Genomic DNA, 64681 nt, shown 5'->3' with positions numbered 1-64681 from the left:
AGGCAAGAGTGAGATGGTGAGAGAGTGGGGGAGTCGTGAGAGGGAGATGAGGCAGTATTCAGGTGAAGGAATTAAACATCATGATAAGCTATAAAGACAGTCGGAAGAGGAATTGAACCTGTCGAGATTTCAGAGGCAGATGGTGACTTTGGAGGTGTGCTTTGAGATATGATCTTCCCAACACCACTCATAACTGACGGTGAGACCTAGGAGCTCCAGAGACGACATCTCTGATTGGATGGCCACAGAAATAAATTTGGGGCTTGACAGCTCAACATTACAGCAGCACGAGGTGACAGTTATGCCATTCCTGCCTCAAGATGAATGTTCACAGACAGGTGACAATGTACTTGTTTTATAAATATCGTCAGAGAGGGATGTTACTGCAGCCTGCGTGAGGGAAAGATTGTGGGGACACAACTCGGTTTCTCAACATGGAAGGCAAATCAGACTGAGAGGAATGTTAGATCATTCTGTAAGACTGTGTTGATCCTTCGGCAAGCCAGAAAATGTAAATGTAAAATCTCACGGCTGAACTCAACAAGCAGTCTACTTTCTCAAAGTCGTGATGGCGCCACCTTAAACTCTCCTCCACCTCACCTCAAAATACATCACCAGAGATTCTGCTGAAGCTAATGCAGAATGACTCCACTCGGTGCTCAGTATTTGCCTCCAAATCTCATGCATCCAATCTCACCAGCTCTGTCCCCATTCGACGACACTGTACCCTCTGTCTACTGGACTCTTGGAAGTGTCCTCATCCGAGAAATTTGAGAAAACTATGTCCAGCCTTGACAGCAGACAAGATGGCATCCGTGCCCATGTTCAATCTGTCTTTCTCCTTTTTACACCTCTCCTCTCCACGATAGTCAGCAAATATCACTGCTATCCAGAAGAAGGGTGCAAAACAAATCATCTGACATACAGACAGGTGTGCTTGCATCTCCCACAAAAATGTAAGCAAAGCTCTCGAATCCGATCACTTCTGGCAATATTGTTTTTCCTCTTTTCCTGCAGTCTTTTCATCATTTTCATTTCCATCCCAGTCACTTTTTATTTTTATTTTTATGTATACAGAATCAAGGCTCGTGAAAGAGCTAACATTTATCACACAAACAAAATATATAAAAAGAGGGAGCGGTAGACAAGATGGGGAAGCACACAAACAACATTGAGAGCAGGGACATCGGGAGATGTGTGGAAGGGAGAGGGCTTGGGGGTGGGGAGTGTGGGGGGGGGGGGGGGGTGGGAGAAGTATAAAACACAACGACACCAAGGACTTCCAGGGCAGAGGTTGGTATTTCAAAAAAGTGGATTGGGGTGAAATTAGCGGGGGTAGAAAAGATCAAGGTTTTGGATCGGGGAAGATAAGAGATGGTGGTGAACAGCTGTTTTAAAGACCTGGAGGGAGGAGTGGGATTGAAGGGAGTGAGGGAGTTTGTTCCAGAGGTGGGAGAAAAGAGGAATGAAGGAGTGAAGGTGAGCAGAGAGTCTTGATTTTGCAGTTTAACCATAAGAGTGTTGCTGGCAGATTTTGTGCGACCTGTAGGAATATTTGGGGGACAGAGCCCAGAGAGAGCTGGGGGGGCAAGGCCGGAGAGGAGTCGGTAGAAGACGGAAAGACCACCAACCTGCCTGCGGCGAGTGAGTGAAAGGCCCTCGGAGTTCGCTTCATCGCGGGAGATTCCAATAATTCTGAACGCTTTGGTTTCAACAGCGTGAAGACGAGCTAGGTGTGAGGCAGGAGGGGAGAGCCCAGAGGGGAGAGCAGTATTCCATTGAGCTGCGGATGAAAGCCTTGTATGTCGTGAGGAGCTCAGGTGTGCAGATAGTGAGAGATCATGGCAGATAGTGAGACCCAAAAGTTTTTGAGCGACATAACTTCTTGGAGAGGATTGTTGAGAAAGTAGATGGGAGGGTTGTCGAGTCGGTCTTTTCGGAGAGACATCGTAAGAGTGTGAGATTTGTCCGGATTGAAAGACATGTTCCACTTGTTTGACCAGTCTGTGATTTTGTACAGGTCTGCAGAGAGTGAGGAGGCTGCAGACTGCCAATATGAAGGGATGAGGAATGGAGCGGCAGAGAGTGGAGTCATCAGGAAAGGGACAGAGAGGATTTTCCAGAGAGTCGGAGAGATCATTGATGAAGACCAGAAAAAGCACAAGGCCCAGAACACTACCTTGGGAAACTCCAGAACACTACCTGAACATGAAGGGGAGATGAGATAAATCCATTCAGGGTCACACTTTGACTACGACCAGAGAGGAAGTCCGCAAGCCATGCGTGGAGATTTCCATGGATACCATGAGGAGAGTTTGGTGGGCAGAGCGGGGTGCCAGACTGTATCGAAGGCACGTGATATGTCAAGGGAGACAGCTCTGATTTCCTGTTTGGCATTGAGGACCTCCATCCATTGTTGGGACAGCAGAAGCAGACTGTTGGGCATGTCCGGTTGGCGGGCATGTCCTTCTTTTCAAAAGTGGACCTCATACGTGGCTGCCATCAGGTCCCCATCAGGCCGGAGGACATCCCGAAGAAGGCCGTCATCACGCCATTCGGACTTTTCGAATTTCTTCGGATGCCCTTCGGGTTGAAAAATGCGGCTCAGGCGTTCCAGCGACTAATGGACAGCGTCTTGCGCGACTTGGATTTTGTGTACGTCTACCTGGACGACATTCTCGTCGCCAGCGCATCCCGCGAAGAGCACCTCCACCATCTCCGCACGCTCTTCGAAAGCCTGGGCCAGCATGGCCTCATCGTGAACCCCGCCAAGTGCCGGTTCGGCGTTGCCGACATCGACTTTTTGGGGCACCGCGTCACCAGGCACGGGGCCGTCCCCCTGCCGGCCAAGGTGGAGGCGGTGAAGGGGTTCCGCGCCCCCGCACGATCAAGGGGCTCCAGGAGTTCCTGGGCATGGTAAACTTTTACCATCGGTTCCTGCCCCGCATCGCCCAGCTCCTGCGCCCCCTGCACGAGGCCCTCCGAGGGAAGCCGGGCAAAGGTGACGTTACCTGGACCGAGCAGATGGACGCGGCGTTCACGGGCGCGAAGCTCGCCTTGGCTAACGCCACCATGCTCACGCACCCGGCGCCCAATGCACCGATCGCCCTCACCACCGACGCCTCGGACTACGCGGTGGGCGCGGTGCACGAGCAATGGGTGCGTGGTGCCTGGCAACCGCTGGCGTTCTTCAGCCAGCAGCTTCGCCCGCCTGAACGCCGTTATAGTACCTTCGACCGCGAGTTGCTCGGGCTTCACCTGGCGGTCAGGCACTTCCCGCCATCTGCTCGAGGGCCGTGCGTTCACGGTCTTCGTCGACCACAAGCCACTGGTCTTCGCGATGGGCAAGGTCACCGAGCCGTGGTCGGCCCGGCAGCAGCGTCACCTCTCGGCCGTGTCTGAATATACGACGGACATCCGGCACGTCGCGGGGAAGGACAACCCGGTGGCGGATTGCCTTTCCCGGTCCGTCGCCCACGCAGTCCACCTCGGCATCAACTATGCCCGGATGGCGGCGGACCAGGCCGCCGACCCCGGCGTCCAAGCCTTGCGGACCGCCGTCACGGGCCTCCGCGTCGCCGAGGTGCCGTTCGACGACGCGGGCACGGCCCTCTTGTGCGACGTGTCCCTCGGGCGGCCTCGCCCCATCGTGCCCGCGGGCTGGCAGCGCGAGGTTTTTGACGCCATCCACGGCCTGTCCCACCCGGGCACGAAGGCCTCCCAGAGGTTGGTCGCCGACAAGTGTGTCTGGCATGGCCTCCGGAAGGCCGTCCGCGGTTGGACCAGGACGAAGGTGCACCGACACACCCCGGCCCCATTGGCCCCGTTTACGGTGCCGGAACGTAGGTTCGACCACGTTCATGTGGACCTGGTGGGACCTCTGCCCCCCTCGCGGGGTTTCACCCATGTCCTCACAACGGTGGACCGCACCACCCGGTGGCCGGAGGCCGTGCCTTTGGCGGCGACGACGGCGGCGGACGTCGCGCAGGCGTTCATCGCCACCTGGGTCGCCCGGTTCGGCGCCCCCTCGGACATCTCGTCCGACCGCGGCCCCCAGTTCACCTCGGAGCTCTGGGGGGCGGTCGCGCGGGGGCTCGGGGTCCAGCTGCACCGAATCACGGCCTACCACCCCCAGGCCAACGGCCTGTGCGAGCGGTTCCACCGCTCGTTGAAGACCGCGCTCCGGGCCACCCTCCGCGACGACGGCTGGGTCGACAGGCTCCACTGGGTCCTGCTGGGCCTCCGGACGGCGCCCAAGGACGACCTGCGCGCATCCGCGGCGGAGTTGGTCTTCGGACAACCGCTGCGGGTGCCGGGCGAGTTCCTCCCCGACCCCACGGCACCATGCGCAGGAGCGCTCCGCGCTACAGGAGACCGCCTGGAGGTTCGCCCCGGTGCCGACGACGCACCACGGGCACCCACCTACGCACGTCGCCCCGGAGCTTCGCACCGCGGAGTACGTCTTCGTCCGGCACGACGCCCACTGGACACCACTGCGGCCCCCGTACGACAGGCCTTTCCGCGTGCTGGAGACCGGGGTGAAACATTTCACCTTGGACATCGGCGGTACTCCCGACCGCGTCTCCGTGGACCGCCTCAAGCCGGCCCACCTCGACGTGGACCACCCACCGCCGGTGGCTCGGCCCCCGCGTCGGGGCCGCCCCCCTGCGGGCGGACCCCCGGCACCGCCCGGCCCCGCCGGCACGCCGCCCCCCCGGCCCCGCACCCATCCCGGGTGCAGCCGGAGGCATTCCAGCGGGCATCCCTGCACCCCAGACGCCGCCAGTCGCCAGAGGGCGCTTCGGCCGGGTCATCCGTTTGCCCGGCAAACTGACCCTCCAGGTGCGCGGGAATTCTGGGGGGGCGCGTGTGGCGGACACGAAAGCTCACTGGCGTGATGGCATCATTCCGCGCACCAAGTGGGCGGCGGTCACGCCCGAGGGGTAGACGTGGCCTCGGGATATACACGGGGCACACAGCCCCGAGCACGGCAGTGCTACAGTAGGGCTCTTTCAATAAAGACTCTTTTAATTCACCGCGTTGTCCGCTTCCTCCTTGGTAAGCAAGTAGCGTGCGTAGCACCGCGCTTCAGTGGGTTATAAAGGATCTTCTTCTTCATTTTTGACGGACGTACGGTGACATATTGAAGTGGCTTCACCGCTTAAAAACACGACGTTTTTTGTCATCACCCAATTTTGCTAGTGCGGAATCTCAAAGACCACTTGGCCTTCTAAGATGTTCTTGCAAAATAATAGTGTTCCTGCACCGACGTTGTTCACCTGATATATGATTTGGGTCCTTGACCTACTTTTTCGAATTGACCTAATTAACAAAAAACACCTTTTTGATCATGACTTGAATAATCTTCTTCTGGTTTTCATGATGTTAGGTGTTCTGGATGGGTTGTAGATGGGGACACATTTTCTTAACTTACACTCCATTACTAAATGTTGAAGATCAAGGTCACATGGTGGTCAGACAATCATATGCCCATCATTGGCTGGTGTGCGCTGGGGTTTGCTTACCCGAGGCAATCGCTTTGTGATCCCAGATATTCAGTTTTTAACTGGAATGCATGGCACGCCTTACCTTGTCACTGTCCAACGTATTCTGTGAGGTTCGTAACGTTATGGAAATGGTGTCCAGCTGAATGCTGCCATCACCCTGGCTGTCTCCGTCCTCACCGCCACTGTCCCTATTGCAGGACAGCTCAGTCAGTCTCAAACATGTATATTTAGCCACTAAATGGTAAATCTAAATTTAATAGTCTAAACCTAATTGGCAATGTCATGAATATGTCATGTACAAACTATGTTGAAACAACAATACGGAATATGATATCTAAGAGAAAAAAATAGACATCATAATAATGAGTCACAATTGAGTCAAAATAATGAGTCCTTTCTCTCACAATTCACAAAAATAACTGAAATTACTAAGTTATTTACTTACTTACTTGAGAACCACATTTAGAGGCCATTTTCCCCCACAGAGCAGGGGTTGGCCTTTTTTGGGCACCGTGGTCCCCTTTTTTGAAGCAATGTTTTATGGCCGGATGCCCTTCCTGCCGCCAAACCTGTTGGTCGTCAACCCTGTTGGTCGCCTCTTGCGACACACAGGGAATTACCAGTGAGCTGGTGCTCAATTTGCCGACCTCGGAATGATGACAGACTGAGTCAACCCCCCTGGCGTTAATTCAGTGATCGACCAGCATTCAAACTCAGGATCCTAGGATCCCAAGCCGGCACCCTAACCGCCAAGATTCGAACCCAGGATCCGAGGATCCCAAGCCGGCACCCAAACCGCTAAGAGACCTAGGAGAGCCCCCGTTCCACCCTCTGAAACATGCATATGGAGAAGACAACCAACGACAGCAACTATCGGGTATGCCTCTTCACAGTGGTTACACCTCCCCCCCCCCCCCCTTCCCGCAACACAAAACACAAGTTGGGGACGCAAATTTCCCCATTCTTCCCTGCTGCCCGGATTCGTCAAGGCAGTGCGGTCACGGTCAGAGTGCTGATCAGTCACCATGGACCGGCCCTTTCCCTCTTGTCTCTCTCTCCTCTCTCTCGGCCTCTAACTCTGTCGTGGGGGGAGGAGGGGCGGAGGGGAAGGTACACCATCCTAGATGTGGGGGATCTCTGGATTTCTCCTGGGAGATCAATCAGCTATCTCTGTGCCACGAGCTTATTCAAGAGAACTGTCTCGGGCTATACAACAACAATCAACACACACACACACACACACACACACACACACACACACACACACACACACACACACACACACACACACACACACACACACACACACACACACACACCAATGTAGGATTTATATTTGAATACACCCCTCTCTCTCCCAAAATGAAGTAATAAAATAGTGAGAACAAGCATTCTGAGTATTGCGCTGCAACACATGTCCACTACCGGCAGTCTGTCGTCCGGAAAACTGTTGGGGAAATTACCAAGGGTTATTTATCCACAGGTTCTGAATCGTTCCCAATCGCTAATTACCTCAGGACAGGGTCACCTGTGATTCGCACTCGGGACTTCGATTTATACACCTTGCAGACAGGTCAGCAGAAGCACCAGAAAATAAGTTGTTGATAAAGAACCTTTCGAGTCGCTAAATATCAGTAATTTATTATATTTTCCGGTTCACGATCAATGATCGATGTGTATATATATATGTTGCTCGGCTTGGCTCCGCCCCTCTCTGTCGCGCTGTTGACGTTCGCAGACGAGGCTGAGGGCGTGCGGTGCGGCTTGAGGAGAACTCTAGAATAAACAAGAGATATCCTTTTAAAAAAATTTTTATTTTCATTTATTTAACGATATCTGCCAAACCACGTGCCCTATCGCAAATTCCAAAAGGTCATTTTAGTAGACTGACATGCCGAACAGATCTGTGAAGTTTCCCCTCGATTGGATCAAAAATGAATGAGGAGCTCGGTTTTAAAGGTTCATGCTTAAATACATCATAACTCTGAAACCATGTGACGCATGACGTCATGCTCACTGACTTTTTTGTTCGTCATACGTATGCGATTCTGCCTGCAAAGTTTGGCCTCGATCTGTTCAGCCGTTGCAGAGAAAAAGGGGTTTTCGTGTTTTCACGAAAAACAAATAGGGTGGTAACGTGACCTGTGACGTCATAATTACCATTAAAATATTCTACAGACCGAGTCCCTCCTATGGTGAAAATTTGATCTCAATCGGTCCTATTATTGCAGAGAAATAGGTTTTTAAAGGAAATTAAAACTTAAAATGGCACTGAGTTAAGGAGCATCACAATTATCAGAATTCCCAAAGTTCAAAGTGCCATAACTTTGTCAAAAATGATCGAAACGTCGTGAAGTTCGAACTTGATCTGTAACGTATCATGAGGAAACCATCTGCCAAGTTTGAAATCATTAGCATTAAGCGTTTAGGAAAAAAGTCCAGAAAACTGTTCTTTGCGTGACGGACTGACGGACTGACGGACTGACAGACTGACGGACGGAGGGACGGCGTGCAAACCTATAGTCTCCTCCAGTGTACACCGGTAGGGGACTAATAACAAAATGGTGCAAATCTGTTTTGTTCTTCAGGAAGATCGTTATGTAATGAAGCCCAAATAAGGGTAGACATGACACAGTAGAGATTGCGAAAGATTACATTCAATATGTGTACATGTTTATGAAAGCGATATTAGCTTATTATAACACACCAGAAGGTACAGCTGCACAGACCGTGGGTGTGTGTACACATGCATTCCTCACCGTTTGGAAGATCCTTTCTGTTTGACACCCGTGGGTTTGGGCAAATGGATGGGTTCCTTCAATGCGCCCTTCAGATGAATCGTCCGCTCCTGGATCACCTCACGGATGTGCTTGATCCAGTCCTGTTTGGTTTGAATGCTGGAGGCCTGTCAAGCAGAATAATTGGTCTCAGTAAGATTGCAATATACTAAGTGGACACTTTGGTTGTGATACACTAAGTAGACAAGTCTCATTTAAAATGTTGAAAAATGTACCTGTAATTGCATTTTTTGGTGTTTGACCTTTTAATCCCACCACAGTGAGCAGGACCAAAAGTGATGCTGCTACCGCACCTCCTTGCCATTTGGTGATCATAACTACTGAGATTGGTGAAGTTCTGCCAAACCGTTTAGGAAGAGATAGCGTGACGGATGGACAGACAGACAGAGAGGGAGCCGATGACAATACCCCCTGAAGTAAGGAATTAGGAAGTAAGGAATAAGCCTCGGTTTTTTTTTATAGTAATATCATTTTCGTAATAATGATAATGTAACGTTAATTTATATAAACTATGGCATGCCCGTACTATATATATATATCTAAAATTATATCCCCCCCCCCTCTATTTACATGAAATGGTTTGGTCCAAAGCGAACGGCTTGCGGGTACGGTGACAATCCCCCCCCCTCTATTTACATGAAATGGTTTGGTCCAAAGCGAACGGCTTGCGGAGTTTGGTAAAGAAATCGCCATAGCTCGGTAACTACTTGTCCGATTAATATGAAACCTTGAAAAGGCACATCCTCGGGTCCCCAGCAATATACCTGGCAAGTTTAAAGTATATCGGACCCATGGTTGTCGAGAAACAGCGGTCACAGACACACAGACAAACACACAGACAAACACACACACACACAGAGATTACTGGAATTATAGATAGACTAGGGCATGCCCGTACTATATATATATCTAAAATTATATCCCCCCCCTCTATTTACATGAAATGGTTTGGTCCATTCGCAAAGCCAAAGCGAACGGCTTGCGAGTACGGTGACAATCTCCCCCCTCTATTTACATGAAATGGTTTGGTCCAAAGCGAACGGCTTGCGAGTACGGTGACAATCTCCCCCCTCTATTTACATGAAATGGTTTGGTCCAAAGCGAACGGCTTGCGGAGTTTGGTAAAGAAATCGCCATTGCTCGGTAACTACTCCGATTAATATGAAACCTTGAAAAGGCACATCCTCGGGTCCCCAGCAATATACCTGGCAAGTTTCAAGTATATCGGACCCGTGGTTGTCGAGAAACAGCGGTCACAGACAAACACACACACACACACACACACACACACACACACACACACACACACACACACACACACACACACACACACACACGCACACACACACACAGATTACTGGAATTATAGATAGATAAACGCGAGTTGTCTTTTTTTTTCTTCTTTTTTTTTTTGTACACAAGATCGAGGCTCGTGTAAGAGCTAGCTAGCATCAATCACAAAAAACAACAACGAATGGACACACAAAACACAAAAAAGGGAGCGGGAAGCACACAAGTACAACAGTAGAGAACCGGGACAACGGAAGATCCGTGGGAGGGAGAGGGCTTGGGGGGAGGAGGCATGGGAAGGTGGGTGGGTGGGGGGGGGGGTGGGGGGGGAATGTATAAAACACATGGACACTGCTGGAACTTCCAGGTGTCAGGGAATAAATATTCATATTGACAATATTGCTAGAATATATATATATCAATGTAATCTTGTTTAAAGTGGATATGTTTTACTTTACGAATGAGTAAAGTGCATAGAACTAACAGGTGGGCAAGAGAGTTAATTTAAGGAAACAGAATGTGTAATGCACTGGGACTGCCATCTGTGTCTATCAATTTAGCCTGTGTTCCATAGATGGAACACAGGCTGCAAATTCTTCCTCAGCAGGTCAGAGTATTTGACCTCTTGAACAGAAATAAGTACAAGCTAGCCAAGAGAGCCAAATAAGGTTTTGGGATAAGAGACACCCTGCTTGCTCTGTAACATCAAAGGGTTTTGGGGCTTTAAAACCAAGAGAAAGTTGCATTGGAAGCAGAGAGAACTGGGAGAGTGATGGAGAAGCAGTGGACTAGCAGAGTGGACGGGGAACAACTGAAGACTGGTCAGCAACTGAACGAGCTTCAAAAGACCTACAGACCGAGCTTCAACCAAGACCTACCAAACGAGCTTCAACAAAGACGAACAAAGACTCATTAAAGATCTCGGCTTAGTATACAACAATTCTCAAGTACACAACAAATTCTGAAAAGTGAATAAAACATTGATTTTGCTAAACCGAGTCTCTTGAAGTTTTAGTAACATAACACCAGAAATTGTTAATAATTCTCCAAGAAGTGGTGGCCCGTAGGGATTCAACTGCCCAGGTAAACAAGGTAAGCTTTTGTTTGTTATCTGTGTAGTCTGATGTTAATCTGCGCAAATAGTTCAGTGTTTGAGTTTTGTGTATGTTTGTTGATGTGTGGAAGGAAAAAACATGAGGCCTTTAACAGGTTTCAGAAATCATGCCAATTTTTTTTCTTCTCTTTTTTTATGTATACGCATTTTTTAGGAATGGTGCCATGGACTGTCACAAATATCCACTAAAGCCTTTTGTCTTTAGAAAAGGTGCTGTGCTTTCATGAAGGACCACTGATATGGTATATACTGTAATTATTGTACGATTTTTTAATTTCAGAAGTCATGACGAAAAAAAAATTTTTTTTAAATAATAATAAATTTTTTATTTTTTTCGGTACATTCTACGAGTGCAAAGAGCCACTAACGTATCCCAGGACGTTAGCGCAAAGGGTGCTGCATTCGTCCAGTCATGAAAATATTTTGTGTATTCATTTGATTTTATGCGTTATTTCAGTTCAATGGTCTGTGTTACATATCTCCTCATTCCTTTTGTATGATGATTCAAATTTGCTGGGTTCCTACGGTTGAGACTTATATAATATTTTTCCTGTGGTGAGCCTCATTTTTGATGTGGTCACGAGGGACGAGTCGATATGCTCTCGCACGAGTGGAACAGCGTTTTTCAAGCGATTTTAATGCGATTAAAAGCGATTTTTTAAAGCGATTTTACAGTAAAAAGCGATTTTATACAGCATCTGTACAGTAAGCCAAATAATGGTAAAATCGACTGGCTCGATTTTAAGTCATAAAAAATTCCATTGTGGCACAAATATGGGTTTTTGTACCTTCATAAGAGTTAATTCAAAGCGGTTTGGACGCACGTCTGCATTTTATGCACATTTATGTGTGTGATTGGCCAAATGTGCTCTTATGAACACAAGAAATTGTAATCTTATGAATTATGATGTTCTGACAGGGATGACTTGATGAAGTGCACCATCAATTCATTTTTCCCATGTAGGACAGTAATGTAATTTTTAATTTCTAATGTAATGTTTGTAATGCAACGTAATTTAAAAAAAATAAAGTTTCCGTGTCATCTCCACGTAAGACTTGCACACACTGATGCCAGTAATTGTATCCTGCCAGTGGAATGCGTGCAGGCAGGTTGCCCATGGCAACCGTTTGGTGTTGTGTTCTGGGCCCCAGCCCACACTTCTACATATGGGATCAGAAGCGATTTTTTAAGATGTAACCTCTTTCACCTTTTCTTGCCCTACACCCCCCAACCTTCCCTTGCCCTTTCCCCCTCCCTCCTTCCGCCCCCCCCCCTATCCAAACCCCCCATTTTTTTCTTCCCTTCTGTATCCCTTCCCCCCTTCCTTTTTTCTCTCCAAACTTACTTTTACCTGTATATTTACATCCTGAGTAAAAATATATATATATATTTTTAGGATTTTTTATGGCGGCGGCCATCTTGGACCACAGCTAAAAATCCTTCAATCAAGATGAAATTTAATGAGAGCCAATCCCATGCTACTGTGATCCGTAATCTCTAAAAAAAAAAATAGAACCATCGAATGTACCTTTGATCATTTTATATTTCATCTGTCTTTTAAGATTTTACAAAGGGAATTTATTGATATAAGATACTATGACATTTGACAAGGCAATTAAATGGAGGGAAACCAATGATGAAATATATTGTGATCTGGTTATACATGAATGAATTTACATGTACATGAATTTGTTGACCCCAACCCAATCCTAACCCTAACTTCATTCTACCATTATCCACCCCCTCCAAATCATATTATATTACTGATTGTATGAGGCATGTATAGGATCGTTGATTGTATGGGATTGAATGGGATTGCATATCCCATATGGATCCCATGTTGATTTAGCATATCACCTCATTATGTGGCTTTATGTGTTTTTGTGTGTGTGGGTATGTGTTTTTCATTCTCATTTTAAATTTCTCCCTCTCCCTAAAAAATATGGCCCCATAGTGTTAAAGTGATGAGTGCCATGATACGACACAGTTGGAATGGTTAAAATAATACACAGATGAGTGTATGATTTGCACCGAAGGTCGAGAGGGACAATAGTATCCATCATATAACCTTTCACAGCCTTGTAAGGGAGAATAAGTGCAGCCAATCATACACAGTTATTTTTAGACAAATACAATGAGTGTCGTATTTCGCATAGTATTGATACCCTTAAGCCCCACCCCTCCCCCAGCCTCATTCCTCCCTTGGCATTCTGCCACTTCTCCTCCTCCCTTCCCCACCCTTTTCCTCCCCTCTTTCCTCCTCCTTTCCTCCTCTTTTGTTTCACTTTTACCTGTTTCCCTTTTCATAGTTCTCATTGTTTTCTCTCATTGTTGATGATGTTGATGAGATTCATGTTGGTCATATTTTGATTATTGATGTTCATTCTCAAATTTTGTTAATGATAACTGTTTCGTTGTTGATTATACCACGTGGATGTATTGATACAGGTAATGCTTGTCTTCTGCAATGGATGATTATGGTATGTTTATGAATTTCTATTCACTGGTACACATTTCAGGAATCTTACACCATTTTAATTGTCAAGAACTTTGAGTGTCTTTCAAAGTGAGACATGGTGGGTGACACATGACATGACATGTGACATCACATGACGTGTGACACGTGTGACATGTGGCACGTGACATGTGCGACATTGCCCAATGAACTGGTTCATATCTGTCTGATCAATTTGGTTGATTGTCTCACAAATGAAGGGTTGAGTTGCCTTCAGTGATTGTTAAACTTTAATTTGTGATATGATGACCACACAGGATTGAAAAAATATGTCAGATATGATCCAGAGGCAGAACGGTGATTTGTCAACTGACGGCAGATATGGGTCAAACAGTGACGACCGATGCTCATATTCCCCGTCAGTGGATGGAACTGTTTTGGCAATATTGGGAAAAGGTTTAGGTATAAAGTAATGTTGATCCCATATCATAGTTCAGTATCAGACATTGGTTTCAATTCGGTATCAGACTGATAAATGTGAATTTGGATATTATCATTTATATTATTTTATTATATATTATTATTAGAATTTTATTGATGAATATTGATAAATTGATTGAAATTGCATAATTGAATTGATTCTGATTCTGATCCGATTGATCTGATTGATTTTGATCTGATTAATTTAATCTGATCTGATTTTATTTAAATTTAATTTAAACAAGTCAATTGATGGATGAATAAAAAGTGCGGTCTCAAGAACGAAGCTTTGAGACATTTGCAAAACATCAATGTGCAGACAACCTGGGACGATGAGCGAGGTGGTGAGTCTAGTGGTTATTTGTTATATTATGTGGTTATTTTTGTTTGACCCCCCCTTAACAGGACTTACTGATCCAGACTCATCTGCAACACTGATCAGTGAGATTGGGGTGTGGGAAAGCCACAGGGCAGGGGGACTCTCTGGAAATCACCTGAAGTCATCAAGTGGACAGGTGGAGAGATACTTCCTGGAAGACCACAGAGTAGAGCTTATCGGAATAAGCTAGACAACAACACATTCAACGCTACTTTGTATAAGGTGGAACAAACTTCTGCGATTTTTGCAGTACACACAGTTGATAGTGGATACAGGTGTAGTCCGATGTGTAGTCCTTGTAGTTATTTGATATATTGAGTGAGTATAAAGAGGTACTCACACACAGGCAAAATGGGAAGTGGATTCTGCAAGATTAAACAAGGTCAATTGGATTTGAGTCAAAGAGGTGCTTGTATCAGCTCCATGTATCAGAAATATGGGGCAGAATCACTTAAAGATGTGGAATCCTGGCATGAATGGAGAAAAGGACGAATAAGGGAATTCCCACAGGATGGCACTTTTGGTAGAAACGTATTGGCAACACTCAGAAAAGAATTGGAAGCAAGAGGGCGACAGAAGTTCAAAGTGGATTGGCAACCATTCTATTACTGGGACGCTGAATCTAGGGACAGGGAGACCAAAGCAAAGATGGGGGGCTTGAAGAAAGAGGTGAAACAGATACAGCATAGGTTGTGTAAGGTAACAAATCAGATGCCTCTTCGAGTCAGCAATGGAGAGCAATCCCAACCCAAACTGTATCCAGAAGCCAGATCATATGAGACAAATGAACTGGAAGACGAAACTCCTCCACCTTATCGGAGAAATATTGTATATCAGCCACAGGTAGTGCCTGTACCTGTACCTGCCGAAAGACCAGAACAGAGTGCAGCGATTGGTTCTAGTCAACAGAGGACAGGTGAAAGACGTGACCCATTTGAGGTAACTACCCAAGAGGGTGCAATTGGGGCACAGGAACCGACTCAAAGTGGGCAAACGATGCAACCAGCTGCTATACCTTTATCATGCTCTCCATTTCACCATACAAGGAGTAAGGGTCGTGTGATAAATGCCAATCAATCTAACGATCAATGTGATTGGCTAATGAATGATCAAAAGTTGACTCTCTCACAAGGAGGGTTTGAGCAATGTGGTGTTATGAATTTTCCTCAGCGGCAATTTCCAGGGGCAAATCAGCAACAACCAGATCTGATGTATAGACCATGGCAGGTACATCAATTGAAGGCATTGCAGAGTAGTATGCCATCTATCAAAACAGATCCACTTCAATTTGCGGAGGAACTGCGGTTAATTGTGGAAACTCAGTTGCCCACTGCAAGAGACATGGAAATACTTTTAAAATGGTTAATTCCTAATACCACCACTTTGAGGAACTTAATGCGTGAGGCCAACTGGGTAAATACGGAAGATGGACAGGTTGACATGCCCACGGAGGCTAGAACGGCACAGATCAATAGAATTGATAGAGGCCATAAAAAAAATTGCCACCAGTGACGGATTGGAACAAAGTGGTTACATGCAAGCAGAAAACAGGCGAAGATGCTAGCGATTATTTGGACAGATTGCGAGATGTTTTCCGACTATATTCAGGCATAGACCGGGCACAAATTGACAATGCCTTAAAACCCCTTTTTATCAATGGTCTATTGCCCAAATTGAAGAGTGAAGTGGAAAGACAATGTATTGCTTGGGAAGGCAAGCCAATGCAAGAAATATTGAATTACGCCTTGCATCATCAGCGGATTCAAGCCAGAAATAGTGCTGTAAATGCCGAGAAATTGATGCAATTACAGACTCAAGCCCTGTTGACTACGAATCAACGCAATAGGTTTTCTGGGCAACAACGCAACAATGCAGTAGGAGATAACCAGGGAGTGGGGTGGCAACTCAGGGATCTGGAGAGGCAGCCCAGCGATACAAGTGAACAGGTGGACAAACCAGCCAATGACAGACATCGATGTTTTAATTGTGGAAATATTGGACACTGGAAACGATGTTGTCCATATTCAAATAGGAAGACTAGTTCATAGGACGAACCAAGATCAAGGGTACCAGTGCTTACCGGTACCTCAGATAACGATTAGGCCTTCATTCCTGCAGATCCCAAATGCCAACAGACCAACATGAATAATTGTTCCTGCTTCTTGTCTCAAAAATTTTTTCGGAGCAAGAATGAATTTTACTTTTGCTTATTAGCGAATTAATAATTAATTGATTAAATGCCAAAATTGGATTTTTTGGAACATGAATTAAAAGATCCAGAATTAGAGTTCATTCTGGAAGCCTCATATTTGCCAATTATAAATGTCGTTTTAGGGAGTATTTTGGGCGAAACAATTTTTTACAACAAAACAATTACCAAAGTGTGGAACATTGCTTTGCAAAATTTTTTGGAAACCAAGTGACGAGCGTCACATGATCAGCAGGTGGGCATTTTGGACTATTTTTTGCATGCTCATAGGTCAGTGGTCGACTGACATGTAAATAGAGGTGTTGTAAAATTTGTACAATTTGTAAATTTGTACAATTTGGATAAATTATTGTAGGACCAAAAAGGGTAATTTCAATGGGACATTATAGGGGTTTTCTAAAAATAAAAAAATAAAAAACTTTTTGTCTATTTGTGTATTAGCGTTTCTAACATTAAAAGATAAATTTTACGAAATTGAAATGACAATTGACACCCATCTTGATCTGTTAATGATGGTTCAAATGCAAACAAATTTACATAATGCTTGGGTTTGTGTATGTTTGTGCGTCAATGTTTGTGTTTTTTTTGGTTTTGTGTGTCAATCTTACAAGAATATCCAGAAAATTCGTAAAATAAAATAGGAATATAATTTGATTATGATCATTATCTCTTTTGTCAAGGGCGATGGAATATACGGATGGGATGTGGTAGGTTATGAGCAGCCATTAATTAATAGTAAAATTGTGAGTAATTTTGGGATTCCATTTTTGATAGAATTTATATGAGAATAACAGCTATTTATGGATAGGAGCTTCATAAACAAAATGAGTACAAAATTAGCCAAATTTGGAAGTGGTCTTACACTGACTTTCCAGAGTACTCTGCTCATGGATTTTTACATATATAAACTTGACCTTTATCAGCATATAAATTGTGCTGTATGTATGGATGTGTCTTAGGCATAGACGATATGGGCAGATAGTAAAGACAATTTTGTTGAATTGAACTATTGTGAGTTTTAAAACGAAATGCATTGTGAATCTTAAAACCAAGGGGCAGACGTGAACGCGCTGTTATGTTTTTTACACTCAGAACACGATGTTACGTGTACCTGCAACATATTTTGTTAATCTGCCACACCTATATGGGCATACTGGTGTCAGTAGTATTCACTAAGTTGCATAGAAATGGAGGAGCAACTTTTAAGGGAGTATACAACCACGTATTTGGATATTTTCTACAAAAGTAGGGGTTTCAATAAGTAGTAGCTGTACACATGGGATTTATCAAATTAAGTTATGCAGTTTAAACAAAGTTACTGGTAAACAGAAGGGAAATGGATAGTAAATAAATTCTTCAATGCTGGGTAAATTTAATGAGATATTACAAAGACTTATAAGAGCTACTGTTCTTCCTTATAGCAGTGGGAAAAGAGTGAATTAGAACCTAATGAATCTATAAATGAATGTGATAGGGATGGTATCCTCAATTTGTGTTACTTATTTGATTGTGGGTAAATAAATTATTTTATCGTAATGGATTGTTAACAGCAGCCTGCAATGTCCTGAGAGTGTGCATCCATGTAATTAGAAATCCCAGATTTGTTTTTACAAACAACATTTGGTAGACGTCTTATGTCGATGAGCACTTACTTGGTAGATAAAAAATGGTACTGCATGTTGGCAGCCACTTTTGCGGCCATTTAGGCCAAACACATTGAGAGAAAATTGTCGTTCAATACGTAATTTACACATGGCTATTTGTAAAAGGGACGTTGTTGCGATGGGAAACATTTCTGAAGGTTTATTAAAATGTTATAATATGACATGTGTCAAGGCAAACTATTGGATGGGAAAATTAGATCTGGTTATAGAATGAATTTGCTGACCCTTTGAAGTTAATTCTTTGAAATTGATTGTTTTACTAGTATTTTGAGTTCAACTTGGAAATAGTATGGTAGAGCTTTGTTAAAACCTATGGTTGTGGTATTTTGGAACGAATTCACAGATCATAGGAAGTTGATAACAATAGAAATAAATATGGACCCCGGGAGATAGGGGCATCAGGATAAGGCAAATAATCAGATTTATGTTATAGATTAAGGGATTTTTCTTTAGTCACATTTTAAGAAGTTTGTTAGTTTGGTATATAATGTTAAATGTCATTGACATAAATGAGGGCATAACAACTTGTTGTGAACTATGTCTGTTTTACACGATCGATGAACTCATATCACCACAAGTAACACTGTTAAAGAAAAAAACAAAAAGCGGGGAGGACTATGCTAATAACACATTAGGCATAGTTTGCTTGTTTGCAAGAATTGTTGGGAATTAGATATTCCTGTTTGTGATTTAAATCATATATAATCATTATTAATGCATTTATTTTCTTTGAGTTGAGTTACAACACCTGCATGTGTTTAATTTTTGAATTATATGAACCTGAAAGCAATTGTGGATGCTATTCTTAGTTTTAGTAGTGAAAAACACATGTCTGATTTGAATATTATTCGTGTGAAGTTGTTATAAAAGATAGTGATTTCATGTTACAATGTACCCCATCTGATTCAATCTGTGTGGAGAGCAGATATAAATGTGGCTAAGTAAAGGAAAGACAAGACCACATCCCAAATGGAGTGATAACGACATCTGGGAAGAAGTTTGAAAAAGGAAAATTTGTGAAAATGAAGTTAATCTTGGCATACACCCTCTTTCTCAAAGAATGATGAAGAAATGCTCCTTTGGAAGATGGATGTTTACCTTCACCAAGGGAAAATTATGTGACCATTTGTCTGGGTCACACTGCAACATATGGAAAAGGGCGATCACTTACTTGTGTTCAAATACCTCGAACATTCATCACATCAGCAATTGCAGGACGACGATATTTTACCTGCAACGTTTACGGGATACGGTGGCGTGTGTCATTACTTCACCAACTTCCGGGGAGCCAGCATGGAGCTGCAAGCGAACGACTGCTTTTCCTTCACAACAGCTGTGCACGATTCTGCTGTGTGCTCCTGGTATGGACCATGGACAACTGAGTACCATGGTCCCAACATCATCATTGCGGATGCATCCGGCATCCCTGCTCCACATCTTGTTGACAAATCAACATCACATCAATACTTGCTCCATGCTCACGGTTAGTGAGGAGGCAAGTCGACTACAACTGGATGGAGGCCTTGTTCAAATCTACTATGGCTCACAGCAAAAGTGGCAAGGATGCTGCATGGAGAGCAGGGTCAGTCTTTGACTCTGCCCAGCTATCACAACAGCGGAAAATCCTATGCAAATAGTGAAGGTGTGATGAAGACAACAGGAGAAAATTGTTTTATGCTGAAATTCCAAACACAAGTGATCCGCCCCTTTTTTCAAACAAAGAAAGTCAATATTTGATTAAAGGCAAATATTTTGCCAAATGTTGCAGATGCTTTATTATTTTAATGATGAACTGAAATTATTGCGTTTTGGTGAAGGTGAAATGTTTTGTGACCTTTATGCAAATGAGTTGAATTGAATTATCAACATAGAAAGAGTAAATGAACAAGGAAATGTATTGTGATCAAAATTCTTCCAGAATGACGGTGTATGCCTTAGGAAATTGAATTACCAGATTAGTGTTATGAATATTTAAATGTGGTAATGTTTAGATTAATGGTTAATATAAACATAAATGAAAAACTGGGGATTGTCAGGGAATAAATATTCATATTGACAATATTGCTAGAATATATATATATCAATGTAATCTTGTTTAAAGTGGATATGTTTTACTTTACGAATGAGTAAAGTGCATAGAACTAACAGGTGGGCAAGAGAGTTAATTTAAGGAAACAGAATGTGTAATGCACTGGGACTGCCATCTGTGTCTATCAATTTAGCCTGTGTTCCATAGATGGAACACAGGCTGCAAATTCTTCCTCAGCAGGTCAGAGTATTTGACCACTTGAACAGAAATAAGTACAAGCTAGCCAAGAGAGCCAAATAAGGTTTTGGGATAAGAGACACCCTGCATGCTCTGTAACATCAAAGGGTTTTGGGGCTTTAAAACCAAGAGAAAGTTGCATTGGAAGCAGAGAGAACTGGGAGAGTGATGGAGAAGCAGTGGACTAGCAGAGTGGACGGGGAACAACTGAAGACTGGTCAGCAACTGAACGAGCTTCAAAAGACCTACAGACCGAGCTTCAACCAAGACCTACCAAACGAGCTTCAACAAAGACGAACAAAGACTCATTAAAGATCTCGGCTTAGTATACAACAATTCTCAAGTATACAACAAATTCTGAAAAGTGAATAAAACATTGATTTTGCTAAACCGAGTCTCTTGAAGTTTTAGTAACATAACACCAGAAATTGTTAATAATTCTCCAAGACAGGAAAGAAAAAAGTCGGTATTTCAAAAAAAGATGGATTTGGGGTGAATTAACGGGAGAAGAGGAGATCAAGGTTTTGGATGGGGGAAGATAAGACATGGTGCTAACAGCCGTTTAAAAGACCTGGAGGGAGGAGTGGGATTGAAGAGAGTGAGGGAGTTTGTTCCAGAGGCGGGAGTAAAGAGGAATGAAGGTGAGCAGAGAGTCTTGATTTTTTGCAATTTCACCAGGAGAGGGTCACTGGCAGATCTTGTGCAACCTGTAAGAATATTTGGGGGACAGAGCACAGATAGAGCTGGGCGATCTAGGCCGGATAGGAGTCGGTAGAAGAGAGAAAGACCACCTACCCGCCTGCGGTGAGTAGTGAAAGGCCCTCAGAGTTAGCTTCATCGCGGGAGATTCCAATGGTTCTGAAAGCTTTGGTTTCAACAGCGTGAAGCCGAGCAAGGTGTGAGGCAGGAGCACCAGCTCAGAGGGGAGAACAGTATTCCATTGAGCTGTGGATGAAAGCCTTGTTTATGGTGAGGAGCTCAGGTGTGGAAAGGAAGGACCTCGCAAGGTGGAAGATGCCCAGTCGGCGACTGGCTTTGGAGGCCAGATTGGAAATGTGGTTTTCCCAAGAAAGATCATGGCAAATAGTGAGACTTAAAAGATTGAGTGACAGAACTTATTGGAGAGGATTGTTCAGAAAGTAGATGGGAGGGTTGTCCAGTCGGTCTTTTCTCAGAGACATAGTAAGAGTGTGAGATTTGTCAGGATTGAAAGACATGTTGCACTTGTTTGACCAGTCTGTGATTTTGTTCAGGTCTGCAGAGAGTGAGGAGGCTACAGACTGCCGATCTGAGATATGAGGAATGGAGCGGCAGAGTGTGGAGTCATCAGCCAAGAGATAGAGAGGATTTTCAAGAGAGTCAGAGAGATCATTGATGAAGACCAGAAAAAGCACAGGGCCCAGAACACTGCCTCGAGGAACTCCAGCTTGAACAGGAAGGGGAGATGTGTGTGTTTGTCCGCGTTTTATTCAGAGATGGCTGAACGGATCTTCATCAAACTTTCAGAGGTTCGTCAGTGAGTGCCTGGGAGTGTTTTAGGCAAAACAAAAAAAAATTGAAAAAAAAAGTTCGTTTTTTTGGAGTTAAAAAAAAAAAAAAAAAAAAAAAAAAGGCTCGATAGTGCCGAAGCCTTTTTAAATTAATGACAGTTATACAAAAGTACACATTCGCATAAATAAATACAAAACAATCACCAAACATTTGACTACAAATAAATGAAACAATTCCGGAAGTGTACGAAGTTGGTAGTACGGCTTCTTCTTCCTGATCGGCAACACACTTAACCTTCCACCCCTCCCCTCCCCTTCCCCCCGTGCCCCCCCTTGCCCCTCTCCCTGCCCCTTTCTCTCCTCCCTCCCCCCTCCACCCCCTCGCCTCCCCGCCCACCTCCTCCCGTACCCTCCCCCGCCCGGCAACACCGGGTATTCTGCTAGTATTATAATAAATGTAATCGCAACACGAATCCCGTCGTACTGACTGCAAAGTTACTAGAGGTTAAAATATATCTTCTATATAAAATATATCTTCTATATATTGAAGTAGCAGAAGTTTTGTATCATGCTACATCATTTTATCTGTCTTCAACAGTCAACACGCAACAACAACATACAACATGGATTCCCAGAGAGTTCACAAACACATAGGCCCACCTTAAGCACAAGCTTATTATCAGATGTTGGTGTGCGTCCCACCCACAGAGTGAACTTGCAAGGGTCACCTTCCACGTGGTCTGATACACTCAGTTCTGAGGTCTGTCAGAAGGGAGACATTGTGGTCCATGATGTGAAGAATGTGAAAGAAAGAAAACTCCAACAGTTTAACTCTGAACCCTTTTTTCTATCTCCAACCCTCCCCCCCCCCCCCCCCCCCGCCCCTTCTCGACAAAGGCCCTCAGGATACTTGGATGTCTTTGGATTTGGTAGTGCGACAACCTATGATGGTCGTGGCAAACTCTGGTTGTCATAATAACGATTTATTGGAGGAAGAGAAGTCTAGAAAACGAAGCATCGTACAAGCACCTCGGAGTAAAAGAGAGACACCAAATATGTCATCAACAAATGTGCAAAACAATTACCAGAGAATACCTACATAGAACGACTGTAATATTGGTATTGTGAGTTGGTTTCTGGCTTTGATTTTGTTCCTTGGAGATCGGTTTTGCAGCTGTACTGTAATATTGGTATTGTGAGTTGGTTTCTGGCTTTGATTTTGTTCCTTGGAGATCGGTATGTTTTCAGGATCAGCCGATCCTGAAAACATGCCGATCTCCAAGGAACAAAATCAAAGCCAGAAACCAACTCACAATACCAATATTACAGTACAGCTGAAAAACAATCCTCAAAAGTAGTTAGCTTTCTCTAATCAGTTACAAGTTTGTAAATAATTGAAAACTGAAAATGAAATACGTAATTGGAAAATGAAAAAATTGAAAATTAAAAAAAAAAGAAAAAATAAATAAAATATATTTTAAAAATTAAATATTTGAAAAAGAAAAAAGTAAAATGATAAATAGTTGGTAACAAAAGAATTTAAATAAAAAAATACAATTAAAATAAGAAATATTTGAATTCTTCAAAGAAAAAAGAAAAAGATTTATTTTTGAGAAAGTTTTTTTTTTCTAAAAGCGGGATATCACAAGCACCATACTAAACTTAATGCCTCTCTTCTGAACCGTAATAATAAGGTGTACATGAAGGTGTAGTGACTATTTGCCTCACCAATAGCTTGTTCTTGTACAGGTATTTGCTGTTGCCAGAGGAGTCTTCAATCTCTTTGCTGAAAATGAGGGACATTTCGAAGAGGAACAAGCGGCGTTTTCGCCCTTTTCGAATGAGAGTCTTGGGGTCCCACACTTGGAATGACTCTCGCAGGATGAGCTCGCCCTGGGCATCCAAGTTCTCGTCAAATCCTGTTGAACAGACGACTAAGTAAATCCACTACGGTTTGTGGTTTTCTTTTGAACTTGCAAATTTTGCATCAAACTTGTGAATTTGCAAAATAAAGTCCACAATACCCAATACACAAACACTGAAAGTCTAAGGAGGAAAAGGTATCCGTCGGTAATGATAAAGTAAAAGTAAGTTCAAGGGATGACTTGGGTGAAGCGTACTTGTGTTTGACCTGTCGGGTCTGGATTTGATCCTCGATGCGACGATGAACGGTCTTCCTGGTGGTAACTTGAGGCAGGTTGTTGCGTCAATGAGTGTACCGTCATCTGGAGGGACGTTCATCTGGGTGTCCTGTGTGCTAGCATTCGCTGGTGGACGTGAAAGATCCCACAGTCCGTAATGAAAAGGTACGCCATTGTATGTCGATACCCTGGCCCAACTGCTTCCCAAATACGCAGCAGCATTGCGTCAGTGGCACCACCATGCCACAGAAATGATGCAACAAGCAGACTGCATTCATAACTGCGTCCTGCTCCAATACGCATGCATTCCCCTGAATAAGTTAATCCACACACTTATGATAAATAACATGAGAAGATCAAGGGTCTCACCACAAACAGACGTGCATTTAATATACAGTTATGACGTCGTCCTTGTCCTTGAGTCGTCCTTGAGTACCAGTTCACTGGTAATTCCCTGTTTGTCGTTAAAGGCGGCAAAAAGGGTTGGCGTCAGGAAGGGCATCCGGCCGTAAAACATTGCTTCAAAAAGGGGACCGAAAAACAACAACAACCACAGTTCCCGAAAAAGGCCAACCCCCGCTTGCGGGGAAAAATGGCCTCTAAAGGTGGTTTTTTTTTTTTATGACGTCGTCCTTGTCAATCTTTCTTTTGAAGAAAACACACACACACACGCACACGCACACACACCAGGGCTATCCTTATAAGGAAAGCTTCTTCTTCTTCTCTTGAGGGGCGAGGTCCAATGGTACCGATTTTCTATCCTGCCTTGACCATGATATTTCTCCACTCTCCAAACCAGCCCCACCATGTTGACAGCCCTCCTCACACAATCTTCCTTTCTCAGCTGCGGTCGACCTCTTTTCCTCCTTCACTCCCACAACATATCCACTCTCTTTTGCCATTCTCTCTTCCTCCATGCGCACCAAGTATCTAGCCCAAATGGACACTTTTTTATGGCCTGGTGAGAAGGATAACATTTGGTTTCTTGGAAACTCAGTGAGGGCCAGAAAAAAAACACCCAGAAAACAATCAACTGGATATTACACTGAACAAGGATCACTTTATCAGGAATCAGGATCACTTTGCCTTGCAAAATAAACTTCACTGTGAAGTATTTTACTCGATTTTAACAATACTGCAATGTAAAAAAAATCAACACAGACGACAAGTAATTTCCAAGTGTATTCGCGAAGACGCGCACGCTGCTATCAAGTTAATGAACCTCAGTAAATCAGAATTTATCAGCATGATAATGTGTTGTAGCAGAGAGAAAACGTTTTTGTTGAAATTAATCAGAAACTGTGGCCTACCGTCCAGCACGCTGAGATGCATCGCATCATTGACTCTCTTTTGGGCACTCAGCATCACCGCAAGAGCCTCCTTCAACTCCCCAGTGCCGTCTTGACAGCAGGTCAGAAGATCCTACCGGGTAAAGACAATTAGGCACAAAACATCAAGGAAATCCCTGTTATGGTATTACTCCATATTTTGGTCTGTCGTACAGACTATCGTATGGGACACAAAGGATTTTCCTATCACACGAACCCAGGTTACACTCCCCCTAAAATAGATTAATTAATTATGTAAAATGATTAAAAATCACGGGTCAACCCGGGTTACCGTGTGGTGGATCATATACAAAGTTTCATTTAAAAATTTACAGTGCCCATGCGTTTTATACCTGTTCCCCCCCCCCCCCCCCCCCACAGCCTTCCCATGCCTCCTTCCCCCCAAGCCCTCTCCCTTCCACAGATTTTCTGTTGTCCTTGTTCACTGCTGTTGTACTTGTGTGCTTCCCTCTCTCTCCCCATCTTGTCTCCCGCTCCCTTTATTGTATGTTTTGTGTGTCCGTTTGTTTTTTTGTGATTGATGTTAGCTCTTACACGAGCCTCGATCTTGTATACCAAAAAAAAAAAGGGCGGGGCCAAATATTACACTGCTCTTTCACCTACTTGCACCATGTGATGATCATAACCACCAAGTTTGGTGAAGGTCTGTTTAACCGTTCAGGAAGAGACAGCGTGACGGATGGACAGACAGAGACAGACAGACGGACGGACGGAGCTGGTTACAATATGCCCCCGTTTTTTTTGTATTTTTATTTTTTCAAAAAGTGCGGGGATAATAACCACATGAACAGTATTAACAAAAAAAAGAAAAGACATTGCTATTAGAAAATACAAGCCTGGTGTTGGGCTCGCGGCTAGGGTGCCAGCTTAGGATCCTAGGATCCTGGGTTCGAATCCCGGTCGATCGCTGAATTAACGCCAGGGGGGTTGACTCAGCCTGTCATCCTTCCGAGGTCGGCTAATTGAGTACCAGTTCACTGGTAATTCCCTGTGTGTCGTAAAAAGGCGACAAACAGGGTTGGTGGCAGGAAGGGCATCCGGCCGTAAAACATTGCTTCAAAAAGGGGACCAAAAAACAACAACAACCACGGTGCCCGAAAAAGGCCAACCCCCGCTTTGCGGGGAAAAATGGCCTCTAAAGGTGTTTTTTTTATTTTATTAGAAAATACAGATGCAGAAAGGGATCATTCTGTCCATATAGCCTTGGAAAAATGTTTCCACCACAACAAAAATCTGAGAAATTGAAGCCTTTGGTGTTTAAAAAACAACATTGTGTGAGTTATATTTGTGGTTCTTGCATTCGTTGAGGAAACCAAGCAATGCAAAAATGGACTCAAAAGGGGACAGTCACGGATACCTTGAGAAGAAGCTGGTACTTTGTGAGCCTCTGTAGAGGTGTAATGAGGTAGGATGAAATGCAGTGACGCAAGCCGTGCCTCAGCCGGGTCTCCTGGGAGGAACAGAAAAACTTATGGTTAAAAGATTCCCTGAACAACTTGACCACCTGCAAATTAACGCCATTATGCGGCCGCTCCGCAAACCTCGCCGACATGTTGAAGCATTCCGACTAGAACATGTAATTTGACGTGAACGCGTCACTAGATATGCCTCTGCCCGCGTTACATGCCAACGCCACTGTTACGTTTGATATCAACTAGGGCATGCCCGTACTATATATATAGGACGTGCCCGTAAGTGCGTGATGTTACCGTACAATGAATGTATCGTCCCGACGCCGCAGCTCGGATGGCGCTGCAGTTAATCGGGCCCCCAAATTCCTCATCGACGATAACTAAACAATATATTATATGAATCGCACCGTACATACCTCCTTCTAGATCTTGTTCTTGTCTTGATATACTCACTCAGGCTCACTCTATCACGCCTGAGTCCTCCCAGCTCCTCCAAATGGCGCCCGCTCGCCGCTACGTAAGTCCGGAAGTGACGTCCTCATTTGACTGTCCGGAAGGTCGCATATCGCAGGAAAGCGAAAGAATCGCAAATTAGTTTTAATTAGTTTTAAAACATCGTTTAACGCCAACATAGCGCCAACATAGTTTGCCGACGGGAAATAAATGAATACGCTCTCAAATGTGCCATCTGAGGCAGAGTCTGTTCGCCACGTTCGGCACACGTGATAGCTCGCTGCTCTCTGATTGGTTGAATCGTTTTTTAGACATAGCTCGGTAACTACTTCTGCGATTAATTTAAAACCTTGAAAAGGCACATCCTCGGGTCCCCAGCAATATACCTGGCAAGTTTCAAGTATATCGGACCGGTAGTTGTCGAGAAACAGCGGTCACAGACAAACATACAAACATACAAACATACAAACATACAAACAAACATACACACAGAGATTAGTGGAATTATAGATAGATTAAAGGTCGCATGATAAAAATCAAAGGTCACATTAGAAACAGTGTGAGAGAGAAAAGAGAGATAAGTAGGAGAGAGACATTAGATGCTTCTAACTTGGGTTATGATCTAGAAAATGGTGTTCAAAGGTCACATGACCTTTGACCTGTTGAACCCAAAATCCAATCAGTTCGTCTTTGTGTTACAGTTCATACTTTTCCCAAGTTTGGTTGGAATCCCTTGAGTGGTTCACAAGTTATCACGGTAAGAAAAATACGACACGCACGAAGTGAAGGACGGACGACGTGAAAACACAACGGTGCCGGAGCCTTCGGCTGTGGAGGTACAAAGGAAATGGAAACGAAGTGGGCTCAAAAAAGCTCACACGAGGTGGAGCAGAAGTTTGAGGGAGGAGGTTTGGGTGATAGAAGAGCTGAAGTTGAGCATCATAAACAGAGATACAATATAGCAGACAGATTGGCCATTTTGGAACAACATTCTCTCACTTCAAACTGGTAATTCCCTGTTTGTCGTTAAAGGCGGCAAAAAGGGTTGGCGTCAGGAAGGGCATCCGGCCGTAAAACATTGCTTCAAAAAGGGGACCAAAAAACAACAACAACCATGGTTCCCGAAAAAGGCCAACCCCCGCTTTGCGGGGAAAAATGGCCTCTAAAGGTGGTTTTATTCTCTCACTTCAAAGAAGGTCCGACCGTGATCCATGAAGAGCTGCAAAGAGTCCGGCATGTTCGTGCAGTAAGAAACGTACATCTGAAACTTGTGAGCCTGCAAAACGTTGTGGGGGGATAAGGGGGACAGGGCGGGGGGTCGGTCGAGGAAACGGGTTAATAAGGAAGAGATCTTCAGCCATAAAATAATATAAAATGTTTGCAGATACAGATTTTATATGAAATGAAGGATGGGACTAGATTTTACAATAGTTGTACCGTTAGGCACATCTATCTGGTCGATTCCTTTGGATACCGAGATTCCAAGCTGAAATCCCAAATTTTATCCTGATTTGTTTGTAGTCTGCTCATGTTACCATGGTAACTCAAATGAAGATCATCATTTGTCTTATGTGAAGTAAACAAGTGTACCACAATGGTAACCAATGCCACAGCCGCACTGACTAACCCAAAGACCGCACTCACCCAGGTCACAAAGCAATGTCCAACATCCTCAGGCAGATGCTCGTACTTCTCCAGCTCTTTCAAGAAGATCCTGCGCATGGATCAAACACGGATATCAAATGTGCTCATCAGAGTAAGATTGTGGCTAAAAACACAACAATCCGATTCATCAATTCTCCTCAACCATTCCCAAAGGCTCGAGTGCTGCGGTTCACGGAGAACGTGCAATGCAATCCCGGGTAGAGCGGATTCACCACGTACTTGTTGTGGAACTCGTGCAGCTCCTTCATGTTGCCAAACACAATTTCTTCCTTTTTGAAAATACCAGGCGGAATTTCCTCAACGCCGCTTGACATTTCCCATAAATAAATCTGCAAAGAGGTTTCGCCACAGAGACGCATCCACGTCATCAAATGAGTCGCTCGTGTTGGGACAAAAAAGATGTGAATTTTTTTTTAAATCTTCTAAATACGAGTATGCACCTGAACGTATCATCTTCAATTCGAAACACCCACACGCAAATCAATATTAATCACAAATAGCCGAACATTTGTGTCCCTAGATACACATCTAGGCTGTCTTTCCCTCGCGGTCCCCCTGTACTGTCTTTCCCTCGCGGTCCCCCTGTACTGTCTTTCCCTCGCGGTCCCCCTGTACTGTCTTTACCTCGCGGTCCCCCTGTACTGTCTTTCCCTCGCGGTCCCCCTGTACTGTCTTTCCCTCGCGGTCCCCCTGTACTGTCTTTCCCTCGCGGCCCCCCTGTGCTGTCTTTCCCTCGCGGTCCCCCTGTACTGTCTTTCCCTCGCGGTCCCCCTGTACTGTCTTTCCCTCGTGGCCCCCCTGTGCTGTCTTTCCCTCGTGGTCCCCCTGTGCTGTCTTTCCCTCGCGGTCCCCCTGTACTGTCTTTCCCTCGTGGTCCCCCTGTACTGTCTTTCCCTCGCGGTCCCCCTGTACTGTCTTTCCCTCGCGGTCCCCCTGTGCTGTCTTTCCCTCGCGGTCCCCCTGTACTGTCTTTCCCTCGCGGTCCCCCTGTACTGTCTTTCCCTCGTGGTCCCCCTGTGCTGTCTTTCCCTCGTGGTCCCCCTGTGCTGTCTTTCCCTCGTGGTCCCCCTGCGCTGTCTTTCCCTCGTGGTCCCCCTGTGCTGTCTTTCCGTCGTGGTCCCCCTGTGCTGTCTTTCCCTCGTGGTCCCCCTGTGCTGTCTTTCCCTCGTGGTCCCCCTGTACTGTCTTTCCCTCGCGGCCCCCCTGTGCTGTCTTTCCCTCGCGGTCCCCCTGTACTGTCTTTCCCTCGCGGTCCCCCTGTACTGTCTTTCCGTCGTGGTCCCCCTGTGCTGTCTTTCCCTCGTGGTCCCCCTGTGCTGTCTTTCCCTCGTGGTCCCCCTGTACTGTCTTTCCCTCGCGGTCCCCCTGTACTGTCTTTCCCTCGCGGCCCCCCTGTGCTGTCTTTCCCTCGCGGTCCCCCTGTACTGTCTTTCCCTCGCGGTCCCCCTGTACTGTCTTTCCCTCGTGGTCCCCCTGTGCTGTCTTTCCCTCGCGGTCCCCCTGTACTGTCTTTCCCTCGCGGTCCCCCTGTACTGTCTTTCCCTCGCGGTCCCCCTGTACTGTCTTTCCCTCGCGGCCCCCCTGTGCTGTCTTTCCCTCGCGGTCCCCCTGTACTGTCTTTCCCTCGCGGTCCCCCTGTACTGTCTTTCCCTCGTGGTCCCCCTGTGCTGTCTTTCCCTCGTGGTCCCCCTGTGCTGTCTTTCCCTCGTGGTCCCCCTGCGCTGTCTTTCCCTCGTGGTCCCCCTGTGCTGTCTTTCCATCGTGGTCCCCCTGTGCTGTCTTTCCCTCGTGGTCCCCCTGTGCTGTCTTTCCCTCGTGGTCCCCCTGTGCTGTCTTTCCCTCGTGGTCCCCCTGTGCTGTCTTTCCCTCGTGGTCCCCCTGTGCTGTCTTTCCGTCGTGGTCCCCCTGTACTGTCTTTCCGTCGTGGTCCCCCTGTGCTGTCTTTCCGTCGTGGTCCCCCTGTACTGTCTTTCCGTCGTGGTCCCCCTGTGCTGTCTTTCCGTCGTGGTCCCCCTGTGCTGTCTTTCCCTCGTGGTCCCCCTGTGCTGTCTTTCCCTCACGGTCCCCCTGTGCTGTCTTTCCCTCGCGGTCCCCCTGTGCTGTCTTTCCCTCGCGGTCCCCCTGTGCTGTCTTTCCCTCACGGTCCCCCTGTGCTGTCTTTCCCTCGTGGTCCCCCTGTGCTGTCTTTCCCTCGCGGCCCCCCTGTGCTGTCTTTCCCTCATGGCCCCCCTGTGCTGTCTTTTGCTCGCGGTCCCCCTGTGCTGTCTTTCCCTCGCGGCCCCCCTGTGCTGTCTTTCCCTCGCGGTCCCCCTGTGCTGTCTTTCCCTCGCGGTCCCCCTGTGCTGTCTTTCCCTCATGGTCCCCCTGCACTGTCTTTCCCTCATGGTCCCCTGTACTGTCTTTCCCTCATGGTCCCCCTGTACTGTCTTTCCCTCGCGGCCCCCATGTGCTGTCTTTTCCTCGCGGTCCCCCTGTGCAGTCTTTCCCTCGTGGCCCCCCTGTGCTGTCTTTCCCTTGCAGCCCCCCTGTGCTGTCTTTCCCTCGCGGTCCCCCTGTGCTGTCTTTCCCTCGCGGTCCCCCTGTGCTGTCTTTCCCTCGTGGTCCCCCTGTGCTGTCTTTCCCTCGCGGCCCCCCTGTGCTGTCTTTCCCTCGCGGTCCCCCTGTGCTGTCTTTCCCTCGTGGCCCCCCTGTGCTGTCTTTCCCTCACGGTCCCCCTGTGCTGTCTTTCCCTCGTGGTCCCCCTGTGCTGTCTTTCCCTCGCGGTCCCCCTGTGGTCTTTCCCTCGTGGTCCCCCTGTGCTGTCTTTCCCTCGTGGTCCCCCTGTGCTGTCTTTCCCTTGTGGTCCCCCTGTGCTGTCTTTCCCTCGTGGTCCCCCTGTGCTGTCTTTCCCTCGTGGTCCCCCTGTGCTGTCTTTCCCTCGTGGTTGTCAGCTCTTCCACGAGCCTCGATTCAGTATACAAAAACAAACAAACAAAAAAAAAATAAATAAAAAATATATCCTTCTCATGGATGGGCTTGATTACATGCTCAAACTTAACGTAAATTCCCAATTGCTAAATATGCGGAAGAAGGGTCACCTTCTGTTCTTTCCGAAACAAAAAATTAACTCTGGGACATGATGAGGTGATGTTTTGGGATGCCAATAAGAATAAAAGGTGTGTTCTCTCCTGGGGATGGCAGGATGGCCGAGAGGTAAGCACACTCGCCTCAAAGCTGCCTCACCTGGGTTTAAATCCCGACCCAGCTATAAACTGTCATCCTGGAGTTTCACAGGCTGGGTGAATAATCAATGTGTGTGCCCTCTCTTGGATGGACGTTACACGGCGCCCTGTCTGCCGACATTAGTTGGCGCACGTTAAAGATTCCAGCGAAGCGAAGAGTATGTGAACTATCGCCAGCGAACTGAATAAATCACAAATTGCTGATTTTAGCCCGAACACTAAATGGTGACGAATGACTTTTAAAAATTCTCGGATCCGGATCTTCACCAAAATCGAATCATTTCATCCGTGTCACACACCCAACGTCTTCACCAAATTTTGTTCGAATCCATCCACAACGTTTGGGATATCTTGTTCACAAACAAACAAACAGATAAAAATTGCTTTCGCTCGTTCTGCAGGCTCTTTTTAACTTTGATGTGAAAAGATAGATCCAGCTGTCTTCGCCTGTCAGAATCTTCTTCAATAAATCATCTCCTTCCCTCTGGTAGCGTTCCGGGAGCTATTTTGTAATGGCTACGTCAGTTGCCATTTGCTCAAATGTGAGATCCTTTGGTAACCATTTTGCATTATTGCCTTCTTCAAATTGAAAGGACAATGAATGATTGTTTACACATTTCCAACAATGACATCAATTTCTTCTGCAATGACAGTCAATCCGACAATTCTCTCAAATTAGCCATTCAACACAACGTTTGCTTGAGTGAATATAGTCAGAGGTCTTTGTGAATGCACAGAGTACACAATGTCATTGCACAATATTTCAGCACCGAAATATTATGAGGTCATCTCATCTCGATTCTCAAAGAGATTAATTTATGAATTGGGTTGTTATGTCCGAATGTCTGTCCATCAGGTCATCCATACATCCGTCCGTCCGTTAACTTTTTGCTATTTTTGCTACTCCTCCATTGTTACCCGGCTGATTGTTCTGAAACTTGACACATTAATACACAACACAACAACAACAGGCATTTTAAGGCCATTTTCCCTGCTAGAGCGGGGGTTAGCCTTGCGGTCCCCATGACAATGTTCTCCATTTTGCCCTATTTTCTGCATCTCTCCTTGTTAACCCCCTTGCCCGCATTTCTACTTCCACCACCTTTAGCCAAGTCTTTCTTGGTCTTCCCCGTCCTCTACTTCCTTCTACATTCATTTCCATCACTCTTCTCAACCACTCACTTTCATCCTTCCTCAACACATGACCAAACCATCTCAACCTGTTCCTCTTCACAGCATCAATCACAGGCTCTATTCCCATCATCTTTTACAATTCATCATTTGTCTTCCTCTCTCTCAACGATACTCCGCACATCCACCGAACCATTCGCATTTCCACCCTTTCCAGCCTTCGTTGCTGCTCTACGTTCATTACCCATGTCTCGCTCCCATAAACTTGACACATGAATACAACAACAACAACATGCATTTTAAAGGCCATTTTCCCTGCTAGAGCGGGGGTTAGCCTTGCGGTCCCCATGACAATCTTCTCCATTTTGCCCTGTTTTCTGCATCTCTCCTTGTTAACCCCCTTGCCCGCATTTCTTCTTCCACCATCTTTAGCCAAGTCTTTCTCGGTCTTCCCCGTCTCCTACTTCCTTCTACATTCATTTCCATCACTCTTCTCAACCAGTCACTTTCATCCTTCCTCAACACATGACCAAACCATCTCAACCTGTTCCTCTTCACAGCATCAATCACAGGCTCTATTCCCATCATCTTTCGCAATTCATCATTTGTCTACCTCTCTCTCAAAGACACTCCGCACATCCACCGAACCATTCGCATTTCCACCCTTTCCAACCTTCGTTGCTGCTCTACGTTCATTACCCATGTCTCGCTCCCATAAATCATAACACTTCTCACACATGCAGCATACACCTTTCCCTTCAGCTTCAACGACACTCCCCTCATCATCAGCACGCCACTCAATTCCCGAAACTTCTTCCATGCACATCTCACTCGAGCAACCGTTGCCGAGTCTGATCCACCTTCTCCATTCAGCATGTCTCCGAGGTAGCAAAATGTTTTCACACCTTCCAGCTTCACACCATCTCCAAGATCCAACTCAACATTTCCTCCATCTGCAGCTCCCTCTGTGCACACCTTACATTTGAATGTAGCTGCCACACTGGTTAATGACCCTCTCAGACCACTACATTTTTGATGAACCCACTCAGCGCACATTGTACACTGAATGGAGTTCACTCCGACACCCTTTCTACACACAGCACAGGGCCACTTCCCAGTTCTTTCCACCTCACCACATGCTTTACCACTTGCCATCACCTTCGTCTTTCCGATATTCACCTTCAGACCTTTTGTCTCCATACATTCCTTCCACGTGTTCATCTTTTCCTTCAGTCCATCCATACTTTCCGCAATCAACACCAGATCATCTGCATACAACAACTCCCACGGTAAACCCTCCTTTACTTTCTGAGCCAGCACCTCCATCACAGCTACAAATAGTAGTGGACTTAGTACCGACCCCTGATGCACTCCCACCTTCACCTCAAACTCACCACTGTTCCCGTCCTTCGTCCTTACAGCTGTGCGCGCTCTGTTGTACATTGCCATCACTACTCTGATCAACCATTCCTCCACTCCTAACTTCCTCAATGCCCATGTCAATACTTTGCGTGGAACCTGATCGAATGCTTTCTCCAGATCAACAAACCCAAGAAACAACTTCTTCCTCTTCTCCATGTACTTCTCCTGCAACTGCCTCACAATGAAAAGCGCGTCTGTCGTTCCTCTTCCTGGCATAAATCCAAACTGCATTTCGTCGATCTTCACTTTCTTCCTTATCCTCCTCTCCAACACCCTTTCCAATACCTTCATTCCATGCTCCAATAACTTTATCGCTCGGTACAAGCCACACTCCAGAGGGTCACCTTTCCCCTTGTATAGAGGGACGAGGGTACTCAGTTCCCAATCCACTGGAATGCGGCCTTCTTTCACCACCAGATTACAGATCTCTGTCATTCTCTTCACACCCCAACTTCCTGCTGCCTTCAACATATCTCCCACAACTCCCGTCGGCCCTCCCGCTTTTCTACCCTTCATTGCTTTTATCGCTTCCTCAACTTCCTTCTCAGTTATCTTCTCTGCCGGTCCTAAAACTGGATTACTCTCGATGTTGCCATCCCATTCATTCTCAGTATTCAACAGCATTTCCATATATCTTTTCCATCTTCCTTTAATTCCATCTGGGTCGACAACGATTTGTCCCACTTCATCCTTCAAGCAGCTCACCCCCATCACATCACACCTCTCTTTCGCTATCTGCTTTGCAATCCTGAATACCGCTCTCTGACCCTCTTCCGAATCCAAGCGTTCTCCGAACATTTTCCTACATGCCTCCTGCGCCTTTGCTGCCTCTTTCTTTGCAGCCTTCCTGGCTGCCTTATAACTTTCATGCTCTGCTGTTTCTGCGCCCGTACCCTTCGCCTTCTGCCACTCCTTGAACTTCTTCCTCTTCTCGTCAATCCTCTTTCCAACTTCATCATCCCACCACCATGTTTCCGAGTGCCTCGGTGGTCCTTTTGTCCATCCACATACCTCACCAACGGCTCCCAACAGACTAGCTTTCATTGACATCCAACCACTTTCAAGCTCAACCACATCATCCTCGACCCTACTCAGCCTCTCTTTTAATGCCTCCCTTACTGTCACCTCTTTCAACCTCCACACCTTCATTCTCGGTTGGTACTTCACCCGCCGAGCTCTCCTCGCACCTTTCACCCTTACGTCGCAGACAACCAAGTGGTGCTGTGAAACAGCCTCCTCCCCCGGGATTACCTTTGTGTCTCGGAGGTGCCCCCTATCTCGCCTACGCACCATCAGGTAGTCAACGGTTGTCGTCGATCCACCTGACGTGTATGTAACAAGCTTATTATCCTCTTTCTGGAACTGAGTATTACAAATCAACAAATCAGCTCCATCAGCAAACTCCAAAATCCTTTCACCTTCTCCATTTCTCACACCATATCCGTAACCCCCATGAACTCCGTCAAAACCATCCATACTCCTTCCCACATGTCCATTTAGGTCTCCTCCTACCACAACAACTTCCTCATCTTTCACGTTTTCCATCAGCTGCTCTATCGCACACCAGAACTTGTCCTTCTCTTCATCGCTCCGACCAACCTGCGGAGCATATCCCGAGATGACGTTCACCAAGAGCTTTCCAATCATCATTTTCACCATCATCAACCTATCACTCACTCTAGGCACACTCACCACACTGTCTACAAACTCCTCAGAAAACAGGACACCAACACCATTCACGCCCTCCAGGCACCCTTGCCACACAAACTTGTATTTCTGTCCCTGCCTACCCTTCACCATTCTCACACCACTTCCCTTCCATCTCGCCTCTTGCACACAACATATGTCCACTCTTCTTCTGACCAATACTTCCACCACTTCTCCTGATCTCCCTGTCATTGTCCCTACATTCCATGTCCCAAACCTCAGAAACCGATCTCCACTTCGGGCTGTACCCTGCCCACATGTAGTTGTAATTGTCATGGTTCTCTTTTTGAGGCAATGTTTTTTATGGCCGGATGCCCTTCCTGACGCCAACCCTCTTAGTCGCCTCCTACGACACGCAGGGATACGGCGTACCTATTCTTATCCAGGGTACACACTGGGAAACGTTTAAAACATGGAAATCCTGGGGGGGGGGGGGGGGGGGGGATCACCGCTGCGGTTTAAACATATTTAAATAAATATTTAAACAAAACCATGAAAACAATCTGGGAAAAGTCTCTAAGTGAGAACGTGGATTTGAGAAAGCAGGAGCAGAGGTGAAAGAACAAACGAGAATATAGGGGGCGGGGCACAAGTCGAGACGAGGAGGCCGCACGAGACACCAGGCCGCACGAGGCGCGGACAAAGAAACGACTAATTACACACAAATTTGCAACAACTACAAAACCAAAACCAAATAGAAACACACAATAACACATACACAACAAAATACGCAGCGGAAATTTGACAAAGAAAGGAACGGGAAAACACTCAAACTTTGATGCCGTGGAGAGATCAAAACTTGACACATGAATACAAAACAATATTCCACACATTCGTTCGGGCTTCGATTTTTGGACTTGGGATCATGGAGGCTCTTGGCTACGGGGTGGGGGCGCTACCCTCTGAAACTTCGAATCCCTACTTGTCCCTTACTTATCAACAGGTTGCTTTGAAACCCGATACAGTCCTTCTACTCGATGGTCCTGCAGAGTCACTCGGTCTTAGATTTTTCGTTTTTGGGCTTTTCGATTTTGGATCATTGGGGGTCCCAGAGGGGTTAACCCCCAAACTTTGGATCCATGCTCGTCCATTATTGACCAACCGATTGCTCTGAAACCCGATACAGCCCCTCAAATCGATGGCCCACACAATCGCTCAGGCTTCCATTTTTGGTTTTGGATAATGGAGGCTCCCAGTCGGGGTTACCCCCTGAAACTTTGGATCCCTACTCGTCCATTATTTCCCAACCGATTGCTCTGAAACCCAATGCAGCCATTGCACTGGATGCTCCACAGGATCACACGGTCTTAAATTTTTCGATTTTGGATCAGGGAGCTCCCACAAGGAGTTCCCCCAAATCAGCAGAGGTCTGAACAACAACCTCAAGAGATGACCGTCAGCCCACCAGCGGCTATTGATTTTTACATGTTCTGCATTTAAAATGTCCACCACACGAGCTTTGATCCTTCACTTGAGGTTTCATGCTTGGTGCAAAAACGTGAAAATAATAAACGATAAACATTCTTCACTTTAGTTGGCCAAAGGGCACGTGCCAGTGTGGTTCTCTTACTTCCAGGCATTCATTCAAATTGTGAACGTATTGTTACAGACGTGGCTTGGATGTTATTTACCGAGCGGTTTTGGTATGACCACGTCTGCACAAGATTATACTCGAACGTTGACTAGTCGCGCTACGCTAGGGCAATAAAGGAAAAGGACACACGGCTGGGTTTCAAATGACACGACTCCAAGGGTTCAGTTCTCAAGACCTCCGGAGGAGATTATATTCGTTATGGAAGGTCAGATTACAGGGACGAGAGGGACAGCAAAGGAAGATAGGCACTTAGACACAACCTTATATTAACCCCAACAGACGACAGGTAAACGGGACAAGGCTGACTCACACGGGGATTGATGGCAGGAAAGCGGGTATCGATGGCTCCAGGTGCACCTGGGCTCAGGGCAGGATCGACTCGGTCCAAAAGATGCAGGAGGTCTCTCAGCGCTCGGAGGTGGCTCTCTTGGCTTCTCAAAGCTCAAGCTCGGGGCGCATCTGACGTCACGTCCGCTACGTGGCCGCGTATATCCGGCGGGGAGTGACACGCCCTCGGCTCGTTAGCTCCGCCTCGTGGAATCGGCACGTTGCTTCTCATTGGGTGCGTGCGGGGGGTTTACCAGGCTCCGCCCTTGACGAGGAGCTGACAGCCAGCCCCTTTGTGGTAACCCCGTGGAGCGCATGGTCTGGAGCGCATTGTCAATGGCGGCTAACCGAGCCGGTGTCAGGACGCACACTCCCCCCCGCGCAGCGCCGTGCCCCTCTGTTGTTGTTGTTGTTGTTTGGGGAAGAAGATGGGAGGAGGTATGGGAAAGGTCCTAAACTCACTACTGGTGCCATATAATCACATTCTGGTGCAACGAAGAGTCATAATTAATGGAAACGAGTCCTTAACTGACATAGACTAAGAATAACTAGCAAGATGTCCGAAAGTTGTCTACGTGTGATGCGGTGGACCTGGGCACGACATTTAATGGGGGAAAAAGGGGAAGGTCGGCTCTACTGATTGTTGTTTACAGACAATGGGACTAGGGAATGGGGGATTGGGGATAGTTGGGGAATATTGGGGAAATAGGGGAATATTTACAAGCGGATATGGAGGCCAAATTCCATATTCGCAACATTGCACCCTTCTCTACCCTCGGGGCGTCCCGACCCGATAAATTTTTACCTACTTTAGTGTGGCACGCAATGTAGTTCCCTCTACCTAACACTTACACTACCCGCCCCGGGTACTCGTGAAAGGGGTCCACTCTTCCCCCATCCACACCTTCGCACCATGCACACCACTCCGTACCACTTACTCCAACTCTCTCCACACACCTGTACCTGCACACCTGTGCTCTCACACCTGGTGCCACCCGCACCCTTCTCTCCCCAAGCGCATTCGCGCTGATCCACAACACTCACTACTCATACACTGCTCCACACACCTGTCCAGATGCACACCTGTGCAATCACACCTGTCCAGTTGCACACCTGTGCAATCACACCTGTTCAGTTGCACACCTGTGCAATCACACCTGTTCAATTCTCACACACACAGCATCATCTCAGCTAACTACGCCCTTCTGAAACTTGCGCTTCCCAGTCGTCCCTTTAAACTATTGCGCTCCCTCGTCATTATCATCCACACTAAACTACCTGCGTCCCCACTACAGGTATCAGTCACTAACTAACCTTAACGTCACCTAATGTCATCTTCTAGGGCCCTATCCATATAACCTAACCCACCCGGGCTAGTTTTCACTGCCATACACCCCATAAGCTAGTGCTCCTTTGCCCCCCGGGAAGGGATGGTGGATTTGCCATCCCACCACATCGGGGGTCTCTCACTACCAATTTTGCACATCAAATTTCAACAAATTAAAAATTTGCCAATCACTGCCCATCATCTGCCAATCACTACTGCCAATCCCTTGCCAATCATCAAATTTTGTTTTTCTCTAATTTTGGGTCCAAAACACTAACCTCATCACCCAGTCTACTCACTAATACCTCTCGGTGCGCCAATTCCTGTCCAAAGCCCGGCTTCGTAAAGCCAAACAATGAATGCTGGTTGTTTTGTGCCAGCGGCTGGATACATCCCGCATTCGGTGCAGGGAAGGAGGTTTACCCGGGCCGAGATCCCACGCACCATCTCGGCACGGAGCCATCCCATGGCTCGATCTCGGCCTGCCGGAATGCCTCACCAAAAAGTGGTCGCCATGACGACCCTTTCTATCGGGCTGCCAGCTCCGCCTAGTGGAGCACGGACGCGGCCGTTCAAAGCGAGGCCCAGCACGCACCGAGGGCCCGATTCGGCTATAAGTCGTTCTAAACTCTACCCCGTCTAACGTCGATGCTTCACCTGGACGCTTACACCCCGCAGCCCGTTCCTTGCTCACACATCCAGCCGTTTCCATGCTCCTCATACCTTTCCTTACACACCTCGGTACACCCATTCCACTCACAGCCTTGGTCACACACCTGACCACCGAACACTTTGGCACACATTCGTTGGTCGCACACCTCACCAAAACACCTCTTCGCGCCCCCTCCTCAGTCACCTCCTCTGTGACAATCACAGGTGTGCCCTCATTCGCACACCCAACCACGTGCCTCACCACCAACTCCAGCGTGCATTCCCACTCACGCTCTACCATTCCAGGTGTGCATCCTTCCATCCCAGGTGTACATCCTCGCTCACCTGTCACAACCAACTCACTCTCCTTGTCACTCTCAATACTCTCACCTCCACTCTTGACCACGCACTCACCCTTACTCTTGACAGCACACTCTTTCCCCATGCACCTGTCCGTCACACACCTTTCTCGCGCACACTCTCCCGTTACACCCTCTGTAACACTCACCACACCGCGCTTCCATGTGCCCCCTCGCACACGCGCTACGACCGACTCACTCTCGCCAGCACCCTCACTCCTTGGCACGCACTTTTTCCTCACACACCCCAGAGCCGGACTTCCTCGCACACCTCCTTTTTCGCACACCAGACCTGTCGCACACTTCACCCACGGCCTCTCACGAACACCCGGGTCCATCTCGACCCCCAAGCTCCTTAAATCCCCTGGCGCATCATACGCACGACCATATTGGTCACCACTTACACCAGGTCCTCTTCCTCTTCGCTTCTCCTCCATCACCTGCGAATCCCTCATCCGGTTAATGAGCACATCATCACGATCCAAACACAGACTTTGGACCAATTCTTTTATCTCCTCTTTTATCTCTTTCTTATCCCCTCTCCGTCGCTTCTTAATTTCGCTCATCCCTTCTTCCACTTCTTCTAATTTGTGCTTCACCTCTTTTATTCCCCGGTACGTCTCCTCATGCTCATCCTCTAAGGCTACCTTGACCGTTTCCAGGTGCGTCCTCACCTGCCGGTCCTTCGTCTCCATTACCTCTATCACCTCGTCCAACCTCGTTGTCAGTCCCTCACGTACCATCTGACATTCCCTCTTCGTCGCTATCAAGTCGTCTTTTAGTTCTTTCTGTGTCGCTTTTAATCCTCCTAATACCGCAGTGTTCCTTTGAACCTGCTCCTTTACTTCTTTTTGTCCCTCCGTCAGCTGTTCCACCTCCTGCGTCAGGGCCTCTATGCCCCCTTGTAACTTTACAGTCCCCTTTCTCACCTCCTTCTCCATGTGCTCCTTACAGTGCCTCACCTCCTCGCGCACTCCTCCGACCTCCTCACTCACACCTCTTCTGATCTCCTCCCCCATCACTTGCATCTCCTGCCCAGATGCCACCCTCATCTGCTCCATTTCCTTCCTGTGAGCATCCAGTTTGGTTTCTACCCCCATTCTGACCCCCTCTATCTGCTGCCCCATTTGGTTAACTTCCCTTTCCGCTTGGTCCCTCATGTCCCTCAATTTGCCTTCCATGGTGTTTTCTAACCCCTCTAACCCTTTTTGCATCCCTTCCATTTGATTCTCTTGAGCGGCCATTCTGTTTTCTACCCCCGTTAACCCCTCCTGTATTTCCCCTAATCTATCGTCTAATTTCCCAAATTTCATGTCTAATCCCTTAAAATTATTGTCTAATCCCTCACTGGTACCCCTCGCTTCGTCCCTCATTACCCCTATTTTGCCCTCCAATCGCTCACCCTGAGCATCCATCCGGTTCCCCAACCGCTCACCCAATCGCTCAATTTGGCTCTCCATACTCATCTGTACAGCTGCCTGTAACTGCGCAATGAGGGCCTGCATGTCAATCGGCTGCATGTTAAAGCCCGTTGATACAGCGGCCTCGGCTACCACGCGCTCTTGCGAGGCGCCATTTTGCGCGCCCGCTACTTCGTGCGTGACGGCGCTATTTTGCGAACCTGCCGCCCTCACTGCTTCGCTCTCCTCTTGTCCCTCAATTTGGTCCTGGATCGACCCTACCTCACTCTCCTTTACCGGACCCCAGCTGTCTTGATCCGCCATAGCGCGACTTTCAAAATTCGGTTTTTTTTTTTTTTTTTTTCGTAAAACAAATTCAAATTTCGCCGTTATAATTTCGCGCGGGAAACGCGCTCCGAATCGATTCTACTTGTTACAAATTTGGGCCTAATAAATTTAGTCCCGGGTTCGAATTCCACTCCTCGACACCAATTGTTACCGACGTGGCTTGGATGTTATTTACCGAGCGGTTTTGGTATGACCACGTCTGCACAAGATTATACTCGAACGTTGACTAGTCGCGCTACGCTAGGGCAATAAAGGAAAAGGACACACGGCTGGGTTTCAAATGACACGACTCCAAGGGTTCAGTTCTCAAGACCTCCGGAGGAGATTATATTCGTTATGGAAGGTCAGATTACAGGGACGAGAGGGACAGCAAAGGAAGATAGGCACTTAGACACAACCTTATATTAACCCCAACAGACGACAGGTAAACGGGACAAGGCTGACTCACACGGGGATTGATGGCAGGAAAGCGGGTATCGATGGCTCCAGGTGCACCTGGGCTCAGGGCAGGATCGACTCGGTCCAAAAGATGCAGGAGGTCTCTCAGCGCTCGGAGGTGGCTCTCTTGGCTTCTCAAAGCTCAAGCTCGGGGCGCATCTGACGTCACGTCCGCTACGTGGCCGCGTATATCCGGCGGGGAGTGACACGCCCTCGGCTCGTTAGCTCCGCCTCGTGGAATCGGCACGTTGCTTCTCATTGGGTGCGTGCGGGGGGTTTACCAGGCTCCGCCCTTGACGAGGAGCTGACAGCCAGCCCCTTTGTGGTAACCCCGTGGAGCGCATGGTCTGGAGCGCATTGTCAATGGCGGCTAACCGAGCCGGTGTCAGGACGCACACTCCCCCCCCGCGCAGCGCCGTGCCCCTCTGTTGTTGTTGTTGTTGTTTGGGGAAGAAGATGGGAGGAGGTATGGGAAAGGTCCTAAACTCACTACTGGTGCCATATAATCACATTCTGGTGCAACGAAGAGTCATAATTAATGGAAACGAGTCCTTAACTGACATAGACTAAGAATAACTAGCAAGATGTCCGAAAGTTGTCTACGTGTGATGCGGTGGACCTGGGCACGACATTTAATGGGGGAAAAAGGGGAAGGTCGGCTCTACTGATTGTTGTTTACAGACAATGGGACTAGGGAATGGGGGATTGGGGATAGTTGGGGAATATTGGGGAAATAGGGGAATATTTACAAGCGGATATGGAGGCCAAATTCCATATTCGCAACAGTATGTTTTCTCTGTCTGCAGCAGCTCTGCCATGATGAACCTGAAATGCAAAAAAAGTCTGAGAAACAACATTACAATCTCTTATCAAACTTTCTTGCAAAATTGAAGAAAATTTTGTCCCAATTTGAACAATGCTGTTTGGTGTAAGGAAGGATTGTCGAATTTCTTGGTAGCGAAAGATGCACGCTTACTCTTTGCGAAGCGCGGACTTTCTCTTCTCTTCATTAATGTCATCAGCATGGTTGTTTACATCTGGCAGCTTCACATCATGTTCAGTCAGACTTGCTGGAATAGTGTCCAGCTGCAGTTTCCGATCTTTCTGCTCACACAGATAACGGTTTAAGGTGTGACGTCGAAAGCACCAAACCTCCAGGTGTGATAAACAACTTCCAGGGCGGCATGGCCGTGCACCTCTGGCGCCCGACGATGCCGCTGAAAACTGATATTGCATCGAGAACGGGGGGGGGGGGGGGCTAACGAAATAGGTCAAGTACAGGTAAAAATAAAAATAAGCATAAGTACACTCAAGTTACACCACCCCCATGCCAAATTAATAAAAAAGAAGACGTCATGCGGAGGATACTTGCAAAATCCACCCCCCACTATCCGCCCCCCACAATTCCATTGATACAGCAAATTGTCCACTTCATCGAGATTAAAATTGACAATCTTGATCAAAGCTCGGGCCAATAGGAAGAAAAGTGACGATTTTTCAGATGAAAAATGATGATTTTGGAAGGTTGGCCTTGAGTTGACCTTTGACCTTTTGACCTCAAAAATAGTAGTTTCCCTATTTAGTGACTCAATGTGCAAATGCTGTTCAATTTTCAATTCAATCGGATGAAAATTGAGGATTTTTCAAATTTGGCCTATGTTGACCTCAAACATACTTGGTGGTTGAATTCAGTGACCAGATATGCAAGTCCTCTTCAAATTTCAAGTTAATCAGATGAAAATTGAGGATTTTAGTAATTTAGCCTATGTTGACCTCAAAAATACTTGGTGGTTGAATTCAGTGACCAGATATGCAAGTCCTCTTCAAATTTCAAGTTAATCAGATGAAAATTGAGGATTTTAGTAATTTAGCCTATGTTGACCTCAAAAATACTTGGTGGTTGAATTCAGTGACCCGATATGCAAGTCCTCTTCAAATTTCAAGTTAATCGGATGAAAATTGAGGATTTTTCAAATTTAGCCTGTGTTGACCTCAAAAATACTTGGTAGTTGAATTCAGTGACCCGATATGCAAGTCCTCTTCAAATTTCAAGTTAATCGGATGAAAATTGAGGATTTTTCAAATTTGGCCTATGTTGACCTCAAAAATACTTGGTGGTTGAATTCAGTGACCCGATATGCAAGTCCTCTTCAAATTTCAAGTTAATCAGATGAAAATTGAGGATTTTAGTAATTTAGCCTATGTTGACCTTTTGGCCTATGTTGACCTCAAGAATACTTGTGATGTGATGTCATCAATACCTGTGATGTCATAATATTCACGAAAATATTATAGAGGAGGAGGCCCTCCTATGGTGAAAATTTCATGTCAATCTGACCAACGGTTGCCGAGAAAATATATTTTTGAAATGCTGACACGGCACACACATTACTTTCCTGAAATGCAGACACATACAGTCACGTGAAAAAGTAAGTACACCCCATGTAAAGTTTTGACTTTTTCAACATATTTCTACATACAGCTATTTGATCTTCATTTCAACAATATTGATAGATAAAGGTGATATAATATAACAAATATCATGAAACATTTACATTTTGTAGTCCATTGTTAATCGGTGCAAATCGGTGATTTTCGGTGCAAATCTTTCATACCTGTATTGAAAATCGTGTTAATTCGTGTCGTGTCTTGAGGCCTTGTACAGTGTGCACTGTACAACCTTGAGGCTTTGTTTTTCTCTCAGCGGTCCGTCGTTTGTGATCCAATAACTTTCGTTCTCTGTATTCCCAGTCTTTTCACCCATAGCCTACTTCCTCGTGTAAATCTCAACTCAAAAAAAACAAAAAAAAAAAACATTTCCTTCACTGTTCTCATTCGTTTTTTCATTCTTATTCGTTCGGATTCGTTCGTTCGTTCTTCGACCACGTGTTTCTCCCCCATTTCCCCAGATAGTTTTCACTCATTAACCTTCAATGTTTACACTTTCCCCTCAAGTTATGTATTCCATCATATTTTATAACACCTTTTTCTTCTTCTTCTTTAAAAGGCTGCTTTCGACTTGCTCACCAAATCAATTCATCCCAAAAAAAATATCCATCTCCTATAGTGCCTTTTTTCTACATTCCCTAAACTCTCCTGCACTCCATCCTCCATCCAGCGTCCTTAAACGTATTTTTAACTCAAAGGTCACAAGAAACTCATTTTGCAATAAATGTTCGTTTCCCATAAATCGTACACTTTCAAAAATCCAATCTCACCCCTCCCCTCCAAATCTTCCCCATAACCCCTCCCCTCCAAATCTTCCCCATCACCCATCCCTTTCAAATCTCCCCCCTTGCCCCCTCCCTCCTAAACTACCCCCTCACCCCTCCCCGCCAAGACGCCCCCTCGCCCCTCCCCTCCTAGACTCCTGCCTCACCCCTCCCCTCCAAATCTCCCCCATATCCCATCCCTTTCAAATCCCTCCCCTTGTCCCTTCCCTCCCAAACTCCCCCCTCACCCCTCCCCTTCAAATCTCCCCACCCTCATTGCTTCTCAATTTCCCCCCTCTCACTCCCCCTCCTCAAAGCGTCCTCCCCGCTTCTTCCCCCTTCAAACTCTCACCTCCATCTCCCCCAACCTTCTGCCTCGCTCTTCCCCCTCCTCAAATAACACCTCATTGTGGCTCACCCAATCACCATCAAACCTTTTGTCCGCCCCATCCTTCCCTTTCTCCGAGCTATTCTGAAATCTCTGACACACCTTCAACAGCTCTCCCTACCTCTTCCACCTCTTCCACATCTTACCCTACCCCTCCTCCCCCCTGTTCTGTATCTGATGCTCCCCCTTCCTCTTCATTAACGGTATGGACCTCAAACATCCGGGGCCTTCGTTCAAACTTAACTGATCTCTCCATACAGGATGCTTCTGTCAAACCAGACGTGATCTGCTTAACAGAAACTTTCCTCCTTTATGATGTCTCCGATTCCATAGTATCTCTCCCGGGCTACTCCCTCCTCCGGTATGATAGACCTGAGCCTCGTCCTGGAGGCGGGGTTGCTATCTTTATCAAAAACTCTCTTCCTCTCTCGCCCTGCACTGCACTCTCTCCACCTCACCCCCAGGAATACCTCTGGCTACGGCTTCCCCTTCGCTCCCACCTCTTGTTCATATGTGTGTTGTACCGTCCACCAAACAGTGATGACTCCATCTACATCTCGCTGTCTGATGATATGGACCAACTTCTATCTACTCATCCCAACTCTCTCTTCCTCATATGTGGTGATTTCAACTGTCATCATGCCAGTTGGCTGGGTGTGGGTACCTCTCTCACCAGCCATGGCTCCTCAGCAAAGGACTTCTGCGACTCACTGGGACTGACACAATCTGTCAATTTCCCGACCAAACGGTCTCAGTCAACGGAACATCTTCTCTTCTGGACTTGGTTATGACTAACTTCCCTGAAAATGTCTGCTGCTCTTCTTCTGCTCCGATCGGATCATCTGATCATGTCCTTGTTAAAGTGGACATCTCTCTGACCATCCTCAGGGAGCCTGCTCAGCGTCGACGAGTCTGGCATTTCACTCAGGCCAACTGGCACGGTCTTCAAGCAGCCATCAATCATCTGGACTGGTCTCCCATCTCTACCACCTCTGACATCAACTCATCCTGGGAATTCTTCCAAAGTAAATTGCTCTCTCTCATGCACAGATTTATCCCATCTCGTCTTCAGTTGTCATACCCTTCCTCCCGTCCATGGTACACGGAATCTTGTGGTGAGGCTGTTGCCCAGAAACAACTTGCCTTCGTCTCCTGGAAAGCAAATCCAACGGAAGGAAATCTCATTTCCTTTCCGCAAAGCCCGAAACAAGTGTGTGTCCACCCTCAGGAGAGCCAGGAAACAATATCTCTCCGTTCTCAAGACCGAACTCTCTTATCTGTCTCCCTCTTCCAAATCCTGGTGGCGTCTGGTCAAATCCGTTTCTGGTGTTTGTTCCCCCTCCATCCCCTCCCTTACCTCAAACGGCTACACAGCTGACTCCGCACGTGAAAAAGCTGAATGCCTCAACTCTGTGTTTGCCTCTAAATCTTGTGTCCCAAACCCATCCCTCTCTGTACCCACCATACCCAGTCGTACCCTGCTGCTCCTGGACTCCGTGTCCTTTCCTCCTGACAAGGTGGAAAAGTTTCTGTCAACCCTCGACTCTGATTCTGCAACTGGACCCGACGGCATCAGCCCACGGGTCCTAAAATCCTGCTCTGCTGCTCTATCTCACCCTCTCTCTGTTCTCTTCACCCTCTCTTTTGCTCAAGGTCAACTGCCATCTGCTTGGAAATCAGCCAACATCACCGCTTTGCACAAAAAAGGTGCAAAAACAGAACCTAGCAACTACAGACCAATCAGCCTTCTCCCAATTATCAGCAAAGTCATGGAATCCATCATTGCTTCGGATATGAAATCTTTCCTCTTCTCCAATGGCTTGATCTCTGATCATCAATTTGGTTTCAGACCAGGTCACTCTACTCTGGATATGCTGCTTCTGCTGTCTCAACAATGGATGGAGGTCCTCAATGCCAAACAGGAAATTAGAGCTGTCTCCCTCGACATATCACGTGCCTTCGACATGGTCTGGCACCCCGCTCTGCTCACCAAACTCTCCTCCTTTGGTATCCATGGAAATCTCCACGCATGGCTGGCGGACTTCCTCTCTAGTCGTCGTCAACGTGTGGCCCTGAATGGGTTTCTCTCATCTCCTCTTCCTGTTCAGGCTGGAGTTCCCCAAGGCAGTGTTCTGGGCCCCGTGCTTTTTCTGGTCTTCATCAATGATCTCTCTGACTCTCTCGAAAATCCTCTCTATCTCTTTGCTGATGACTCCACTCTCTGCCGCTCCATTCCTCTTCCCTCAGATCGGCAGTCTGCTGCCTCCTCACTCTCTGAAGACCTGGACAAAATCACAGACTGGTCAAACAAGTGGAACATGTCTTTCAATCCTGACAAATCTCACACTCTTACTATGTCTCTCCGAAAAGATCGACTGGACAACCCTCCCATCTACTTTCTCAACAATCCTCTCCAAGAAGTTCTGTCGCTCAAGATTTTGGGTCTCACTATCTGCCATGATCTTTCTTGGGAAAACCACATTTCCAAGCTGGCCTCCAAAGCCAGTCGCCGACTGGGCATCCTCCGTCGTGCGAAGTCCTTCCTCGGCACACCTGAGCTCCTCACCACATACAAGGCTTTCATCCGCAGCTCAATGGAATACTGTTCTCCCCTATGGGCCGGTGCTCCTGCCTCACACCTAGCTCGGCTTCACGCTGTTGAAACCAAAGCTTTCAGAATTATTGGAATCTCCCGCGATGAAGCTATCTCTGAGGGCCTTTCACTCACTCACCGCAGGCAGGTAGGTGGTCTTTCTGTCTTCTACCGACTCCTCTCCGGCCTTGCACCCCCAGCTCTCTCTGTGCTCTGTCCCCCAAATATTCCTACAGGTCGCACAAGATCTGCCAGCAACCCTCTGATGGTTAAACTGCCGAAATCTCGGCTCTCTGCTCACCTTCACTCTTTCATTCCTCTTTTCTCCCGCCTCTGGAACAAACTCCCTCACTCCCTTCAATCCCACTCCTCCCTCCAGGTCTTTAAAACAGCTGTTCACCACCATCTCTTATCTTCCCCCATCCAAAACCTTGATCTTTTCTACCCCCGCTAATTCACCCCAGATCCACCTTGTTTGAAATTCCAACTTCTTTCCTGGAAGTCCTGGCAGTGTCCATATGTTTTATACCTCTCCCACCGCCCCCTTCCCATGCCCCCCCCCCCCCCCCAAAGCCCTCGCCCTCTCTCAGATCTCTCGATGTCTCCATTTCTCTCGGTCCCTGCTCTCAAATGTTGTGTTTGTGTCCTTCCCCCTCTCTCCCCATCTTGTCTACCGCTCCCGATGTTATATGTTTTATGTGTCGGTTTGTCTTTCTGTGTGATTAATGTTCGCTCTTTCACGAGCCTCGATCTTGTATACAAAAACAAAAACAAAAAAAAAAAAAAAAAATTTGTATAATTTAAATAAACATGAATGCAAATTTCGCATGTGGAAAAAGTAAGTTCTGGCATAGTGAACACTGAGTGTGAGGAAACCGCGAATACCTTACGCATGGGTGTGTCGTGGAACTCGAGGGTCCGGTGTACCTTCTTGGTCTATGCCGTGAAGATGAACACGAGCATGTGACGTCCGGGGGTTCCAGCGACCATTACCTGTAATGTCTCGAACTTGAAAGTTGAGCTCCAATCGCTGCCTAAACATCTTAAAGAAGCCGCCGCTGTGTTAGGCGCGGTCCAATCCATGCACGGAGCTCCCGCCAGGTCCGCCATTGTGAACGGGGGTGCGAGGTCAGCGAGGAATGAACCGATTACAAGAGGGACGGGAAACACCGGCTTTGTACCTCGATGAGCTCGAAAACCGCTGCCACCAATCACCATGTAAAGTTCTGATGTAGAATAGATCACGAGGCGATGATCAAAGAGAACAATCATTTGTTTCAGCACCCGGAACGAGGTCCATGTCGACGACCCCGTGCACACACCGCCTGCCCCCTGGCCGGAGCTCCTCTTCGTTCTCAACAACGCGAGCAAGCACTTCCGGTTCCACACAACTGGCGTGAGGCCATTACAGGTGTGAAGTTCCGTACGGTTGTGTGAACGCCATCACGAATTCAAAATCGCAATTGTATTCACTCGATTCCAATCATCAATTGATACTTTAACAAAACGATCAACACGATTAACGTTTAACGATTTAACATTACGAATGAATGTGGGTTGTATTTGGATATTATCAAACCCGCGCATTGCCGCCATCTGTCCATTTCCGGGTTCGCTGCAGGTTCGTAGTGCTCATCAAAATCTAAACAGTATTTGTAACATTTCAATAAAAGCCGCATCACTGCTCATATCGGTAAATTTTATTCCATCGTGTTTGGAAAACTTGGAAAAATTGTAAAAACGATATAGTGTGGCGGGCACAAGGGGCAATAATTCCGCGCACCAGTGGGTGGCGCGAGCGCCCAGGCGGGGAGCGAAAGCGCATGCCCCGCCCTTCGACCGATCGGCCACGCCCGGGGACTAGGCGTGGCCTCGGCACATACATGGACGGACAAACGGACGGACATTTGGTGAATTATAGTAAGATAATCGATATACATGTTATTATATAATCATTCATTGCATTTTGGGAGTCTTCACAACAATAACCCAGCTTTCATCGCCTATTTCTATATTCATTACCGTCACGGTTACTTCATCACAAATATCAGCAAAATGTGAAGAAAGATGAATGTTACTGCACCCGGTTTGTTCGGAACCTCCTGCGGAAATTCCTCCATACGGAACGCTCCGGCTTCCCCTGCCTTGTTTGGTTATTTCCCATGTCGAAGGAAAAGAGAACAAACTTCAGGAATATCGCAAAGACTCTTATAAACACAACCAGCTGCTCTGAAATCCGTTGGATTCGTGAAGAAACAACTATCACAATGCCCACCGATCAAATATAACCTAGCAACAGTAACATTGCGTCGATGACATCACAATGGAAGAACAATTACCATCTTGGTACTCACCACAACATGGAAAAGCCCTATTTCTTTGGTCTTCGGACCAAAGAAGACCTATTTGGTCTTCGTGGACTTTTTAGTCTTTTGGGTCTTTGGGGTATTTTGGATCTTCAGAGTAGTTGGGGGTCTTCTGAGTCCTTGGTGTCTTTTTGGTCCTCTGTCATTTGGGTCCTTGGGGTTGTTTAGGTCTTTTCGATCCTCAGGGTCTTTGGGGTATTTTGGGTCTTCAGAATCCTTGAGGTCTTCATGGTCTTTTGTGTCTTCAACAGTTGATGGGGTATTTTGGGTGTTTGGGGTCCATTGGGTCATCTGCGTCTTTGGGGTATTTTAGGTCTTTTAACCGGTTGACACAGTCGTGTGTTGACACAAAGATTGCCCCTTAGACACCCCCACTCAAATTCCTCCTAAAGCACTACTCAAATCCTTTAAAACCTGAAACCTAGCCTTATGAAGGGGGACAGACACACGCACAGAGACACACGCACAGAGACACACGCACAGAGACACACGCACAGAGACACACGCACAGACACACACACACAGACACACACACACACACACACACACACACGCACAGACACATACACACACACACACACACACACACACACACACACACACACACACACACACGCATATATACATCTATATATATATCTGTACAGCGTATGTCCTGTGTTGTGTTGTGTTGTCTTGTCACTTGTCATTTGAACTCCTATTTTAACTAATGTAAATACAAAGATGCAGCTCACGTCACTGGCGTCACGAGGGGGCTGCAGGGGGTGTGGACCGCACCGGGTGACACTTTCAGAGGGGATGACACCAAATTTTTGCAGTGTTTCAGCAGAAATGTATTAATTTTTTTTTAAAATATCCCTGTGGTTATTTAAAACAATAAAAACATTTTCCGTAAGCCCAGCTTACATGTATCAATATACCTACAAGGCTAAAACTCCATGCTAATTTACTTTTTGAACCTTCTAATGTGCTCTGGTCAGAGCGGTCATTATTACCCAATTACAATGACGCTTCGAATCACGTGGTTCATTTGCACGCGCTCCAAAAACGCGCTGTTTTCGTTGCCGCTGGTGTATTTATCGTCGCTGCTTCTGTCAAATTTTCTGGTGTTTTATCTACAATGTTGTGGTAATTAGTATTTGTGAACCTATATCAATAACTTTTTTGAGAATGAAGTAGTAATTAAATAAAAAGAAGGAAAAAATATAATAGGCTTCCGCGCAGTTACTCATAATGTTGTAACTAATAATGTTGTAATTCAAGGTAAAAAGATTTTACAAAACAATTTTGTTGTTAGTATTAATTTATCTAAGAAATATGACTGTAATGACTGCCAACCACATGAGTTTTCATAACCAAGCAAACCTTTCATTTCATTTTTGCCATGCCAAAGGTTATGACGGTGTAGCAGCTGTGGGAATGAGGTTTTAACGGTGATTCACACCTTCTTTTTCTTAACAGCACTTTACATATTGATTTTTGTGACGTATACCGGCAACATTAGGCCCCACAGCTATTTCCATATTTTAATTAGTGAAGTCTTTATAAGTTTCACGATCTGGAGCGCGATCATGTGCCATGTGGTGACGCGATTTGTAGCGGCCTGCGGCCATGTTTGGTCTACGAACCGGAGAACATCGTGCTGAGAGTGAATGAACACTGATGTCTTGCGAGAGATTAATTACGGATCCATAGTTGGTATGTAATCAGTTAGCTCATTCGTTTCCTTGATACATAAAACGTTTATCACATTGCCATTGCTGTTTTCTCGTGCAGAACGACAAGAACTAGAAGTGTAATTGTTTGTATCGAAGCCGAAATTGTGAATTGCAATTTTTGTACCTTGTAATGAGATCTGTCGGTAATTTCATGCTCGTTTCTCATGTTGTAGTTTCACGGAGCCAACGAATAAACGGGTTCATCAAAGGCCAGGGTTCATCAAAAGACACTGCTCGTCAGTCTCCAATTGATAAAGCTGATTCTTCTGATGCTAGCATGCATTCTGCAGAAGAGCAAGGAGTGGAAATGGCAGAATTTGAAGGAGAAGAGAGTGCTGAAAGTGACTCCAGCCATGATACTGTAAATGAGATGAGTGACGTTGAGGAGAAAGATTTGCAAATTTTATGTGATGTTTCTTTCTGGGAGATACCAGTTCCAGATCATTTTCGGGTTGAAATCATCAAAAGGGGAAGTGCTTCTTTCCAGAACAAAGATGGGCCTTTCAGTGTTGCGGCAAGGCAAGATGCAAAAGCAAAGGGAGATGTGCGCCAGCTTTCAAAAGAGTGGTTTTACAAGGTGATGCCAAATGGTGAGAAAATTCTGCGGTCATGGATGGTTTACTCACTCGTCAGCGAGAGTTTATACTGTTTTTGCTGCCGACTGTTTGCCGTTAGTGCCACAGATACGACATCCAAATTTGTGACTGGGTTTCAGAAGTGGTGGAAACTGAGCCCGAAAGTACATAACCATGAGACAATGAGACATCCGAAGAGCACGGACGTTGCCTTGAAAAGTGGAAAACATTGGCAGCAGGACTGAGGCTGCACAAAACCATTGACGCTGAAACTATTGTTTTGATGGAAATGGAGAAGAAAAAGTGGAGGGACATCTTGGACAGATTGCTTGATATCACATTGTTTCTTGCCAAGCAGAATTGGCATTCCGTGGCCACAAGGAAGATGAATCTTCATTGAATAAAGGGAACTTTCTTGAGATGCTTTCAAAATATGATCCAGTGCTGAAAGAGCACCCAATGAGATTAAAGCGCAGCACATGTAAACTTAAAGTATCAGTCTCTTATATTTTACCAAAAACTCAGAATAAGTTTATAAGTACCCTGGCAAATCATGTGAAGGAGAAGCTTGTCATGGACATAAAGTCTGCGAAGGACTTTGGGATCATGTTCGACAGCACACCTGACATATCACATACTGACCAGATGTCCGAAGTGATCAGATATGTAAAAATCAACAATAGGAAAGTTGAAGTGAAAGAAGTATTTCTAGGATTTTTTCCTTCAAAGGGGAAAAAGCTGCTGACCTCAGTTCTGACATTCTTTAAAAAACTGGAAAGTGATGGATTGGACATAATGATGTGCAGCGCTCGAGGTTACGATAATGCTGCCACGATGGCTGGAATCCATGGAGGTGTACAAGCCATTCTCAAGGGAAAGAACAAGAAAGCTATTTTTAATGGATGTGTGGACCATTCGCTGAACTTTTGCGGTCAGCACTCTTTTCCTGAAAATGCATCGTGTGTGACGTTTTTTGGAACTCTTGAGAGATGTTTTATTTCTTTGCTGCTTCCACCAGTCGATGGGATGTATTAATTGACCATACTGGAGTGTCATTGAAAAGGCTATCAACAACATGCTGGAGTGCTCATCATGATGCAGTTAAGCCAGTCAAAAAAAAGATTGGTAAGTTTGTGGCTGCGATTGAAGCTCTTTGTGATCCACATGAAAATTTGGACACAAGAGGAGCAGCACAAGGTCTTTTGACTGCTGTCTGTGATTTCACTTTTCTGTGCTACCTGTACTTCTGGTGTGATGTACTTCAGGAAGTTAATCTTACACAGCAGTCCCTGCAGACGAAGGGCTTAACTCTCGACAAGGTGGTGACAAAGCTAGAGGCGCTAAGACTTTTCCTGTTCTGAAGCCAGGAAAGGAAAGTTCTGAATTAGTCGAGTTGTTCACCAAGTGCTGAAATGCTTGTGTATTTGTTCCTGTTTATTTTTATAGTATTATTTCATTTGAGTATATTTCCATATGCATTTGTCTTCAAGTTCGACATTATTTGGGCCGTTATTGATTGAATGAATGAATGAATGATGGTTTTAAGGCCATTAACTATTACTTAACCAATTTACTGCCTCACAGGTATTGAGTTTCCGCCATGTTGGCTGAAATACATGAGTCGCGTTGACTCTGGTCCCGTGTATTCGTGTGGTTTATCCGTCACGATATAACACACCACATTCAAGTATGGAAGGTCACCGGGCTGGCTTGTACTGTTCACGGTACTGTTGTCATCGGAATCTCCTGTCTCAGGTAGGGAACACAGGTCCTATATCATGTTTTCTTTCATTGCTTACTAATGTCCTAATAAATGTTCAAGTACAATGACATCTACTCCTATCTTTGTTGTATGAGATGAATGTAAACAAACTTAACCAATATTAACTATTACTTCAGAAAGAAAGCTCACTCCTCCATATACTCTACTTTGTGTCTTTCCAGGCAATCTGGATGGAGAAGAGGGAGCTGCCAAGCGTACCTTGGAAGACGTATTTATTCGCCGTTTTATGTACGGCACGTTTCACGGGTGCATGGCCACACCACCGGTGATAAAACGTCGAGCAAACATTCTGATCATCTGTGCCATCCTCATCAGGAGAATTCCACCATTCAAATATCACTTTCTTGCAACATACACCGAGACACTGCTTTCATATTTGTATAAATGTCCAGTGAAACTAGAACTACAGATTGTGGAACATAAACCAATTTACAAGTACATCTGAACTCCAATCTATGGATGAATGAAGCTGCAGTTTGGTGGAGTGTAAAATGGTACAGACATGATCTAAACAGCCGTTATGCAAGTCTTAATTGCCTCATGATATCAAAACAGCAACATTTGGCCCGATGTGGTGAAATGATGCAAGTAAAGGATGAAGCTTTTTGTTTGCTATATGGAGTTTTCTTTCCCCCAATCTTTCAGAAATTATTCCCATTTCGATTCGAATCTCAAAATGGTTTGCAATCTCTACAAGTCTTTTTTTACTTTTATCGAAGGATCTTGGAGGAGCTTTACATTCATCTCGTACAACACAAAGACAGGAGTAGATGTCATTGTACTTGTACATTTATTAGGACATTAGTAAGCAATTTTTAAAAATATGATATAGGACCTGTGTTCCCTACCTGAGACAGGAGATTCCGATGACAACAGTACCGTACCAACAGTACCGTAGGGAACAGTACAAGCCAACCCGGTGACCTTCCATACTTGAATGTGGTGTGTTATATCGTGACGGATAAACCACACGAATACACGGGACCAGAGTTAACACGACTTGTGTATTTCAGCCAACATGGCGGAAACTCAATACCTGTGAGGCAGGTCACATAACCTTCGATCCGCTTGTGTATCATGTGACCACACAAACAACATATTGTCGTGTGACTGCTCTCAGTTAACACCGGGAGAGTCACGAATAGGCAATAGCGAACTTTACTCGGAGGCAATGTTCAAACAGCGGATTTTATTATATGCGGGAGGAATAAAGAGATGGGAGAGGGATGAAGGAAGGGTCTTACTTGTTGAACCCGCCCGCAGTCCCAAAACCTGCAAATATAATAACTCAAACAAAAAAACAGATTTAAAATGTACAGGGAAAAATAACAAAACGATTTATTGCAATAAATACCCGTGACAGGAAAAACGCAACGATAAAACTAAAATCCTATGGGATCCTCCACACCAGACTTAAAACACGGACAAAGGGGAATATAAAAAGAACTTGAAATTATATTATGTGTGAATTTAATTTGGAGGACTTAACTCCTTCGGCTGGGGTATTTCTCCTCAGGAATCGTCTCCGGCCGTTGGCGAGAAAACCTGCACGTCTTTGGGTGCGCGCGCACAAAGCCAGGCCTCACTGCACGGTCTGCTCACTCCAGGCCTGGTGCGCGAAGCGAACGAGCAGGCGTGCGACTCGCTCTTCCAGCCGCGCCTGTCTTCGTCATCCTGGCGCATCAAACTCCTGGCCTCGATGAAGCCTTCCCCATGAACAAAAGACCACCGTCAGAGCAAAGAGCCAATAATAAAACCAAGAAGCGAGAGATGAGGGCAAGAGGAAGGGGTGAGGGCAAGAGGAAGGGGTGAGGGGCAAGAGGAAGAGCGCGAGGGGCAAGAGGAAGAGAGAAAATGTCGGTCCGAGTCATGCTTTTATTCGTCGAGTCGTGACGCCATCCGTGCTTTCTCCTCCAATGCCCGCAGGCCACCGCTGCATGTTCAGCTCTCCACCAATCCACACGCAGTCCGCTTCTGACGTCATCGGTCATACCTTGCCAATCAGCGCGCTGCTTCCTCCTTGACCTTCCTTCACCAATCAGCGAGTCCCTTCCTACCCCGGCCTTCCCGTTGATCAACTCCCGCCCAACCACTGTCCTTCTCAGCGTGGCTCTCAGCCTACTCAACCTTCGTGGTGGTGTAGCTGGTGGTGTCCATCAGCAGTGCTCAGAACTGGCTTCCGGTTGGTTTTATGTCGTTGTCGTTAAGTGTCGTTAATGGGCATTTCCGGCGCTACTGTCTATGGTGCGATGCCAAAAGAGATTTTTTTTTTTTTTTGTATACTGAATCGAGGCTCGTGAAAGAGCTAACATTTATTTCACAAACAAATCAACCAGACAAACAAAACACACAAAAAGAGGGAGCGGAAGACAAGATGGGGAGAGAAGGGGAAGCACACAACCACAACATTTGAGAGCAGGGAGAAGTGTGGGAGGGAGAGGGCTTGGGGGCAGGAGGAGGGGGAGGGCGGGGGGGAGAGGTATAAAACACAAGGGGACCGAAATTAGCGGGGGTAGAAAAGATCAAGGTTTTGGATGGGGGAGGATAAGAGATGGTGGTGAACAGCTGTTTTAAAGACCTGGAGGGTGCAGTGGGATTGAAGAGAGTGAGGGAGTTTGTTCCAGAGGTGGGAGAAAAGAGGAACGAAGGAGTGAAGGTGAGCAGAAAGTCTTGATTTTGGCAGTTTAACCATAAGAGGGTTGCAGGCAGATCTTGTGCGACCTGTAGGAATATTTGGGGGACAGAGCCCAGAGAGGGCTGGGGGGGCAAGGCCAGAGAGGAGTCGGTAGAAGACGGAAAGACCACCAAACCTGCCTGCGGTGAGTGAGTGAAAGGCCCTTGGAGTTAGCTTCATCGCGGGAGATTCCAATGATTCTGAATGCTTTGGTTTCAACAGCGTGAAGACGGGCTAGGTGTGAGGCAGGAGCACCAGACCAGAGGGGAGAGCAGTATTCCATAGAGCTGCGGATGAAAGCCTTGTATGTGGTGAGGAGCTCAGGTGTGCCAAGGAAGGACTTCGCACGACGGAGGATGCCCAGTCGGCGACTGGCTTTGGAGGCCAGATTTGAAATGTGGTTTTCCCAGGAAAGATCATGGCAAATAGTGAGACCCAAAAGCTTGAGTGACAGAACTTCTTGGAGAGGATTATTCAGAAAGTGGATGGGAGGGTTTTCCAGTCGGTCTTTTCGGAGAGACATCGTAAGAGTGTGAGATTTATCAGGATTGAAAGACATGTTCCATTTGTTTGCCCAGTCTGTGATTTTGTCCAGGTCTGCAGAGAGTGAGGAGGCTGCAGACTGCCGATCTGAGGGATGAGGTATGGAGCGACAGAGAGTAGAGTCGTCAGCAAAGAGATGGAGAGGATTTTCAAGAGAGTCAGAGAGATCATTGATGAAGACCAGAAAAAGCACAGGGCCCAGAACACTACCTTGGGGAACTCCAGCCTGAACAGGAAGAGGAGATGAGAGAAACCCATTCAGGGCCACACGTTGACTACGACCAGAGAGGAAGTCCGCCAGCCATGCGTGGAGATTTCCATGGATACCAAAGGAGGAGAGTTTGGTGAGCAGAGCAGGGTGCCAGACCGTATCGAAGGCACGTGAAATGTCAAGGGAGACAGCTCTAATTTCCTGTTTGGCGTTGAGGACCTCCATCCATTGTTGAGAAAGCAGAAGCAGCATGTCCAGAGTAGAGTGACCAGGTCTGAAACCAAATTGATGATCAGAGATCAAGCCATTGGAGAAGAGGAAAGATTTCATATCTGAAGCAATGATGGATTCCATGACTTTGGTGATAATTGGGAGAAGGCTGGGAGATAAAGGATAAATCACATGGGGAACGACGTATAAGAGATAATTTATCCGTATTCCCTAAGCTAAATAACATGCTCCGCCCCATCGTGATGGGGACAAAAATACAACTTCATCCGACATTCAGGATAATCAGGTCCTCCACTTATTACATGGTGGTGGTTCTTCTTCTCCACGACAGTCGGAGCATGCTACCTACACAAATCTACCTGGTCCAAAGTCATCTCTACCCCACCGACATAATATTTCCCCCTCTTTCCCAAAGGTTAAACGTTAGTCTTTGTAATAAGGGTCTCGGTGACTATTTAGCTTTGCAACCAATAAACCAAAATATGATCAACGATGTCCATGAATTGGTGTTTGAACCTGTCCAGGATCCCATCAAATCGACTTAATATCACTCGGTTTGTTAAAAAGTCAGATAGGTATCCTGGAGGACATTGATTGTGTATCGAACATTGAGGTGGTTGCTCTGGTTAGAACCGGATGAGGAGTAGGAATATCCGGAAGATTAACATTGTCAAAGTTTTCATCCGAATTCAAATGGGGTTGACGTGCCTGGCAGGACCTAACACATCGTCGAGAATTCCAAAGAGAACCCTTTTTGAGCACAAAAGTATTTGGACCGGCTTTGCGAACATTGTGGCTGTGATAGAGATGATGCCAATTTGTGCTTACAAATTGGTCGATTAGTTCGGACCAATTCACCTTGGTCCAAGGTAGAATGTCTGCATCTGCAACGTCAGTCTGCATTCTCTTTTTTTTTTTTTACCCGTTGCTGCTTTTCTTGAAAAGCACTTCCTAATCATGTGTCAGCTGTTGATGTCTGGATTGGTTTCAGAGCTTCCAACAGATATCGAAGTTTGCGGCCTATCATTATTCCAGCTGGGGCACGCTGTGTTAGAGTGTGTGGTGTTGAGCGGTAAGTCTGGAGAATGGTGTGAACTGCATCTGTGAATGTCTTTCCGTCTGTTAAATGAGCGGCGAGATCTTCCTTGATCACACGGTTTAACTTGCATTGGTGTCGAAGATTTCTCACTGCACATGCTTCACAGTCCCTGATGGTGCTCTTCAATACATCGGTCAACACCTGGCCACCACACCAAATCTCTACGTCAATTTGTCACATGATGCCTCAGTGACCTTTGTGAGCCATGTTCAAAACGTTCCTCTGAAGAGTATCGAGAACGACAGCAGATGACCCTCAGGACACGCAACAGCCGATGAATGCAGAAAGTTTATCCTAGAGTCTGATGTATGATTCAGGCTTTCATTGGATGAAATGGCAGACTTTCTTCAGAGTAGGGTCCCCTGTTGAAGCTTTCTGCAACTCGGCTGCTGTCACAAAATTTTCTAAATGTATCTCCATGATATTTGAGTCCTCAGTCGTTGTCAGTACATCCGGTTACTGTCTTCAAGAAGTTTACTGAGCATATCAGCAACTTGATTTTTGGAACCTGTCACATGCTGGACATCAGTCCACTCCATTTGACACTTAAGAAAGTACAGCACCCAAGGCAATTCCTGAAGTGTCAGAGATGACAATCGGTGTGTTGGGGTCAAAGTGTGGAAGGATCGGGGCACTTGTAATCTTTCTTTTCAAACTCTGAAAGGCTTGCGTTTGTTCGTTGGACCATTCCAATGTGACGTATTTACGCACAGAAAGTGGTTCAGCCACATCAGCATAGTTTTCTACAAACTTGAGGTAGAACTTTGTTGCACCGAGAAACAAGGCAAGTGCTGATGAGGTTTGTGACACTGGAAGTCCATCGATAGCCTGAACATTGGAGTTCAGTGGACGAATACCTACTGCAGAGATATGGTACCCATGTTACTTGTTCTCATCCACAGTTAGAGATGCTGTATAAAGTACTAGAGCAGGGATAATTTAGTTCCCAAATGGCAGCCAATTCATACTTAAGGTGGATATGGTTAAAAAAATTTAAAGAAAATTTGCATTTCCAAAAGTATTTTGTTGTTGGACTCGACAAATATGTTGTTCGGCAGCAGTATAATTAATAACGTCTGTGACAACTGCTAATAATCTTGCTTGAGCAAAGACACCCATCATGTCACTGTACAAAGGAGCACAAACCTTTCACACAAATGCATGGATATATTTTGGTCAAGTCTCAATAAGCCCAGGAATCACTTCCACCAAAATGAGGTAGCTGCCAGTACAAATCTGAAAAGAACATTGGGATGGTTATTCAAAAGCATCTTTTCCAATGTTATGAATCATTAATTAACACCGGGTTTTTTGGGGGGGGGTTTTAAAGCATTTTTGCCATTCAGGAACATATCTCTTGAACATGATGGCATCAACTACTCAGGAAGCCATGGAAAGTTGACACAAGGTCAAGCTCTGGATTCATTCGATATTCAATAAAGCACTGCTCAAGGCAAGCTGGTTAAAAAGACACTTGGAAAAAAAAATCCTAGTTATGGTTAAGTATGGCAGAAGACTGTTGGACATTTGGAGTTTGATTGCGTTTGACTAAGTATTAATTATTTTAATGTGCTGCCACAATATACATACTTCGGCATGCTACTGAGAGAATACCGAAAACAGTTGTACACATTCTCAAGTGCATCTGGAAATTGTTTTTCCCCCTTTTATTATGATGGCCTGATCATTCGATTTCAAGACGGATGCTCTTCCTTTGTGAGCGATTTGGCCATGTTGGTTATATAAAGAATGAGAATGGCACTCGGTAGATCGCACAGCTCCGCCAGGCTGAACAGTTTGTTTTGTATACATAAAGTCGAGGCTCATGAAAGAGCTAATACACTGAACGGATGAGGATGCAGCAAACAAAAAACAGGATGCAAAATACGCATGCATGGAGTGGGAAGGATGGATAAAAAAAAAAAAATAATAACCACCTTCAGAGGCCATTTTTCCCCGCAAAGTGGGGGTTGGCCTTTTTCGGGAACCGTGGTTGTTGTTGTTTTTTGGTCCCCTTTTTGAAGCAATGTTTTACGGCCGGATGCCCTTCCTGACGCCAACCCTTTTTGCCGCCTTTAACGACAACCAGGGAATTACCAGTGAACTGGTACTCAATTAGCCGACCTCGGAAGGATGAACAGGCTGAGTCAACCCCCTGGCGTGAATTCAGCGATCTACTGGGATTCGAACCCAGGATCCTAGGATCCTAAGCCGGCACCCTAGCCGCTAGCCCAACACCAGGGTTAAACCAGTGGGAAGGATGGATACCGAAGGAAAATCCAAAGAGGGAAAACTGGAAAATTGTAAGGAGGGGGATTTGGGTGGGGTTAACATGGGTAGAAAATATCATGGTTTTGAATTGGGGATGATAGGAGATGGTGATGAACAGCTGTCTTGAAGACATGGATGGAAGAATGAGATTGAAGAGGACTTAGAATGAATGAGTGCATGAGAGCAGTGGTCCTGGATTGAGGTGCTTTCACCAGAAAAGGAGTTGATGGTGGACACTGTGAGCCCTGCAGAAACTTAGGGATTGAGGGGGAAAAGCACGTAAAGAGCTGAGAGTGCAAGCCCAGAAAGGAGGCGGTAGAAGACAGAGACCACAGAGGTCTGTCTGCAGTGGCGAAGTGACAAGCCCATAGACTGAGCATCATGGGAGATTCCGATAATCTTAAAGGCCTTCATTCCCATGACGACAAGCTGAGAAAGATGTGAGGCAGGGGCACCAGCCCAGAGGGGGAGAGCAGTACTCCATCCAGCTGTGGATGAAAGCCTTGTAAGTGGATAGGAATTCAGGTGTGCCAAGGAAGGACTTTGTACGACGGAAAATGCCCAGTTGGCGACTGCTTTTGGAGGCAAAGTTTGAAAAGTGGTTTGTCCAAGAAAGATCATAGCTGATAGTGAGACCCATGAGTTTAAATGACGGAACTTCTTCAAGAGGATTGTTGAGTAAGCAGATATGAGGGTTTGCCAGATGGTCTTTTCGGAGAGAGGGGGTGAGATTTTTTTTTACGATTGAGACATATTTCCACATTTTTGACCAGCCTGTGATTTTTTTGATTTTTTTTTCAAGGTCTGAAGAGAGGGAAGAGGCTGCAGAGCTTGCCTGTCTGAAGGATGAGGGATGTTACAGCAAAGGATGGAGTCGTCAGCAAATATAAAACAGGATTTTCCAAAGAGTCAAAAAGATCACTGATGAAGACCAGGAATAGGATTGGGCCCAGAACACTGCTACGGGACACTTCAGCCTCGAGTTTACGTTTTCTATCTCACTGATAGACTGGATCTGCATCCGGACTTCATCCAAAATCTAATCAGCTTGTTCTTGTCACCGACCCACTTCATTCACCAAGTTTTCTCATCATCCGTTCACAACGTTTTGAAATATCATGCTGTGCTGTAGAACCCTGACATTTGCGGGGTTTGTGTTCGTGGAAATTGCCGCAAATGTCGAATCCGTGAATGTCAGAGCAATATTTCGATGGGAAAATGGGGTTATGTTCCCAGTACATAATATTTTAAGCACACGAAGCTCATAATTACTGTTTCATTAAAAATGTTTAAGTTTGAATCCTCGAGTTTGAGTTGAAGGCTCGGAGTTTAAGTTTGAAGGATGATACGGTATTCTGTATTGTCTTACGAATATAAAACTTGGAAAAACCGGAAAAATTTGCACCTCCACATCTCCGAAAGTGCTGAATAGAAAAAATTGAGACATGGCTCATTGTAAAGAACTCTCCATGGGGAATAAAATATGTTAATGATGACGTCATCGGTCACGTGGTTCGGCCGCCATTTTGGAAAAACCGAAAAACTTTGCACCTCTATAACTCCGAAAGTCCAGAATAGAAAAAATTGAGACATGGCTCATTGTAAAGAACTCTCCATGGGGAATAACATATGTTAATGATGATGTCATAGGATTTCATAGGATTAATGATGATGTCATAATTCGACAAGTACAAAACTTCATCGGATCAAGATGAAATTTCTTGAGCGCCATGTCGGCATAAACTGGTGGAGAAAAAAATAATAATGATGACGTCATCGGTCGTGTGGTTCGGCCGCCATCTTCGAAAAACTTGATCCAAAATGGCCAATTAAAAAAGTACATTCCGGCAAGTCCTCGGTCTCTGAACGATTTTTCATCTGTCTGTCTGTTTGTTACTTGCCGGAAAAGATTCCGGCAAGTATGTTGATCTGTTCGTTTGTTACTTGCCGGAAAAGATTTCGGCAAGTATGTTGATCTGTTCGTTTGTTACTTGCCGGAAAAAATTTTCCGGCAAGTATGTTGATCTGTTCGTTACTTGCCGGAAAAATTTTCCGGCAAGTATGTTGATCTGTTCGTTTGTTTGTTACTTGCCGGAAAAATTTTTCCGGCAAGTATGTTGGTGCAAGTATGTTGTTGATCTGTATCTGTTCAACAAGTATGTTGTATGTATCAACAACAAGTATGTATCAACAAGTATGTTGATCTGTTCGTTACTTGCCGGAAAAATTTTCCGGCAAGTATGTTGATCTGTTCGTTTGTTTGTCTGTCTGTCTGTTTGTCTGTCTGTTTGTCTGTCTGTTTGTCTGTTTGCAGCACTGCGTCTACACCGTTGCACGGAGAATCGCCAAACTTTGCACACATAATGGTCTTGCCCTCTAATATACTGTGCCTCAATGATGACGTCATCAGTGACGTGGT

The 64681-nt window shown here is 46.0% G+C and overlaps 1 protein-coding gene and 1 long non-coding RNA gene across 3 annotated transcripts; one reads left to right on the top strand and one right to left on the bottom strand.

The window, feature by feature from the left end:
- Positions 1-4759: 4759 nt before the first annotated feature.
- LOC144891710 (triple functional domain protein-like) lies at positions 4760-37742 on the bottom strand. The gene is made up of 10 exons (XM_078775698.1): positions 37725-37742; positions 28893-29002; positions 28653-28722; positions 28195-28284; positions 26501-26593; positions 25105-25216; positions 23382-23572; positions 22314-22415; positions 8267-8412; positions 4760-5695 (listed from the first exon to the last, which is right to left on the bottom strand). The coding sequence occupies exons 2-10, from the start codon at positions 28985-28987 to the stop codon at positions 5563-5565; spliced, it is 1032 nt and encodes a 343-aa protein (XP_078631824.1). The 5' UTR covers positions 28988-29002; positions 37725-37742; the 3' UTR covers positions 4760-5562.
- A 12377-nt stretch (positions 37743-50119) lies between these two features.
- LOC144891518 (uncharacterized) lies at positions 50120-55839 on the top strand. 2 transcript variants are annotated; one of them, XR_013622969.1, is made up of 3 exons: positions 50120-50202; positions 55035-55205; positions 55395-55839. It is a non-coding gene; the product is annotated as an uncharacterized LOC144891518 (long non-coding RNA). The 2 variants fall into 2 exon arrangements; XR_013622968.1 differs by lacking the exon at positions 50120-50202 and adding an exon at positions 52770-52855.
- The last annotated feature ends 8842 nt before the right edge of the window (positions 55840-64681 follow it).

The sequence above is a fragment of the Myxine glutinosa genome, chromosome 4 (assembly GCF_964187855.1).
Source record: "Myxine glutinosa chromosome 4, kmMyxGlut1.1, whole genome shotgun sequence".
Lineage (NCBI taxonomy): Eukaryota > Metazoa > Chordata > Myxini > Myxiniformes > Myxinidae > Myxine > Myxine glutinosa.
Note: the sequence above shows the minus strand (reverse complement) of the source record. Positions and strands in the feature narration are given on the sequence as shown.

Bases quoted from the DNA above. Each gene is read 5' to 3' on its own strand.
- LOC144891710 (XM_078775698.1), bottom strand. From the start codon at position 28,987: ATGTCAAGCGGCGTTGAGGAAATTCCGCCTGGTATTTTCAAAAAGGAA. The intron at 28,285-28,652 runs GTGAGTGCGGTC...AACGTTTTGCAG, and splicing joins GACATTGCTTTGTGACCTGG to GCTCACAAGTTTCAGATGTA. The intron at 23,573-25,104 runs GTAGGCCACAGT...TCTGTTCAACAG, and splicing joins GCATCTCAGCGTGCTGGACG to GATTTGACGAGAACTTGGAT.